Below are 72089 nucleotides of genomic sequence, written 5' to 3' on the forward strand. Positions count from 1 at the left end.
ACCTGCGACGAACCTTCTTAGCCCTGTGTCGATCCTCTTCGCCTCTCGGCCCTGTGACGAACCTCTTCGGCCCTGTGACGAACCTCTTCGGCCCTGTGACGAACCTCTTCGGCCCTGTGACGAACCTCTTCGGCCCTGTGACGAACCTCTTGGCCCTGTGACGAACCGCTTAGGACCTGTGACGAACCTCCTTAGACCTGTGACGAACCTTCTTAGCCCTGTGACGAACCTTCTTAGCCCTGTGATGATCCTCTTCAGCCCTGTGACGAACCTTCTTAGCCCTTGATGAACCTCTTCAGCCCTGTGTCGATCCTCTTCGGCCCTGTGTCGAACCTCTTCGGCCCTGTGTCGATCCTCTTCGGCCCTGTGATGAACCTCTTCAGGTCTGTGACGATCCTCTTCCGCCCTGTGTCGATCCTCTTCGGCCCTGTAACGAACCTTTTCGGTCCTGTGACGAACCTCTTCAGGTCTGTGTCGATCCTCTTCGGCCCTGTGTCGATCCTCTTCGGCCCTGTAATGAACCTTTTCAGGTCTGTGACGATCCTCTTCCGCCCTGTGTCGATCCTCTTCGGCCCTGTAACGAGCCTTTTTGGCCCTGTGTCGATCCTCTTTGGCCCTGTGTCGATCCTCTTTGGCCCTGTGTCGATCCTCTTTGGCCCTGTGTCGATCCTCTTTGGCCCTGTGTCGATCCTCTTTGGCCCTGTGTCGATCCTCTTCGGCCCTTTGTCGATCCTCTTCGGCCCTGTGTCGATCCTCTTCGGGCCTCTGATGAACCTCTTCGGCCCTGTGTCGATCCTCTTCGGCCCTGTGTCGATCCTCTTCGGCCCTGTGTCGATCCTCTTCGGCCCTGTGTCGATCCTCTTCGGCCCTGTGTCGATCCTCTTCGGCCCTGTGTCGATCCTCTTCGGCCCTGTTTCGATCCTCTTCGGCCCTGTGTCGATCCTCTTCGGCCCTGTGATGAACCTCTTCGGCCCTGTGATGAACCTCTTCGGCCCTGTGTCGATCCTCTTTGGCCCTGTTTCGATCCTCTTCGGCCCTGTGTCGATCCTCTTCGGCCCTGTGATGAACCTCTTCGGCCCTGTGTCGATCCTCTTCGGCCCTCTGATGAACCTCTTCGGCCCTGTGTCGATCCTCTTCGGCCCTGTGTCGATCCTCTTCGGCCCTGTGTCGATCCTCTTCGGCCCCTGTGTCGATCCTCTTCGGCCCTGTGTCGATCCTCTTCGGCCCTGTGTCGATCCTCTTCGGCCCGGTGTCGATCCTCTTCGGCCCGGTGTCGATCCTCTTCCGCCCTGTGACGAACCCGTTCAGCCCTGTTGATAGCTGAAGGTGACAAACTGAAAATCTATGGCTTTACTGAGATCCTGTAAAATATTTGATTAAATGACTCTCCCTCAAACATTTTCGTATTATTTTGCTTCTGCAAATAGTGTGTTGTATACCTTACACAAAGTTACCATGTTTTTATTTCAGTACAATGTAGTTTTGGGTTAACTATTTTAGTTTTATTTGTAGTAAAAACATGGTTATTTTTTGCGATGTTGCAAAGAAAAGCATAAATGAAATGACAGGATGCCAGAGGTGTTGATTTAAGCAAATATGGCGTTACAGTCTGCATAAGAATTGTCTGTGGTTCAGCTTCTTTGACACATGCATATTTTACATCTCAGTATTATTAAAAGATTATTATTAATATCAATTCTTAACGAAAATTAATTATGGATAGATTATACTAAACTTGAATCTTTTTAATTAATTGCCATTTGGAAGACACTTTCATGCTGAATAGTGATTAAAAAAGCATTTATTACTGGGACATTTTTACCCTTGAGCATCCAGGAGTTAAGTGTCTTTTTCAAGAGCCCAATAATGAGTCTTCTCCTCAATGTTCTTTACAACACACCATAGTGTCATGCATTACTGCTTGGCTGACAGTTGACAAACATTTACCTTCCCTGATCAATCTACAGACTTTGGGGTCAATAATCTTGCATCTGTATGTCAGTGGGATCAATATTACATGACTGGATGTCTTGACTTCATACTGGATGCTGTTTGTAATTCTGTGCTAACAGAAAAAGATGTGGAGCTCAGTGTTAGTTGAGTCTGAAGCCCTGAAACGTGTGACTTCATCTTCATTCTCTGGTGTGAGCGCTCACTGAACTGTCAGAGCCCACAGGAGTGACACCACGTGGCGGTGTCAGCGACAACAAATAGTAATAGGAACCAAGACTTCAGGAAGTCAGAGTCTCTCCAGGTGAAGGGATTCTTACTGTACCAGATGATTTTGTACCTGACATGATGTCTCACAAATAAGACAATTGTTAATATACATGAAGAGTATTGAGTTGTAAAACGAATGTAGATCATAGAGGTAAAATAATCAGTATTCGGATAAATGTGATGAGAAATGTTTGAGTTGATCTTGAGATCTTCAATAATGTTGAGTTTGGATTTCAGATGAGACAAATCTGAGCTCAGTTTAAACATTGTGGATATCTCTTCTCAAACTCTGACACACACATTTGTGACATTTGCCTTTTTATTAGGAAAAATATTAGATGCAGAAGAACACAATAAGGATAAAATCGAGATCTTTAAACTTTTCTGTCGTTTTTCTTTTAAAGGGGTTTGTATATGGCTAAAAACTACTTTATTTACATTTACATTTATGCATTTGGCAGACGCTTTTATCCAAAGCGACTTACATTGCATTGACCTATACATTTATACTTAGGTAAATTCAATCCCCTGGGATCAAGCCCACAAACTTGCGTTGTTAACATTGTCAAGCCATTAACATCCAGACAGAAAGATGCAGACGATGATGCGGAGGATTGTGGGTGGTGAACGCACAACTAACCCTATTCATGTGTATGATTTTTCGTAACTGTAAGTTTATTTACAGTCTGAAACAGTATGAGCTGTGAAGGTGTGTGTTTGGAGGAAGAATCCCTCAATTACATCCCTCACTGGAACGGTATTTCAGGATCGCTGTGGTTAATGGCCATCCCACAGCTGCAAACATCTGTCCTGTCAGTCAATGCTTCACACAGTCTGATTGGCTGTGATGTAGATCAGTACAACCGTCTCAGCCAATCAGAGGTGAAGGAACAGCGGGGAAAGATTTTTATAATGGCATTATTCTCGGTTATACACCAGTTCATGTCAACTTTAGGAAAACAAATATTGCTGTGAGTTTATATTTTCTCTTCTTATAGTATGTGATAAAACATAAGTCTGAGTTATTATAGTGTTCTAATTTAAATGATCTTTTGATATTTTTAGACGTTAATATTTGTTGAATTATTTGCTGTTTTGTGCTTTTGTCATTTTATTTTAATAATGCTGTGTAAATTCAATTATTGTAATATTTGTTATAGTTTTAGACTAGTTTTTGATCATTTTCAGTGAATCATTTTAGTGCCTCAGCTTAAATTTATTTCAGTTTATTGCTAAGGCAACATTTGTCATTTTTTGTCATCTTGTCAAGTTTTTTTTCAAATAATATTCAAGCTGGATTTGTATTTGATTGCAATTGACAGAACAGTTAACATTTTATTACAGTAGTTGTGAATTTTTTACAGTTTTTAAGTTTGCAGTTTTATAAGTTAATAGTTTTCAGTTGCTGGAGTTGCTAGTTTCAGTTTTAGAGTTTTGGTTATCAGTCTGTTAAACTGATTTTTAATTTTCATAAAATCTTTCCACAATTGATATTTTATACTAAAATGAAATAGTTTTCCACTTTTTCTGAAGACTTTAAATGGTCTTACTGACAATGCAGTGAAATGTTATTTTAATATTACATGTGTATATTGTGTAATATTGTGTTTTTCATGTAACTGTAAAGTCATGGAGTGTGTGTGTGTTGTGTTTAAAGTGGAACATATGTCTGAGACTACCAGTGAAAATGATTAATGTAATAATGTAATACAATGATCAAAATACGGGTTTAGTGCTACATTTGGTACAAAAAATGATGTAGTCTCAGATTTTGGACTCCTACTGTCTTATGTGCAACTCTATCTTGGGTTTCTTTAAACTTTAAAGTTTTCTTTAAAGTTACTTCTTTAAAAAACACACACACACACACACATACCCTAATAGTCCCTAGACCGCTTTTGCCTTCCCATCAAAGAGGTTTCATTACCCTTGCAATACTGCTCATTCTGCGATACGAGCTACTAAAGAGTGTTCCTGCCCTCCTGAAGTGCACTGATCTGTGTGTCTCCTCTCCAGGCGAGGACTCCACGCAACGCTGCCGGGCAGCAGCAGCAGCAGCAGCAGCAGCATTCGCTGGGCGAGCAGGAAGGAGGGCGTCTCTGCTATGCGTCTGCTGAGAGTCTGGAGAGCATGGCCGACGCTGAGCTCCCTCTGGGCTTCAGTCGCTCAAACATTCTCAGACAAAGCCTGCCGCTGGCCCGATCACCCAGCCAGGCCAAACTAAGAGCTCCAGGTACAACTTTTTTCAAGTCATTGTGTTTGTCAATGTTTCTCTCACCAAACAGATGTAGTGTGAGAACAGATTGTTAATGCTTCTGTTGAAGGGGCGTTAAGATGTTAATGACATCATGATGGTGCTTCAACATTTTTGCTTTACTGTCTTGAGGTCACGTGGTTGATGATTTACGTTTAATCATTTAGCAGACGCTTTTATCCAAAGAGTTCAGGGAGCAGTAAGCAATATATCATACAGGAGCAATAATACTAGTTTCAACAAAAGCTAGAGAAAGATTTTTATTTGTCTGTCAAGTATGATGTGATGTATTTCTGTGTAGTATATTAGAGTTCAGGGCAATTCCAGCGCTATGGACGTGACAGAGAATTAATTAGTTACTATTATATCAAACTATCTCTTTATATTTTACTGAACCCTTGTTGATAGAGTCTAAACATCAAAAAATGTCCGTCTATGAAAAAATCTATTTTTTAAAAAGAGAAATAAACATGCGTTATGGATGTGACAAAAATGGATGCACATTTGAAGAGAGATGTCACATGGGTATTTGAGCCAACAAATGTTCAAATCTGTGCTGTTACTATAGAAAAAAACTCTTTTTTTTTTTTTTAAATTTTTTTAGTGGTAACGTTGACATTTTCACGGAATTGCCCATCACTCAAAAATGAAACACAATAGAAGATATTTTGAGGATTTTTATTGCTTAACAATAAGTCCATTGGCTTCCCTTATATGGCCATTTCTCAAAATATCTTCTTTTGTGTTTCACAGAATAAAGAGTCGTTTGCAGATTGCGCCCTTGGGTGAATGAATGATGACAAATCTTAATAACTTTTTGGTGAACTGTCCCTATAAGATTGCATGAAGAGGCACCAATTTCCTACAAACATACAATAAAAATGGTTTAAAATGTGTGTGTATATACTTACTTATACTCATACTTACATTATTTCTGCCCCCCCCTCTCTCTCTTTCTCTCACTCTCTCTCTCTTTCTCTCTCTCTCTCTCTCTCTCTCTCTCTCTCTCTCTCTTTCTCTCTCTTTCTCTCACTCTCTCTCTCTCTCTCTCTCTCTCACACGCTCTCTCTCTCTCTCTCTCTCTCTCTCACTCTCTCTCTCTCTCTCTCTCTCTCTCTCTCTCTCTCAGCGGTGTTATTCCTTCAGTTTGGGGATGAAACGCGGCGCGTGCACATCACTCATGAGTTGACTAGTATGGAGACGCTGCACGCGCTCATCGTGCACATGTTCCCTCAGAAGCTGACGATGGGCGCGCTGCGCTCCCCCGCCACGGCTCTGCTCATGAAGGACGAGGCTCGCAACATCTTTTACGAACTGGAGGACCCTCGTGACATCCACGACCGATGCCTCATCAAGATTTACTACAGAGACGCGCATTATACCCCACAACACACGCAGCACCCCGTACACCACGGCCACATCGCCAACGGAGACCTGCGCGTGAGTAAATCCTGACAGAGATACGGTACAAATCTGACAGGTTCAGGATCCTCAGGTGCTATAAAAAAGAAAAAATATGATATCTTTCAGTTTATAACCTTATCCTTCCATACTTCCATACAAAATGTAAATATATTTGTCTATTTCTACAAACTTAGTTTTTTACATGAAAGCTTACTTTTAAAGGGACAGTATTGCTTAAAATATCTTCTTTTGTGTTCCACATAAGAAAGAATCATGTACAGGTTTTAAATGACATGAGAGTTATTTTGGGGTGAACTTTACGCATTGTTAAACTTCTTTTTACTGCACAAGGTAGGCTAAAGCGACCTTTTCACATTCTTAAAACATACATCTTGTCACATGTCACGTGCTCTTCACTAATCCCGTCTGTCTCTCTTTTCTTTCCTCCAGAGAGAGCTTGTGTACACCTCGAGGGAATCGTCTCCCACGCGCCGTTTAAACCCGATGCCGTCTTCCGCTTCACCCTCTGGCTCTCCTTCACGCTCGCAATCTCGTCTTTCTTACTCGGGCGGGCGTCCTTCCTCTTACGCGGGTCCCCATCCGTCACCCCAGATGCACCCTTATCAGCACCAACACCACGGCCACCCCCCTCAGCAGACTGGCCACCCCCACCCTGCATTTTGCCCCTCCCCCAGCGCTATCCTGGAGCGCCGTGACGTGAAACCGGATGAGGAAATCACGTCGTCGTCGAAGAGCATGGTGCTCCTTAAAAACGAAGCAATATATGCAGACCCGTACGCGCTCGTGCAGGACCCTCGGCTCAGTGTGGCCTCGTCGCAGGCCCTGGCATACCGCCGCGGCTCTGTCCGCTCCATCGCCGGCTACCCTGCTGCTGCGTTACAGTGTGAGCTTGAGGGCGCCCTCTACAGACCCGGAGGACACATATATGCAGATCCGTACGCCACTATGGGTTTCCGCACCCTGCCCCCAGCCTCACCACAAAAACTGTCTGATGGCAGGGATCCGTACGGAAGCCACCCGGGTCGAGCATCCCCTGGCAGACACGGGTTCCGTAAAGATGGAACTGTATACATAGAGAGCCCTAAAAATCGTCCGGGAGGGCCGCCTATGGATCAGATATGTATGATTGGGGGCCCTGGAACCGACGGAGGGCCAGTGCCAGTTTACAGCCCAGCATTACCTGGCAATGAAGAAACCAGGTGACAGGATTTTCACTGATAAACCTGTTTGCTTATATAGAAAAAATATAGTGCTTATCTAGTGTGTATGTGTGTGTAATGGTGGTTTCCTCCCCTAGAGAGCGTATGGAGGCCATGGAGAAGCAGATAGCCAGTCTGACTGGTCTGGTTCAGAGTGTTTTAACCCGTGGACCGGACAGCCCGTAAGAAATGTTGTTTTTATTTCAGTACCACAATCAGCAGTCTGACATTTAAATGTAAGGGTTTGACACAAATTAAAGTCCCCGTGAACCGGAAGTTGCGATCATTTTTTCTTCCATAATTTGACGTACTTCCAAGTGAAATGGAATTTCAAATGAGAAAATAGTGGGCGTGGCTTTCGTCTTTCTCTGCGATTGGATGCATAAAATGCATTTTAAATGAAACCGGCAGCAGACTAACAGTTGAAGGGGATGAGTTAACGGATGCTCCGCCCAAGCCGTCTAACAAAGGTCGTTTAAGATGGATAGTCATTACAGGACGGAAGTGCATTTTCAGATTTAAATGAAGATTGTGAGGGCACATGAATTCTAAAAAATATAATGACCCACATTGATAAGCGATTTACAATAAACGCTGCAATATTTCATGAAAAAAATGCATTGTCATTTTTAATTTCACTGGGACTTTAACACACACATGTTGAAATTTGGCCACCATTGAATCTCTTAAGATTGAATGTGTAATGCAGTTGTATCACACTTAACCTTAAATTCCAAAGTATAGTCTCATTAATCTAAAATACAGTATATAGTGAAGACATACAAGATCTAAGTTTTTCATAGAGACGTGTTTTTTGTTGGTCTTGCAGTGATAAGACAGAAACAGCGAGTGACTGCTCTGCTCCTGAAAGTGAGTATCACACCGTGTCTGTGTTCACACTTTCAAATTAATAACTTGAATTAGGCTACGTTTGATATTTTATGACTTGCTCTGCAAATTGTCACCTTGAAAACAGTCAACCGTCATATCTGTGGCTGCTGTACTTGATGTATTGTAGAAACCTGCTCACTAACAAACAGACTCAAGAAAAGTGTGAGCATTAAGTCATTTCAGTGAGTTAATAATTTCCTAAAGTCTTCCTAGAGCACAGGTGCGATATTTACTTGTTAAGTGTGTTGGTGAAAGCTATAATGATTTCAGGCTAGTATAAGAAAAAGAGAAGCGTATAATAAACACATATAATATAATAATAACACAATAAAAACACGATAAAATAATAAAAAACATGATTTTTGAAAAATATTGAAACATTGTTTACTCATTTTGGAAACAAACTCTTCAAATATCGCTGCTGTCCTGCTGAGACCTTGTATCTCCATATTTTGTGATATTTATGTTTGCCATGAATCATTATTATTAGCCATTCTCTGTCACTGGGTTTTTTTAAATATTTAACCAATATAATGTATTAAAAAGTGCTTGTCAACTTTGATAACATAGTATGTAATTATTAAAAAGTAGAGTTTTTTTCCTGAATAACATCGACTTTGGACATAAAAGCTTTCATAGTCGATATGTACATGGATCTGGAGTAAAACATGAAAAGAATGTATTTAAAACACATGTTATTTTTTACTAGTGTGGTGGCTAAATTGAGTTTTGCACAAAATGATGATAATCAGGGATCATAATATAAGAATGAGTGGATTTAGCTTCTTTTGCATTAGCCCGAGTTTTCCATGATTTGGTTGATCAGAAGTGTAAATAGTACACTGAGAGAAACCGTTATCACAATACATATGTTTTAAGATTTGGCATGAAACTTATCCTACACCGTTTGTGCAGACACCAATGACAGCAACCACAAAGCATCGTCCTTTCAACCTGATATACTGTTAGTAGATCCTAATAATACACTGCTAAGCAATCCACTCCAGCATCACGTTGGCGGGTTTTACTAAGATCTAGTTGTAAACTATGTGGTTTTTAATGAAAACAAAACAAAGAGTTACAATGTTGCAGTTCACGTTGATTCATGAAAGCAACGATCAGGTTCTTCAGACCTGATCGTTGTCTAATAATGACAGAATGAAAAGATTTGTGTATGTGTGTTTGTGCACTATAGTGTGTATTGTTTGGGACGGATAACTGGTGACCTTTATATTTCAGCTGGCAGGTTTAGAAAGAAAAAAGGTATATTACTGTATGTGTGGTTGTCTGTCACCCTCGGTTCTAATGTGTTGCACTGCGATTCTTTCTCAGGAGTGTATAAAACGTTTTCATGCTAATATTCAGGGATCTCAGATCCTGGAGTTGAAAACCCTCTGTTTATGTATATACAGTGTTTATAAAAAGTATTCCCCCCCTTGGACTTTTGTTGTTTATTTATTTAAAATTCAAAATTCTGTATTGACAAGTGGTCAAAATTTCCATTTCGATAGGAAACGGTTCAACTGTTGAAAAAGTCCAATGAGGTGAGATTATGCTTTATGGTCGCTGTATATATGTCTGTCCTATGGATTATCCCGGAATGTATTTGTTGTAGTCATGAAAATTCCCACTAACACTCTTAAATGTCTATTTACTGGAATGTCCTGTCTGCTATTTTTCAGTCTTTCAAAGGATCTTAACAGAGAGCAAGACGTTTGTGTTTCTTAATCTACTGTATATACGTTCTGAATGTCAATGCAAATGTAAAGGTCTGAATTTGAATGTTTGTTGCATGAATATACCACCGTGCAATACACGGACTGTCTACTCGGTTGTGTTGCAATTTGTCTTTTGATGTGCCTGTACTACCGATCAACTCAAAGGGAGTTGTTTTTGTTGGGTACAGACACATAAGCAGAATAAAATAGCTAATAGACTCATGGGTAATCGCACACTGTCAAAGGTCAACGTTTAAATAATGTTGCATGACACTAATATATGACTTTCACTCCCGGACTGGTAGTCTCGTCCCCGTCTGCGCCCCTGGCCCTGATGCCACCCCCGCCCACTGGAGAGTCTCTACCAATAGCGATGTCCCGTTCCCAAATGCAGCTGCATCTCAGCGACCTGCAGCAACACACCAGCTGAACTGCGCAAAAAACTGTCAGAACTGCGACAACTGCAGGCGAGTGTTTATTTGTGTGTGTCCGTGGCTCTAAATCTTTAGGGATGCTTAGTTCAATCATGCAAAAAATATATTTACATGATATATGTTTAATCATATAGCAGATGCTTTTATCTAAAGCGACTTACAAAACGGAGAAAGTCAATATTTACTGTTTCACAATATGAATAGGAGAAGTTGACATTATCACACTATTGTAAATATCTATAAAAATAAAATGTTTTAAAGGGGCAGTACCCCAAAAATATTTTTTTCTCATAAATTGTCATTCTTGTGATTTTCACATACTGTAAATGTATTATATGGTTTCAAAAGACTTGAAGTATAGTGTATGATTGACTCATTTCAGGGTACATTATGGGGCTTTACTTTTATTTTTGCAGCCTAATTGCCCCAGTCTCCATTCACTTTCATTGTATGGAAAAAGACGCAGCATAATAGCTCTTTTAATTGTTCCTTTAATGCTTGCAGTTTCAAACAACACCAACATTGTATTTTGAGGCTGGTCTATATATTTCTAATGAGTTTATATAACATTTTGAGTTTACCCTACAGATGCAGAATCAAGATTCTGTTCAGGCATTACTAAGACAGACAGAGTCTGATTTGGGAATGTGTCTGATCGAGGCGTCTCGGACGCAGGAAGATCCGTTACAGCGCCAGCGCCTTCTTGTGGAGGAGGAGAGGCTTCGCTATCTTAATGAAGAAGAACTTATTATACAACAACTACAGTGAGTCAAAACACAATCACAAAATACCACGTGATACAGTGTCCACCGATGTCTGCAGTTTGTGTTTTATGTTTTACAGCGATCTTGAGCGCTCTGTGGAAGAGATGAAGGCAGGGGCGGGGCTAAACCATCATCTGGTGACGGAACAGGAAATAGAACAGAAGAGTTTGGAACTCAGAAGACTCGGAGAGACGGTAGCTGAACTCAAGAGTGAGTGACCAGAAGATGGATTTGTACAGAAATGGCAACCCGACACATATGTAAACAGACTTTAAGTCAAAAACACACACACACGACTCACTATCTGTGTTGTGTGAATGTAGATCAGTTCCCCACTTTGCAAAGTAAGATGCGTGTGGTGTTGAGGGTGGAGGTGGAAGCTGTCAAGTTTCTTAAAGAGGAACCGCTCAGACTGGAGGCGTTGTTGAAACGTTGCAGAAGCATCACCAATACGCTTGCTCTGCTGCGCAGGTATAACAAACGCTCGTTCACTCTATCGCGCACACATGCTCCAGCACTACAGCTAAAGAAGTCTTCAGGGTCTTTGTTTGTACAGGCAGGTGTCTGAAGGTGTGTGGAGAACCCCGGATGACTTCAGTAGTTCGGTTTCAAGCATGAGGGAGGCGGATTTCAGCCGTTGCTCGGATCTGGATATTCTCACCAGCCCGTCTCTAAATCTGCCAGACCTGGCGGGCACCTTATCGGTCGCCACCACTCTCTCCGCATGCTTGGGTACTAATACCACCCTGGGGGCAAATCCCAGCCTGACTAGTGCTTCCATTATTGGTAATCCCCTGCTTTATATTCGTTTTGTCTTATTTTTTATATTCACAATTATTATAGGAAGGATGGGGTGGGTCATTTTTCTTCAAGAATTAGGGTTCGGAAAAGTGCAAAAAAATATATCCATATCATGAATTAGATTATTTGGGGAGTAAAGTGTGTCATCTTCAGGTTTTTTGTAGATATACAGTAGTTAGAAAAAGGAACAAGTCAATAGAAGCAAAGAACTTAAAAAGTGAAGTGTTTGATTCACAAGAAGCTGTTCTACGGTTATAATTTATTACAACAGCCATAATACACATTTATTTGATTTCATTTATTACTTTCTATTATTTATATAAATATTTGACATTCTCACTGACTTTAGCAATATTAATAAAAACCTATTTATTTTGTCAATTGTATTTTGTATTAAATAATACCACCATATATATTTTGAACATGTAAATAAATCAAATCACTCTATGGATGAACAGAATGATCACGAGAGATCTAACTAGATTTGTCGATCTAAACACTTGATTTATTTTTAGGGGGAACCACAAGTCTATCTAACATACTCAGCTCCACTGTTGGTCCCTGTATGAGCGGCAGTGGGATTTTGGGCAGTACCACACTGGGCAACTGGTTGGCCTCAGCCGGGGCAACAGATTCGATCATGCCTGAACTGGACGGGACCTCAACAATAAGGACGGGCGGGCTGGAAGATCTGCCCTCACGCAGAGAATCTGATAAAGGTGTTTCCGTGGAGGTCCGACTGGTAATGAACAAGTTTTTATATTTGAGATGTTTAATCTGGGTCTAATGTGAATAGAGTGATTCTATTCATTGTATTTTCAACATCAGACAGAAAAAATTATCCTTGTTTTTTCTGCCTGGGAATACGTCTTTAGGCCGCCGAGCGAGACTGGGAGGAAAAGAGAGCCAGTTTAACTCAGTTCAGCGCTCAGGACATCAACCGTCTGCTGGAGGAAACGCAAGCTGAATTAATGAAGGCCATTCCTGACCTGGACTTCGCCGCCAAGCAGATCACCAAACCGGCCGTTCCTCCGAAACCTCAGATGTCTTCTCTCCCGGCACCCGGTTCAGCGTCCTCAACCCCGACCTTAACACCTGAACACCAGCCCAAAACTCCACCCAAACCCCCCAGCAAAGACGGCATCCCGCGCAGGGGATCAGGTGAGATCGCTGCAGTACAATTAAAGTGATAGTTCAGCCAAAAAATATCCATTCTGTCAACCTTTACTCACCCTCTTGTCATTTCAAAACTGCTTGACTTTCTTTCTTACCCAAAACACAAAAGAAGATATTTTGAAAAATGTTATTAACCGGACCCCATTTACTTGCGTTGGTTTTGTGTCGGTACAATAGAAGTAAATGGGGTCCAGTGCTGTTCGGTTACTAGCTTTCTTGAAAATATCTTCTTTTGTGTCGTATGACTAACACTTCAAATGGTTTTTATTGTCTCCCCCAGTCTCTATTATCTCTTTACATGGAGCAGTCCGGTCCTCTGAGGCACAATATTACATTTTGTTCATCGCTTTCATACCATGTATTTACTGACACACATGGCACACATTAATATCTTCTCTGATTCATTGATGACTAATTGTGTATTTAGGAGAGTTGACCGTGCCACGGTATCGAACAGAAAAGCTGTCCAAGTCTCCGCCCCCTCCACCTCCCAGAAGAAGTTTCCCATCAGGCCTTGGGCTCACGACCAGCAGCAGCGGAGAAGTTATCACCATAAACAAGAGCGTTAAGGTGAATACCCAAATTGAGATTTTCTATTTACAAGATTTGTATTTCGGCTTTACCGACGAGGTGCTCATTAAGGTTTGAGCATCAAATACTGGGTTGTTGGGCAAGATATGGGCAAACCAAGGTTTATGTGAACCTGTCCATATTTGACCCAACTGTGAGTTGAAATAACCCAGTACTTTTAGGGTCTTTAAAATCGTTGTGTCTTGTTTGTGTAGAAGTTAGAGAAAAGTGAGAACAAAGAGGATTCCGATGTAGCGACTAACTCTCAGACGCCACCCGTCAAACTGAGACGGCCCTCGACCTCAGACGGACCCCGACCCTCCTCCACACCTCCGGTCATCGCCGCTTCCGGAATGAAAGAAGATGAAGACGAGGATGAGAGGATAATGGCCGAGCTGGAGGTAAACGAACATAGGAGGTCAGGGAGCCATTAAACTGACACTCAGCGGTCAGAATTCACACACAGGGCTGTTGTAGTTTTGAGTCTTTAGTTGTGATGTTTTTGCTAGTGTTATGAGTTTGTAAGTAATGATTTTTATTCCACACACAACACACACGTGTGCGACAGGCATTTCAGAGAACCCCAGTGAAAGAGCTCACGGCTCAGGTCTTCTCTGACAGGGTTGACAGGACAGGCCAGTGGATCAACAGCTCTCTGTGGAGAGAGGTACAGTAACAGAGCTTTCTAGAACGTCTGCCGTTGAGTGTTTCCCTCAAACCTACTCATGCACTTGTACACTAAACTATTGAACCTGTCCCCGTGTGTGCTAGTGCATTCTGACCTTAATATGAATCTGTTCTTTGAAAGCGTAACACTGTTCACTCTCTTTTACATCCTTTTAACTCTGAAGAACTCATGACCTCATATAAACTGGAGTTTCTTTATGAATGTTTGTAAATATGTTCCCTTTTCAGATTAATTCAAGAAGTGTTGCTTTCATTCAGAGTCTTGATCTAAAGGGACTTGAGATGTCTGCACAGCTGGTTTTAGCTTGCAAAGTGTTTTCTTAATCTCTCACAGTGTTAAAGTGAAATAGTGCTAATATACATTTTCTTTTGTCAGTCAACACTTCTGCTTTGTCTTATCTGGCTTCTCTTTCATGTATTAAAGGGATAGTTCATCTTTGATCCACCTTCATATCTTTCCAAATCTGTATGACTCTATTTCTTCTGCAGAAGATGAAAGAAGATATTTAGAAGAACGTTCAAAAGCAAACAATATTGACCCCCATTGACTTCCATAGTAGAGACACAAAACCAGTGAAACATTTTTCAAAATATCTTCTTTTGTGTTCCACGTAGGAAAGAATCATATACCCATTTTTATGACATGAAGGTGAACAGGCTTTTCTGTAGCTCAGTGGTAAGAGCGTGGCGCAAGCAACGCTAAGGTCATGGGGTTTGATCTCAGGATTGCACATAGTCAGAAACAAATGTATAGTATAATTCAATGTAAGTCGCTTTGTGTAAAAGCATCTGCCAAATGCATAAATGTAAATGTAATGAACAAGTAATGACAATGTTTATTTTTGGGTGAATGGTCCCTTTAACTAACTCAATTTTAATAGAACGTTTATTGATTCCACACTTCACATTACAAAGTACACACGCTGCCTTCAAATGAATCCACATCAAATTAAAGGCGGTCACTTTCCCGAGATTGAATCTGGTGTTATGTATTGATGTTGTTCTCTCGTTCCTCAGTCTGTAGGAACTCCTCCGGGCTCAGTTAAACTGGTTCAGCCGTCCTCCGTGGCCCGTCTGCGTCATCTCCAGCAGAGCAGCCTGGAGCGTCAGACCCGGAAACAACAGGAAGAGTTTCCTAAACTTCAGCAGGGTCAGCAGCAGGTATTTCACTTCTAACAGAAACCTCCCCTGCTCTCCTGACCGGTGTTCCCACGTCTGATCTACGCTGTGTTGACTTCAGAGACTTTCTGCACAGATTTCCTCTGTGCAGGCACAAGTCTTATTGGACTCGTACATTCACTCATTTCAATTACAGATGTAATATTTTCCTCTTTCGTTCAACACGAGATATTCTTCCAGGACTACAGCGCAATGTAGTTTATCGCAGTGCCAGGAAACCACTGGTTTAGCCAAATGACTTCAGTCAAATTTCTTTCATTGTTTGGCACATGATCTGACCGCAGGAGAAAGATCTCCCTAAACTGGGTGGACTTTTAATGTCCTTATATTTAATTTAAACAGGATATTCACTGAGAAATGTACGGCGTGACTTGATTTGATACATCTTGAAAAACACGTATGTTGTGACAAATGAGTGTTCACACCAGACTGGAGACAGACCCCAATGCAATCCTTGTTAATACACATCTAAAAACTATTCATTCAATTCATTCACATCATCAGAACCACACTCAGTCCAGATAACGTCAACAGAAAAGGAAAGTTATTTAAGAAGCAGAGCAAGTTGTTGAATTTTTGATAGAATATTATGAATAAGAACATCAATTTTTATTTGAAGTAATTTGTATTTAAGAAAGTAAATAGGGTTCCGTTTGACTTGTGTGCGTCTGGGATATGTGTGTGTCCCAGATGATGAGTTGGCATGTTGTTTATTATAGGTGATGTGAGGTCTTATACCACACTTGAACCATTCTGAATCAGATTTTGATGAGCAGTCAAAGACCGGGTAAGAAATCAGTAATACTTTACTTAAAGCCTTTATGTTTAACGCATTATAAAGGGTTATTAAAGGGTATGATGCATTATAATTGTTCATAATGTGTGTTGTAATGCATTAAATGTTGTTGTAAATAATTTTAACCAAATTAAAAGTGTAAGAAAGAATTGAAAAGTTTTGTTATGTATTAACTGTAGTTACAATTATTAATGAGACATTATAAAGCATTGTAAGGTGCATTGCAAGGCATAATTAATACATTAAAATGACTTTTATAAAGCATCACACATACAGTAAATGCTTTAAGTAAAGTGTTAGCAAGAAAACCTCTGCTATTCTCTGTGTGTATGACAGATCAGGTGCAGACGATGTGTCATATGTGATCTAGAAACTGACGTTGGCATTACTGTTTCAAGGCGTTGCAACATTCGGTCAGACACCAGAAGGAATTGGTTAGATATGAAGTTAGATATGAACGTTGAATCCTGCTCAGTGCTGCTAAACCTCAGGGACTGACCTGAGAAAAAAACATGGAGAAATAGATAGATACATACAGCCACAGAAACGATAAGAGATCACTTCAGTTATGCATTTCTGCATTCTACATATACTTCTATTGAATATATCTCTGCTGTCCTTCTGAAACCTTGTATCTCCATATCTCGTGATTTTTATTTCTTGCCATAAATCATTATTATTCGTCACCCTTTATATTTGTCACTGGGTTTTGCAAATATCTGACCAATAACAAGAATCAAAAAGTGCTTGTCAATGTTAACAACACAGTATACAAGCATAGAGAAGGTACAGTGTCCAGAAAAACTGTGAATTTGGACATCTGAGGTTTCGAAAGGACAGTGATGATATGTTCAACATATTTATTTCAACATAAACATTTCATATTTTTTAATTTTCTGTAAATAAATTCAAACAAAATAGAATATTTTCATTTGGATTTTGGGAAAAAAATATAATTTTAAACAGTAAATGCAGACAAAAGGATAATTTTGAATTAGTCTCTTCATTTTTTCTGCGGCTGTATATTAATGATATGAAATGGTTCAGGTTTGTAATTTCTTCACAGTGAGAAGAGTGGATCCTGTTTGCTTGACCAATGGCGTATACTTTTTAACTAACATGAAAATATTATTTTAGAAACTCATCTGGTGACACTGATGGCAGAGAAAGTAAAACCTTCAGCTGTGAGGAGGAAATTTCCACTGAATAATGCACACAAGCGACTGAACAAGAAGAGGAAACAATGTACAGTGTTGTACAGTCTCATCAGGCCAGACGGCTCGCAAAGTCAGCGTTCCCCTAATGTATCCCAAATGAAAGTGAAGAGAGAAGGAACATTTGGGTGGAAAGAAAGGTTGAAAGAGACAAGACAGAGAGTGGATTCATGCCTCGTCTACAGGTTGCTCTGATTCTCTCTCTCTCTTTCCTTCATCTGGTGTCTCTCTCCCTCCTGCAGGGTGAAGCTGTAGGCTATTAACTAGCCGTAAGCTTCTGAGTTAGCCGTCTTTCTGTTGTTTCACTGTGAAAATGAATAAGAAAAAAGCACATTGTGTGCAAGATACCAATTCAGATATATACTGAGCCTTACTGTGTGGCATTCACTTTGAACACAAAATGAGATTTATGAAAGGATTTTTGAGCTGTGGATGTTGACCACTTTCAGTTTGTTTCTCACACGGATTCAGGAATACCTATTACTGAAATGATGTGTGTTTGGGTTCGTTTTAAACAGAATGAGGTTTAGTAAATGAGGGTTTCGTTTTCGCCTTTTAGACATTTTTTTTTAAAACTGAAGGAACTAAACAGAACGAGAGATGTTGTAAGGAGTTTCATCCATCAATCAATCATCATGCGGTCTGGGTAGATTGCAGTCCGTGTATTGTTGTCAGAGTTACCCATCACACAGACTGAAAGAATTTAATGGACAATCACCGTGGCAACCACAAGAGGCGAGTATGTGAATCCTGAATCCTGACACAATTTTTAAGGTCCACATGAAGTCACGGCAATGTTTGACATTGAGAAGATATAAGAGTTCAAAACATACAGGTCCTCGCTTTTTCCAAAGTGGATAAAGGATTCTGTCGTCATTCTGCACTTTAGCGTCTCATCAGATTCCGGGCGGTGAGGGAAACTAAACCCACTGTAGGCTGTTGACGCCAACCATCCTTTTGCATTTTAATGCATTTCTGTAAAAAATATTCGAACATTCTTTAGTCTCACAAGCTTGTGATTTATTCACCACACGTTGTATCCGTTTATAGGATGTAATGTCAATGCGGTGTGCATAGTAATCCATGCATACAAATGATGTGTACAGTATCCTACTACAAAAATATTTCAAAGACTTTGAAATATATTCCTATAGATTGGAATATGACATATAATAGAAATTTAGGTATTTTTAGGAATAAAGAAATCTATAGATTCACTGAACACTTTAATACTAGTGTTAAAGGGGTCATATGGCGCGAATCCGTGTTTTTCTTTGTCTTTGGTGTGTTTCTGTATTAGACAAGTAAAATGGCAAAAAATGAAAGTGTGTGAACAAAAGATTCTATCTAAAAGCAAACGCTCACCCTGACCTGCCTGAAACCACTCCCACAAATCTACATCAGTTGGTGGTCTGATTTGACTAAGACCACCCAAATGTAAACGCAAGTAAGGTGGTGTACCTGTCAGTACAATTGAAGAGGAACCTGATGTTCCAAATATAGTCAGAGGCGTTATATGCCCGTCACACGCTTTCAGTATTCCACCAATCACAACGCACCGGATAACTGGCCAATCAGAGCACACCTCGCTTTTCAGAGAGGCGGAGCAAAGAGGAGATAAAAACATGCACGGTATGTGGAGTATACACGTTTTTAACAATAATACAACAATAATATTACTTTTAGCCGTGTCATGTGACCCCTTTAAACCAGAGAGCAATTTGTTGAGGCCACAGGAAACAGGGACTTTTATCTTTGTTTTTGTACTCCAACACATTGCATGTTTTACACTACAACCCTTTCTTTTTTCGTACATGGATTGCGCACCTCCAGACAGTTGTCTTGATCAGAGTCGACAGCGGATCAGTTTTGTTTTCTAGTGCAATGAGTCTACGGTCTGAACCACAACAGGAGACAACAGGTTTCCCCGTCATCAGTCCGTGTCGAACCACCCCGGCTTTGTTCCCAGGCAAAGATGTGGATAATTTGGCATGCCGTAGTGTCTGACGGACCAGTCTGCTCGGGCTTAATGGGAGGTCTGTGGCATGAATATGTCATCGGGACAGTTTGGCGCATCGAGCAGCGGCTCCGTAAAGATTCCGTTTGAAGGGATTATTTCTTCTTAAAAGGTCAAATTGTTTGTTGGCCCCCGAGTGCCAAGGAGCATGTGAATAGTGAGTGGATGTGTCATTTTGTTTGTATCTTGAGGGTTTCCCAGGACGTCGCTGTTGATGTTTAATAAGGTGAACTAAATCCCGCTTGTAGAGAAGCTCTCGGCCCTGAACACTGTAAGAAGCAGCCGGCTGGAAAAATGATTCAGCCTGTCGTTCTCATCGCTGTTCTTGACTTCTTGATTCAAAACTTCATCTGCAAATAATGACTTTATCAGGGAGAAACTAATCCTGACTGTCAAGAGAAGATAAACGATTCATAATGAGGTGAAAAACAGAAATGCTGCTAATAGAGCTGGTTAATGAAACGCTGTTACACAACAGATGCCACTTTGTGTCCTTATAATGCGATATGACAAGTTATTTGTTGAACGTGAAAATGCTGCAGTACAAAAACAGCCTATTCATATCCAATATACTGATTCAGTTCAGTCAGCGAGGTTTCACTGTGGGCGGGGCTACCGAGTGTGACGCGTGCTTTTATTGGCTCTTTAATGTCGTGCCCTTCACAGGTCAACTTTAGATCAAACTTGTCCACATCAACCTGTACTCAGTCACAGTGTTAATAGCAAGAAAAGGTCATCTCTATTCTACTTTGATGTTAAATGAATAATCTGGACATGCAGTATATGTCCCCTTTTTTGTCTCTAGGCCACGACCGCGTTTAAGTGTCACGAAGCTAATACATAAAAAAACATACTTTTACATACATAATGTTTATAATAAATGTACTTTGCAGAATTAAAGTTATATGTTTTGAGAAAAGTCAAAGTTACGAGAATGAAGTCGTGGCAATATGTCATATTTGGTTTCATTGTTGCAACATCTCGTATTTTTAATTAGAAAAAAATCCTGATTTATTCCCGTTATTTGACTTTATTTAAATCACACAACTTTTTGATCTTGATATCATTTTTGCGTGACACTAAACATCATACATGTAACTACTGTAAGTAAAATATTAAGAAACACTGCCTTCTTGTGACTATTACAGGTAAATCAAAACCACCAAAGTAAAAAAATACAGTTCCCTCTTAATCTATGCGTTGCTTAATGTATTCAGGAGCATTAGTTGAAACATTCAATCAGCTCAACAGAAAGATTTCATTGCAAGTATTGATTTTATCTTTGTTTTTCTCTCTTTTATCCACCGACCTGTCCTAACTTGCTTGTATCTGATCCTCAGTCGACCCTCTCCTGACCTCACGCTGAAGTTATCTACAGTACATACACTAGAGCACCATAAATATGGCCGACATCAGTCTCTCGTAAACTCTTACAGTAAGAGAGACGTAACACTCTTCCCTTCAAAATATTTTAATCTGGGTTGCATGAAATATCTGAAACAATGGGAATTTAAGGTTGTTTAGGATATAAGAATAAAAAACAGACATGGTGACCTCTTTATTCTAACACAAGAAGACGTTTGTTTATGTATAACCATCCACTTTACCTTTCTACCTCAAATTGTCCTGTAAATGTTGTTGGCATGTTGACCATCAGCCTTGAGTTCTGCCATCCTCAGTGTCCCTACATGCCCCTTTTAACCCGACATTTGACCCTGTTCAAGGTGCACGTACACTAATTGGCAACGATGACCCTGGGAATCAAGGAGAACCCCCAAATCCCACATGGATTGTCCACGACTAAAGCACAATGTATCTGACATTACAGAAGAGCTTTGACAAAGGTACGAATCTAAGGTTACGGTTCTGTTCTCTACACTAGGCAAGAAACGTCAAATGGTACAATAATGCTGAAATGAGTTTTAGACCCACGTTTGAATTGCTAATTGCGTAGAAATAATTGTCTAGATGTTCTGCAATTCTAGAGTCGTAGCACAACTAAAAACAGTAATCGTACTATACGTGACGAGTGAAACTCTCAATTGATAAGAAATTCAAAATCAAGTATAAACTAGATTTTTATTCAAGATTAGCTTTTGTATTTTTATAAGCAAAAGAAAGAGAATGTGTTAGAATAGTGTGACTAAATTCACGTGGGGTACATGCCTTATCCAAATTCATGTCCAAACGATGCTCGGGAATCTATATGCATCAAAAGATCCGTGTTTCCCCCAGTGCAATCAGAAGTGTGACTGTGAATTTACTCCATTTTACAGCGCATTTCATCATACATGCAAACATACGTGTGAAGCACTTTGTGTCACTGAACTGAACATGAAAAAGCAGATGATGCTGAACCAAACCTCTCATAATGAACGCAAAGGGTTTATATGGTATACAACGGCTCCACTGCCATCGTCCTTCCTCACTTTAAGCAAAAGATGTTGTATGTAAACCTGTATATTATTATGAAAAAAGAGGTTGATGCTTTAGTGATGGTGTCCATCAGAAGCCCGGTACATACCTCATTTTTTCTTTGTGACTTGATATGGAAAAGAAACCCAAACTCTCTGAGCACCATGAGCTGTGTTAACATACTGCTATATGTACAAAGCAACAGTGTATCTGTGTACCTGTATATAAACTGTATCATGGATATGTTCATTTAAGGTATTTTTTGTAATCTTTTTTATTTGAACTATGTCACGAGACTTCTGAACTGCATGCAGAGATCTTGAAGTGCGCATGCAGAATCTTCTCTCTGTACGTTTTGTTAAAGTGTGTAAGATAGGTGGCTTTCTGTATTTAAAAAGAGAAACTTTTTTTAAGAAATAGAGTTCTATGTAAGTAGATCAGATCCTTTTCACTGTTGTCTTTAATCTATAACAAACCATTCAACCATTCCAAACCTCTTTGGCGCCGGCCAGTAGATTCAACAAAAAAACACTTTTCATTAATGCAACAGATAAAATGTATATATCCATTTATCTGTTGACAAATTCTTGTGATCAAACCATAACGATACAAGTGTGAATGCAATGTCGACCAATAGAAATATATCTCTATGGAAATGTTATAATGCAGAAGTTGTAATCATGTTGATAAAACCTTGTCTGGTTCTGTATGTACAAGAGACTGTTGGTTTTGAATGTCCTTGTGGTGTTTTGTGACTATTAAAGTGAGTATCTTCTACATATGACTTCCACATTATTCCTCCAGTTATATTCATTTCAAGAGTTTTATTTGTGATTTGTGACCCTGGATCACAAAACCATTGTTAAGTAGCACGGGAACATTCTTAGTAAAAGACAAAAATACATTGTGTGGTTCAAAATTATCTATTTTGCTTTTATGCCAGAAATCATCAGGATATTAAGTAAAGATCATGTTCCATGAAGATATTTTGTAAATTTCCTACCTGAAATATATCAAAACTTTATTTCTGTGAGTGGATGTTCTGCCACAGTGCATCTGATTATCAACTTCAAAGGCAATTTTCTCAATATTTAGATTTTTTGCACTCTCAGATTCCAGAGTTGTTAACGCTTGTATCTCAGCCAGATATTGTCCTATTCTAACACCTCAGACATAATCAGAAATCTTATTTATTCATCTTTCAGGTTATGTAAAAATTGACCCATAAGACTGGTTTGTTGTCCAGCGTGACATTTTTTTGATATGTGCCAGTCATCCAGTATAAAATCTTTATTATGTCATATGTATGTAGAAAGATATAGTAATGGATTTGTATGAAAAATACAATATACACTGATAAGCCACTGCTATTTAAAGTAAGGAGCAAAGATGTGGTAGAAAATTATGAAGTTTATAAAACAATCTCGGGTCATGCTTCACCCCAAAATGAAAAGAAACACAAGACAGAAATTTTATCATTATTTGAACATGGTTGTATTTGCTTAATTGTGGTTTCGAAGTTCCATTTTAATTCATTCAAAATATGTTCTTTGTAATTTTGGGGTGAAATTTATATTCTTAATGGGATACATATAGAATGAATCTTGAATTGATTCTTTATACAACTTAATTTAAAGTTCATATTAAATATGGAAGTTTAAATATTTCTTGTAAACAGTTTTTTTTGGCTTCCCTGTTCATCATGGAGTTCTTTCAGACGTGTGTGTGTTACAGGGAGATATCTGAGGACACTTGAAGTTGCTGAGCTGCTTTCCATTTGGCGCTTCGTCTGCCTCCGTCCGCTCGGATATACGGCTGGTTCCTCAAATCTACACACACACAAAGTCAGCAACTCTCAAAGAAGGTTTACAATACTCAAGACATCATTAACAGGCCGCAAAGAACCTATTAAAAACTGGAAGGACCCCACTATCAGAGTTTAGGGGCCAAGACAAGTTGCAGCAAGTTTTAGAAGGTTAAACAGATAGCAGAGCAAACAGATAGAGATGCCTGGAGAGATGGAGAAGACAGAGGAAAGATACCTTCAGCCACAGAAAAACAGACAGTTATACAGAAGTGGCTTCGCTGAAAGCAGAATCACAGAGCAGACGAGAAGAACGTTTCCCTGAATGCGCCACAAACGGCACCGCATGCAGAGCTGAGAAGCACAAAAACACATCCAGTCTTTATAAGAGCATGTATGTATATATAAGCAAATCTGAATCCACACTTAAGCCCCCCAAATATCAAAAGATGTACCAACATTCAAGAAAGTGTGTAACAGGAAATGAGCGTTGAGAGGCAAGAAGGAAACACAATATTATTAATCATATATTTGATTGATAAATATGATGTCAAGTCTATTTAAAGTGTGGAATTAGCTGCATTCTACACTTAAACGACTTATTTTTTAAGTATGTAAGATAGTACGCCAGTCCTGAGATGCTCTAAAATTCCTTTGAGCACTAAGTCAGATGATGTTTGCTCTGACAGAACATGTCATCTTAAGCATCTATCTGAATTTGTCGATTTTTCATTATTTAAGTTCATGCTTTAAATATTTAATTTGTCTGTACACACATGTACGCTTTCACACTTTTGTATTTAATCTATTGTGATTTGGCACACGAATCCTCATCTCACGCTGTTTTGGGTGGGTAGCATGCAGAAGCAGCCATTTGACCTTTGACCCCAGACTAACCTGTGATGATGTCTTCGATTGCTCCATCTTTGCCCTCTCGAACGAGAGGCGACACCTGCCTGCGTTTCAGCTCCGCGATCAGATCCATCTGCGGTAACCGCGGCAACATGGGCACCTGCTCACACGAACAGACCGTTTCCATGAACTGTTGCCATTTGATCTCCCGTCTTTTCATGTTCTGGTTCTTTACCTTATGAGTCGCAGACATCATCATGGGAGGCTCAGAGTTGGCGAAGTCTGCGCTGTCCTCATTCTCAGAGAAATGCTTCCTCCGGTGCATGTTTTCTTGTTCGGCCAGCTACCGGAACACGGAGAGAGAGAGAGAAAAGGTGACAGTTATACACCGTTTATTATTTATTTAGTTTATTTGCAGGATTTGCACATTTGCTGCTAACAAGTGATTAAAGAATCTAGACATCAACACGTCACAATTTGCATGCTTGGATTACACTCATTTACAATCAGTTTACAAAAATATGTGTTTAATAGAAATTCCTGTTAAGTAAGTTATATAAATGTTCTTTCTAAATATTTATACACATTCACCAAATAATGAGAGAATAATGTTCTTATATAGTGATATAATTTTAGTTTTACTCTAGTCTTTGTGTCAAGCTGTCATTTTAGTGTTTTTTAGTTTTAGTTCATACTCTTTTTAGTCTAGTCAAGTTTCAGTCCACTAAAGTCTGAGCATTTTAGTCTTATTTTAGTCAGAATTATCTGTACTACTAAACTGTACTATATACTATTTTTTGTCTAGTTTTGGTCGACGAAAACTGATGACATTCACTCTAGTTTTATTCATTGGAAATTGTATTTTAGTCTCTTTTTAGTAATACAAAAGGTTCATGTATGCTGTTATGATATTACCTTATAGGCTTTGATGAACCTCACAAAAATAGGAAAGAACGCAGAAGGGGGCGTGGCTTTGGCATTCTCCCCAAAATACTCCACAGCTGAGTGATACACCTCCTGCACAGAGACGGACGGACATCAGTAATGCTGGTGAACCTGTGTTCACTAAAGCATGTGACATCTAATTCATTTTCATTTGAAATGCAGCGTGTTCAGAAAGAAGTGTTGCACCTGAGCTGTTTTGCTGTCTTTGAGCACGCTGTCCAGAAGACTTCCGTTTTTGGACAGAAAGTCTGTGAGAACAACGCTGTCTTTGTGTTGTTGGAACTCCTTATGTACCATCTCCATTCCCTTCTCAAGCAAGCGCACGTCTGCAATGATGCTGTCCAGGGACACTGAGAGAACCACTCGGGTTAGTCTACTTGAGTGTGCTTTATTCTTTTGTCAGCGGATCTAAAGCATATCCCAAATCTTGTTTAGGGAAGGACAGGTGAGGTTTACTCACCGAGTGCCGCTTTGTCCAGAAAGTGTATCTCAGTGTGAAAGTTCTGCAGCTGTGGATATTTCTCTTGTATGATGCTGACGATGAAGTGCAGAAGCGTCTGTTTTCGATCTGTGGATTTCATCTCCAAAAGCTGCAGAAATGTGAGACGGACATTTCTGTAAACATCATTTAATAATAGCACATGAGATCTGAAACTATATCACCAGCACTTATTTATTATTATTATTTATACTTCACTAAATAGCATTCGTCCGTGATCTAATGCATTATCAAAATCAAATACCAGGTCAAGACTTTGGAGTCGAAATCCATATGCTGAGCCTCTTTTCTCACTGTTCATGTAATTCCCAAACGCAAGAATGATCTAGAGAAAAGATGTTTTGTTTTTGTCAGTATTAACTGAAATGTAAGTCAAGTCACAGACTTCTGGAATATATGATTTCTTTACCTCTAGAATCTTCTTCAGTTTGCTGGAGGATTTGATGGACATGGATGCAGTGAGAATTGCGTTTAATTGCTGTGAAAAATGTGAAGAACAAAACAAAAGAGAAAAGTCTGAGTTTGATTTCCGAACGTTATTGTATCTGATGGGGATGTGTACTGCACATACTCACCGGCTGTAGAAGCTGGATGCTCTCGCTGAAACTGCCCATGAATGTCATTGTGCTGATTCTCTGCGAGAGACGTGGGATTTTACCGAATGCCACCATGAATCTGTCTTCCTCCGACAGCTCCGCCGGGGACCGTCCCTCGCGTTCAAAATTCTGAATCATCTTCAGCTCATAATCAGATGGGATGAAACGCTCCAACTGCTCCAGAAAATCTGAGTTTAGCAAATCAAGATTACACCTGCAGAGAGAGAGAGAGAGAGAGAGAGAGAGAGAGAGAGAGAGAGAGAGAGAGAGAGGATCAGGTTTATATAAGCATGTTTTGGAAGGAGAATCAGGTGATGGTAGATTTTTGACGCACGTTTCTATGGCATCACAGATCTGTGCTCCGCTCATGCCTCCTCTGCGCAGCGTGATGGCCAGATTTTTGGCCCTGTTGGGGTCCAGTAGGGAGATTTTACTTGATGCTTTGTGAGTCACTTTTATCTTCAGAGTTCCGACATCAACAGGAGCAGATTGAGCTTTGGTCTTAAACATCTCCTCAAAAACATCCATGTTAAGCTCCTGCACAGACAGCAGATGTCAAACACATGAATGGCAGTGACACAGCGAAAGACCTGCACACATTTTATAACCAAAGTATCACTGCAGTAGGGATGCAAACGTGTTGTCCACTAGAGGGCGCACTGAGACTCAGAAAGCCAAAACTATTTGAATCCCAGTAGATTTTTTGTTTTACCACATATTAAAAACTGTAATCATTTAAAACTAATAATTCATAGGACTGACACTATATATACAAATGGAAGTTCTCTCACCGCAAGAGTTTGACATCAAAAGTTTGGACACACAAATTGATTCACTATGCATTAATGTTTGTAACGAGTCAGGTTGTTTTTAGTTTTATTGTTGTTTTATTCATATTTTGAATTAGCTTTTTATTTATTTTCCTTTAGTTTTGTCTTTAGTTTAATATGTGGAACAATTTTGTGCGCTTGTTATTTTATTGTTTATTTTATGTATTGCTAGGCTAGATAGTTTCATGGGAAGCACTTCCGGTCTGTGTTATAATATAATTTATTTTATTTAATTAATTTATTTTATATTTCATTTATATTCGTTTAGCTTAATATTTAATATTATATTAATTGTATTAAATTAAGTGAAAACTACTTGACGGTTATTGATTCTATGAGGAGGTCAAACTGGAAGTTAAGTTTGGGCCACATAATGTTTGTTGTTTGCCGTCTTTATATATTTATTTTCATTTCTGTTTTTGCAGTTAATCGTTTTCATTTCTAATTATCCTTATATAATATGAGATTATATTCATATAAAATATGTAGGTTACTACTTTAGGTTGCTTCTACAGGTTATGCTAACTGACCAATAAAAAAGACAAGATCCAGGTGGCTATGCCCCGCCCACATTCAGGTACCCTAGTTACACACATACACACACACACAGATCTCACCCCAAGAACACTTTCATCATCCAGTTCTGTGAAGACGGTCCCAGCCACCTGTTCTGGCATTAAAGCCTGCCAGTTTAGCAGAGGCAAACGATACTTAGTGTGGATCGGCTTCTTGCCTTTAACACCTAAACACACACACACAGGAAAAACGTGCAGCAGATAAATGTACATCAATTAGTAGCCATTTATTAGAGCATAATTTACTGTACATAATTGCTCTCACCTGTCACTATTGTACCCGCCCTTACAGGTAAAGGTGACGGGGGCGGAGCTAAACTCATAGGGGGTGGAGGAGGAGGAGGCGGAGGAGGAGCATTGAAGACTGGAGGTGGAGGGGCTGGGGGCGGAGCTTGAACCTGAGGCTGTGATTCTTTCACAGGTGAGGTCTTTGAGTTTTCTGTAGAAGTCTTATCTACAAATGAAAAGAGAGCAGACTACTGTACTTCATATTGTTCAAGGAAGAAAAATTACCATTATTTACTTTTTCTAATGAGTCCATTTGACAATATATAAATATTTAGGGTCTTACCATCAGTGTTAGTGGCAGCTATGATTTGAACATCCAGAGAGCCGGAGTCTGATCTTTCCATGCAGATCAGACCTCTGTCCTCCAGAACCTGAGCTATCCTCTCCAGCTCCGTCAAAGCTTTGGCAGAGTTCTGTCTGTCTTTCTCAATGTCTCTCTCTCTTTCTTTCTCTCTCTGCTGCAGCTGGGAGACCTGAGCACACGCCTCCTTCAGACTTTCCTAAACGCACACACACACAGGTTAGGAAACGCACACACAGTATATAAGCAAGCATGCACTATATGTGAATTCAAAAGCAGCGTTACCTTCAGCAGTTCCACTTCTTTGGCGCTCTGTACGAGTTGTTTCTCAAGTTCAGACGTCTTCTTCTCGGCTTCATTCTCACACTGCTGAAGTCTGAAGATGAACTGTCATGAACACACACGTTCTGCTCGGTCAGTAGTATGCATTGACTCTTTCACTGTGTCCAAACCAGGTGCCAAGTTTTCAGTTCGGCCTATACTCTCGACTAGCAAAGCCTTCAGTCCCCCATTAATATTAGTTTCAAAATCTTCTGGTTTAGGAAGGTTTGATATATTGTAACATAATAGTGTTTGTGTATTTTGGATGTGTTTACTTGTGTGTTTTCTTCCTGTAGCTCTTCCAGATGTTCCATTATTGTGTTTTTGGCATCTGCGTCCTCTAACATTGCTCCAATATCAAACATGTTATCAAGATACGCCTGAATCTGTACCTGCAGTCTCTCGCTTTCAGTTGCGTTTAAGCTCTACAAGCACACACATAGATCAAAACAGAAATTTTAAGTATAAATGTGCATTCTTGTTATCCACCTGTTTTATCCCTCTGATTTAAGGGATCAATTATTGTGAGGGTTTGGAGTGGGGAGAGGTTTTCTACAGCAGTGGTTTCTCAAACCTTTTCGTGGTAAGGCCCTCTTTGTGTCGAGTACAGTGCTCAGCTCCCCATATAAAGATTCATAATCTTAATCTAAAACGTCAGTTACACAATGCTGGAACATCAATTCTTTGGGTCGGTGGTTTATTTTCTGAGGTTTGGTTGCATAAAATCTATTATAATTTGATATATTTCATAAAATGCCACAAAATCGGTGGCCCCCCTGGATCCATCTTAGGGCCTCCCAGGTTTGAGAACCACTGTTCATCAGAAATGTTTTTCCGGGGTTAACTATGTTCACTTCGTTCTTTACATTCATTTTTTGCTCACCTCCAGATAACCGTCGAGTCCCAGTTGTGTAAACTCATGCTGTAAATACACCCTAAAGTTCATGTTGTCTACAGAGTGCACTATAATGTTGATAAACTGCATGCACGCCACCTAGAAGAGAAATGGTGAAAACCGTATCATTGCTCACATAGTTCACAAATTATGTCATCATTTGCCCACCCTCTTGTCATTTGAAACCTTTATGACTTCCTTTCTTCCCCAGATCACAAACGAAGATATTTTGAAGAACGTTGGTAACCGAACATCACATGCACCCATGGGACAATGGGTGCCGGTTAACAAGGTCTTTCAAAATATCTTCTTTTGTTTTCTGGGGAGAAAAGAAAGTCATACAGGCTCAAAATGACAAGAGGACGAGTAAATGATTGTCAGAGTTTCAAATGATCCCTTTAATTCAATCACATTTTGCTTGATTTAAGATGAATAGATTTTAGGAAGTTTTTGGGCAGTTTGTGCAGGACAAACTTAACCTGAACGAATGTGCATCTTAATCCACAAGATAGTAAAATATGCGAGAGGTTTATATGTTCTCACCATGAAATCGATGTCGCTCTCTTCGTTTCTAAAATATTCCATTAGCTTTTCAAATCGGTTCTTCTCTCCACACACCTGCAGATATAGACAAATGTATACGCGCACGCAAACACACAAATGCCCAGACATTTTAAACCTGTTGTTTTTTGTCATTTTTATGGGGTAAGTCCATTAGTTTAATCAAAAGGAAATCATGTACTCCAGCTGGAGTAAAACAAAAATGTCTGGTGTACGAGATATCTATCTAAATCTGGACTCACGGAATGCCTTTTCATAGGAAAATGACGTGAAGAACCGTCACAGAGAGAGATTCAGACAGAGATAGTGAGAGAAGGTGACAGGTTGGACGGGAAGTTTGTTGATCTCTGATAGTGAATTTGCTCTTTCTTACAGTATTACAGGACATCACTTTACAGCCAGAAGGTGGGTCAGAAGAGTACGTGAGAGATATCAAGTGTTCTTACCACTTTGAAATGATTAAAGGCAGCAGTAATCATTTGGTGACCTCCTCTGACCAGACAAACCGCTGCCAGAAGCTCCAGAACCAAAGCCTTGGTCCTAACACACACAAACACACTCGTACAGTGTGTAAAAACAACAATGCAGTCGACTGGAAACACATGAAGACACCTGGCACACCTCTCACCTGACACTCTTGTTGTTGAGACTGAGGGTGAGTTCATTGACACAGCTGGCATGAGACATCACCTCATTAAACCCCAACTAACACAGAGACATGGAGAGGTTTATTAGACCTGAGACCAGACCAGATGAGACCAAACTAGTGTAGAGTACCTGGTAATTCATGATGGCACGCAGGCACATGATGCACAGGTGAAGGTGATTCTTCTGGCTGAGCAGTCGAGAGTAACGCAGAGCTTTTCTACAGAACACAGATCCACACAAATAAATCATTCATGTGGCAAACATCAGTAGCATTTGCATGTGGATTTAGTCTTTATTCAAGGAAACGTGTGTCTTCATCGTACCATTATAACACTAATGCACAAGTTCATATAAAATATGAATGTTGTTGTGTGCAGTAGCATGTGGCGTCTTTAGAACTTTACACACTTTCACTTTCTGTGTAACAGGAATGCAGTTGATCCTGATGAAAATGATTGCACGGGTGTGTTTGTTTTGCATTTGGCATGAGATGAATGACTGACCTTGTGGTGAAGGGCCGCCCTGAGCGCGGTGAATTGTGGGTAGGGGAGTTTGTTGCACTCACGGTCAGATCTTCCACAGATTTCTCATCGAAACTTCCGTTATCAGGGCCGTCCATGTCATATCTTTGGAAAAGCAGTTTGAGTTATTTGATGTGTATTGTTAAGAGTGCAGCCAAGTTAAAGTGTGAATTTATTCATATTAAAAGTTGACTCTATTTGAAGGATATTGGGTTCATTTGGCCTTGAAGAGATCGAATGGGAAATGTCTGAGGATCTCTGGCTTTTGATGCCTAATTTTGCATCCATGAGCATGTTTGAGTCATTGTTGAGAACTTTACATGTAGAAACACTTGAGACACTCGGGAAACATTATTTGCCATTCAATTCCATTGGATAATATAATACTTTAACATAGTTTAATATCTCAAAGAGATTTGAAATGTATTTTTTTGGTTAGGTTGACAAAAAAATTATTTTTTTGTATCCAAATTTATACTTGTTAGCAACTAGCTGCGTGATTTGAGTGTTATTGGATAGAGATAGCTGTTTCATGTCAGCTTTATAGACGCCTTTACTGTTAGTAAACAATGTAACACGTTTTTGTGGGCGGAGCTTGAGTGGAGACAGAAGGATCCCAGTGGCAAACGTGAGCAAATGCATTTACTTGAACACAAACCTGACACATAACATGAGTCTTCTCACTGGCCGCCCCCCTTATACCAATACACTTGTGACGACTAAAGAAGAAGAGATGACAAACACTTTCCTTTTTGTTTAGTTTCCGACCGATGGTTAACTGCTAGTTGTAAAACAAAGTGAGCTAGCATACCCTACATGTGTTCAGACGTTAATGCTATGTGAAAAATAACGTTGTTCCCCAGTTTCTGATTTGGCCATCCGTGAGATATATTTTAGACCCAAATCATAATCCACAACAACAAAAGACAGTAGTTTTATAATCTTAAAGCGGCCTTGCAACGGTGTTTCATGCATTCTGACTTCTTTACAATGTTAAACGTGCTGTCTTCTCATGCTTAACATGGTTAACTTGTCAAAAAACGAGTTGGGCGTATTATGAACTATTTCTGTGCTCGGACAATTCTCCCGGAAAAGCATGCGGCACGGCCACACGGCAGCACGGAGAGCAGGAGAAACATTGTTTGAAACTGATATATCGAGCCGTCCCAGCACTAAAAGATGCCGGACATGATGATTCTCATCAAACGCTTGGATGAACTGTACACTCAAAATCAGAAGGCATTGTGGGTAAAAGGTAGTGAACGAATGTAAGGAATGAGTTGTTCTCTCAGAATTCCTACAACACCACAAAATGGCGGACACTGATTTGTGCACTATAAAGGAGATAGGGAGCGATTTCAGACACAGCGTTTGATCAGTCATAGCACGTCCCTTTCCCAGAAGCCTTGTCATATTGAGAAGTCACGTTCCTCTTTTTTATCTGGGATGTACATACGTGACAGCACGTTGAGCAAAAGAGAGGTAATCGACAAGCACGTCCAAGCCCTTATTTTCTTCATTTAGAAACTCCTGAGCCCATCTAAAGAGAAAAGAGAATGACTCTAAAATACTGGAAAACAATTGAAAATCTCCACTTACATCTATCACAGGCAAGTGTTTTGTGGTCATGTGATTTTTCTTACCCGATCTGATTGGTGCGCAGCGAGATCTCTAACTCTCTCAGGACCTGCGTGGACTCCTGCACTCGCCTCTTAAACTGTTAATTCAAAGATTATCTTTTAACACACACGTCCTACACCAAAACAAACTCACAGACGTACAGATTCATACCTTTCTGCCTCCGCCCTGGTCTAATACGGCCTTGAGTTTCTGGATGTAAGCAGAAGGAGGATTCTTTACCTTGAAGCGTTCCTGAGGAGAGATCATGAATAAATGTATGTGTTCAAACAGACTTGATGTGCTTTCACCTTTACGACTGTTATGTGAACCTCTGATTGGCTGACATCTACTTAGTGACAAAGTTAATGTGTAGGTTACGAGGCCAGTCCAAGTTACTTAATGCTGAATAAATGTTTATATTAACATTTATGCATTTGGCAGACGCTTTTATCCAAAGCGACTAACATTGCATTGTATTATACATTTGTGTCATAACATCACAGTTTTTTTAATAAATTGGACTGAATGTGGCGAAGCTTCAAGTGAGAGCATGTTAACTTAATACAGTCCATCCACTGCGACACTTGTTTAAAAAGAGGAAGAAAATCTGTTTTTATGTGTTCTCTATATTTGAAAGCATATTCATTTGTGTTTGTGCGTGAGGTGTTTTGTTTTTGCTCATATCTTACCTGGTCACAAACTAACTCCCATTTTTTCTCATTATCATATTCACAGAGCAGTTTTACTTTATCAGGGGGAAGATTCATAGAATTCTGCAATAACAGAAAGAGATGGACATCATTCAATAACATTCATGTTTAAAAAAAGAAAAAAAGATTTTATTAGCCAATTTTTACGGAATGCAGACCTTCCACAAATAAAAGCCGTTTACTTTTTTTTTAATATAAGAAAGTTGTTCAAATTTCACAAACATTCAATTTGGTTGAATCATTTGTATTGATTGTATATGTTATATACAGATATTTATATAAAATTTGTCCAAACTTGTGATTTGCTGCATGCGATTTACCGTGTGTTATTAGTTTCAAGCGGTTGTTATCTGGGAATAACGAACCTGCGAATGTCACGACTGGCCAATCAGAATCAAGCATCATTGTAATAAGCAATGAAGAGCTCTTTTCCAAAACGCTTTAAATCCATTTTAATAGTTTTCATGAAAATGAAATTTTTAACCTAGACACATACATTTTGTTAATATTCAATTTATCCTGTTAAAATTGTCTGTTTGCTCAGTCTGAACATGTTAAACAATGATGGTTAAATGAAACAACAATGTTGTCGATTATAAATTCAAAGTTTATTTTTATTTTTTTTCAAAACACTACAAATCCATTCTTTTTTCAAAAAAATGTTGGTTTATTTCTTTTTAAAAACAAACAAACAACAGAACATGCAACATCTGACATCAGGGACTCTTACTATAAATTAATATAAATCAAATAAATGCAAATGCATGAAAAAAATAAGAACCAAATAAAATAAATAGTAACAAACTAAATAGTAAAATAAATATTTAAAATTTCATGTTTCAATATTTTCCACCACATACAACAAATAAAAAAAATAACACGCACACAAATACCACTAACCAGCGAATTCTGATTGGTCGAGAGGACATATTGCAATTAGGCTAAAAACAGGTTTGGCACTTAAAGCGTTTTGGAAAGAAACTGCATCTTGCAGAACATTTTAAACAAGGAAATACAGCGATTTGGCATGAAACATTGATGGAGCAGTGAATAGGTTTAATACACAGCAAAATGGCGTGACAAACCCATTTTTTTATTTATTTGCCGTTTAATGCATTTTGGAAAAGAGCTCTTCAAATGTTCTTTGATGATTCCTTGATTCCTTATTGGATCAAAAGAAACTCACTTTTTCATCACGATTTGGAAAGATATTGAGATATCAAAGTGACTTGGTTTAGCACTGACAAGTTACACGGTCAGCACACGGTCACAGATGATTCAGAGGTTACATCCCGTGAGCAGCTTTACGAGCACTGCACATATCACATGTGTAATAAGCTATGCTGACTCTATCAATGGCCTTTTTGAACCGGTGGATGAGTGCTGTGTGTCCTCATGTTGCTATGACAATCCTCTTAATAATGTATGAACAGCATGAGTGTTTGCTATTGTTCTGACATACACACACAGTTACGGCAATGACATAATGACATCATTACTGATTCAGTATAGCATGAGATGATCCTTAACACATACACACATTGTGCATGCATGCCATGGTAAATTAAGATATTGTGTCAATTGTTTATCAGGTTGCCAGTGAGCATGACTGGATCAATGCACACACACGCATACACGCGCACACACACACACACATACACACACTACCAAGTGAACTTGAAACTGAGAACACAGTTTCACGCATCTCTTCATTCTTCCTGCATTACGCAGGTGAGATGATTAAGCTTTCATTTCCCCGACTGTAAATTTAAAGGAGATTATTTTGCTTCAAAAGACGTTTGGAATGCTCAGTAGCATATTTGTTCTTCGTCTGTTTCGTTCAACCGATAACTCTGGAATGTTATCTTTTATTTTGAGAACATTGTAGAACAGGTCTTGCTGAACTTTTGACAACCGCGTGTCAAAAGTGTTTTGGTGACCGCGTATGAACCCAGCATTGGTAAAAACTCAAATAACAATAGAACAGATTAAAAGTTTTCAGTTGAAGTAAAAGTAAAAGTAAATAACATACCGTTCGTAATAAAACAAAACAGAAATGTTTGCTTAATGGGTTAGCAGGTGAAAAGAAGCTTCACAAACTATCCTTAAGAAAATTTACCATGGTTTTACTACAGTTTAAATGGAAAAAACATGGTTAAAATAAAGTTAAAAAACTGTAGTGAAACAACTGTATAATCATATCTTTGAAACATCATGATGAGTCTAGGGATGTGATATCTGAAAGTTCATTCCAGAACATCATGTGTCACTATTGCTGCATCATTCTATATTTGTGCATATTGAGTTAACGCAGTTATTCATTAACGTCAGCACTGTGTCCTAATTTGCAAAACAGGTCGAGAGAAGAAAAACCAGTAATGTGCAGAAATATCGCTCAAGGGCAAATACTCCCCCCCCACACACTTTATAGTCTCAGTCTCAAATATAATATTGCTGATGTTCTGCCCAAAACCCTCATACAGTATATTTGATGTCCTGACACGCCGTCAGTGGTGCGAGTATAAGCGACATTACAGACACAGTATTCTCTGCGTATTTTGATGTCTTGTAAAATGAGCACAGGAGGCCATAGACAGACACAGTCAAGGACAAAACACATCTATCTTAATATTTCAACTCATCTCATGGTATTTTTATGTCTTGTCATATGTTCTGTCCTTCCTTCCTACTTCGTTCCAAACAAACAGGCTAACACGTTCAAACTTGAGACATTGTCACAGCTTGTCGGAAAATAATAACTATTTTACTCAAACGTCCAAATGCAGCAATAAGTCAGATGGCAAAAACTTCTGTGTTTGTTCTGTGCGTTTATCATGGTCAAGACCTGCCTACAAAGACAGAAAGAGACAGTCCGGAGGTGACCGAGTTTGCTTTATTGGTAACACTTTACATTAAGGTTTCCTTTATAAAGCATGTGTAAATGTGTTCATTAATGATTAATAAGTCATTTACAAATCATAAAGCAGTTATAACAACATAAATAAAAAGGGATTTTAATAAAATACCTGCCAAATAGTGAGCCATTTTTAACTCGCATGTTATAAATGCTTAATAAATGTATTTATTCATTAATTATAAAAAAAGGCTATTAGACGATAGACAGTAGGGCGTTAGGTTGCTTTTCTTATTATGGTATATTTCATATCTTATGTCACTTTTCAAACCATGTTGCTCACTTGATCTGATTCAGAATGTCTTCCGGGGTCCTCCAGATTGCCATCAGATCATGATACTTATCCAAAGGTGATTTTCTGGCTTACTAAGATACATTCATCAAACTTTTGATCACTTTTTAACACTTAATGCACAAAGATAGTCGTAAAGGTAGTTGTTTGTCATGTTTTATTAATGATTCAATTACTTCCGACAGTTCATTAAAACCAGAAAACATTTATTTATTATTTATTGTAGAAAAGGAATGCTTGCTTGAGTTATAAATGGCTCACTATTTGGCAGGTATTTCATTAGAATGCCCCTTTTCTTTATGCAGTTATAACTGCTTCATAATGCATTTGTAAATGAAATAGTAATCATTAAAGCTTTCCTGTAGCTCAGTGGTAATCGCGCAAGGTTATGGGTTCGATCCCAGGGGATTGCAAATACCTATGTAAAATGTATAGGATAAAGCAATGTAAGTCGCTTTGGATAAAAGCATCTGCCAAATGCATAAATGTAAATGTAATGTAAATTAATGAACACATTTATAAATGCACTATGAAGGGAACCTTAATGTAAAGTGTTACCGCTTTATTTTATGTGCCGTTTCAGTGGGTTCATTTGGAAAATAAATATACCAAAGTATCGGAATTAACATAATAATATGAATGCGGGTGCAGCTGTCTCTGTCACAGATAACACATCAAAAATCAGGTTCAAGCTCACACTGAATTGAATCCATATATCTACACCCTATCTTTTGATTCTGAATGGCACAAATATTCATGAATCTGTACACGCACACAAACTGTGTATATTTACAGTTCACAGTGTTCGTTCATCCGTCTGCAACTCAAGAGAAATTTTGGCTGATCGATGCAGCAATGCAGCACAAAACTGCAGGCCAAATCAGTTTACTGCAGTACACACACACACAGCAATGTGTGTGCGCAAAATATTATTCATTTCTAGTCCTTCCACCAAGAACAATTGTTTCTTATCTAAGTTACTTTGAAAATCATGTTTTAAAACTCTACCTCTGTTTTTAAGACTAGTCTCTACTGTGATATCATTATTAATACAGTCACCACTCACTTTGATTCATATCTGAATGATTTAAATCCAGACTGTTTCTGGATCAGCTATACGGTGGTTTACTGATGAAGATGGATGTCGCAGCTTTCGGGCGGCCGCGTGCAAACTATCAATAACTGACCGAGCCATTTGTATAATGAGAGACCTGTAGGCTTACAATTCTCCATTCCACCAGATGGCTGCTATCACCACCAATAAGCCACAATAGTTTTCATGTAGAAAAGTTGCACACTTGGGCCAAAAGCATGTATTTACACAGATAGAAAGCATTATAACAGAAGCAGAATGCAGAGGAAACGGCAGGTGTGTGTATATTTGGATGAGTTTAGTCTCTAAACCCATCGTTAATGACTAAATTCAATGACTTTGAGTATTTATTGGTTTCACTAATGAGAACTCATCCTCTGGTGCCGTAACATTTACACTCGGTCTCTTGGGTTAATTGCTCCAAATACACGTCAATGCTTCTTGCATTATTTGTATTCGATTTACGTAACACAAACACTTACAAACTGTTGTAGGTACAGTAGACCTTGTGCAATGTTCTGACAATCAGATCAATTCTTAGTCATATGTATATGTATTTTAATACTTGTGAGCGGCTCACGTGGCCTTTGGCTCCTGTGTGATTGAAGTGTGTGGAGTGCTCATCTGGTTTATAAACATGTCGACTGAATGAATGAACACAGACTCTAATACAGTCGTCAATACTGAGCCAGACCTGTTCACCTACATGTTAGCATATTTAGTGAAAAGTGGCTGTGCGTCCCTTTTAAGGGGCCAGTGTGTCATTTTCAGGGGGATCTTTTGATAGAAATGCAATATAATATATAAATAACTACGTGTTCAGAGGTGTATAAAGACCTCACAGAATGAAGCCTTATGTTTTTATTATCTTAAAATTAGCTTTTTCTATCTACGTACACGGCGGGTCCCCTTACATGGAAGTCGCCATTTTGTTTCTACTTTAGCCTTAAACAGACAAGCTGCTCTACAGAATGCATTTCATAAATACGTGATCTCCTTCAGCAAAAATGTGAAAACGTGACAACATCTTAGTTCTGTGTCAGCCACCGTCTAGTGCTTTGAAAGAGAGGTGTGGAGTGAGACGTTGGTCGCAATCCGCAACCTCAACGCTAGATGCCACTAAATATCATTCACTGGACCTTTAAATAAAGTTATTTACATGTTGGCTGAAGGCTTTGTTCTGTTAAAATAGAAAGCATCCATGTCATAAAGATACTATTGTGAATATACTTCATGGCCCAGTTTTACAGATTCGTCTGTCTCTGGACATTTGACTAAGATGTTATTGTGGAATCAGTTTGTTGCGCAATGCCGCCTATGTATAATAAATAAATAAATCTATATTTAAAGTGTTTTTAGGTTATATAAAGATTCCTCACACTATATACTGTGTGTTCTGCAGTGTGCATGAAGTGTTATGTACTGTAAGAATGCCAGACTCCAAACTTTGATGTTCAGTAATCCTGATTTCATCACTAGCCACATTCACAAGACACATTCATTAGATGAAGACAGTAGATAAAGCACATACACATGCACCTGATGACGTGTTCAAAACTAAGCCAGACAGTGACATAACAATCATACTGGAGGAGATTTGACAGATGTCAGAACACACACACACCCTTCAATACGAGTGCACAACATCACATTAAGTTTCATTTCCATTGGACGTTTAGGATGGATTGAGGGTTTCCATTTGTATTCATCTGATAAAGTTGAAATGATTATGATTTTTGGTCATTTTGCAGATGCTTTAATCCAAAGCGACTTACATTGCATTATATTATACATTTGTTTCTGAGTATGTGCAATCCCCTGGGAACGATCCCATGACCTTGCCGTTGCTAGCACCACGCTCTTAACGCTGAGCTATAGGAAAGCACACACGTGTCATGGTGTCAGGAGGTCAAATGTGTGGTTGTGTTACTGCAGTGTCACACATTTCAGCCAGCATCCATTAAGGGGCATACACAGACTCATTAAATGCTTCAAGGGATAGTTCAGCCGAAAATGAAACAACGTCATTATTTAAAAACCTGTATCTGAGATGGGTTGAACACCAAAGAAGAAATTTGGAGAAATGTTTTGGTGGTTTTGTGTTCATGGAATGGAAGTCGATAAACGCTGGCGTTGTTTGGTTATCAACGTTCTTCAAAATATCTTCTTTTTGGGTGAACTGTCCAAAGTGTGAAGTGTGTGCATGAGAATATTTCATCATTCACTTACCAGCACGATGTTGAATCTCTCCTCTAATTCCTCCTCGGGTGGGATGGGGAGTTTAGGGGCCTGTGCCTGTTTTGTCCCATACGCGCTGAATGGCCGTTTGACATCCCGTGCCGGGGACATCTCCAGACTCCCCGCTGCGTTCCCCATGGCCGTATTCCAGAGTCACTCACACAGGTAAACAAACACAGTCCAGATCATCTAAATCTTGTTCAATTAACCTCTACGACTAGACCTGACACATCCTGACCGATTCTGAAAACATCAATGTGAGGTTTGGTGTCATGTAACAGTCTAGAGGTTCAACGGTGGGTCGGTGTGGGCACACAGTGAGATAGAATCCTACTCGAATCATTGAGAAATCTGCTTGGGTGGAGGTGTTCGTGAAGATATCCAATGTGCCGAGTGACCATGTAGAACATCATGAGCACATACAGTAGTTATGAAGTTTCTGAGATCAAGCCACAAATCCCTAAAGAGTCGTGTGATCCTGTCCAGTCTGACAAAATGAATAACAAACAGGTCTTTTATAACTGAATGAAAAAGTTACAGATAATGCAAGTCAATTTGAGATTAGCTAAGTAAAAGAATGAAATGAGTCTGATGCATACAGATGTTTCAGTTCCTGAAGAGCAGAAAAGAGCGAAAGAGAAATTGACTTTAAAAGCAGCACACTAGATGTTAGACACACATAAACTTCTTACTCTCATAAGTCTGGTTTTATCCGTGTGGTCCAGCACCTGGCCTTCTCAGACTGGTCTCCTTCCGCTATTCAGGACTCTGCGACATCTCTGTGCTACATCATGAGTGATTCAGGTTAAGTGAGTGATCTAGACTGGAGAGGAAAGACAGGAGGAGGGAGACCTCTGGGTCCTAGTGCTTTATCTGTATTCTTTCATTTATCTCTCTCTCTCTCTCTCTCTCTCTCTCTGTGTTATATGAACACTTGTTCCTTACTCAAATATCCACCTACAACCGGAGTCTCATGTTACCTGTTGGTTGCTATGAAGACATTGCATTATACTTCATTTCAGCTTGGCCACAGAAAAAAACTTTTTGAACTTTGTGTGCATTGTGAATTTAGTCAAAGGAGCGATGCAAATTGTGGGCAAAAAAGATGATGCTTGATAAATGTCAGACTGGATCATCAGGCTCATTCGGTGATGCCAATAGTCATACTGGACAGCCCAATATTTTTGGCCTAAATGTTCCGTAGCTCATTTGCAAGACAAATGGTAACCCATAGTAACCAGAATAAATGTGACTGAATCGACTGAATGAAGTTAGTTTACTCTGCATCTGAGGATTATTTGCATACACCGCTGTTCTAAAGTTTGGAGTTACAAAGATTTTTTAAATTATTTAAACAAGGTGGCATGCAATAAATAAAAAGTAAATTTTATCTTTTTATTTTATTGTTCTTTAAAAAAGTTTTTTTAGTTGATTTTACAATCATATTTTATATATACTGACATGCCCATTTTCAGTATCACTTTATTGTATTGTTCACTTCATTTTTTACAAGTTAAAAATGATAAAAGCAGGTATTTTATGACCTTTTAAAATTCACGGAGTCATATTTTTTTCCTTATTAAAACAAGCATAAAAACATCTTATGCAGTCACTGCAGTTTATTTATCAAGGACGTAAATTCAGAACTGAGCAATGACGCCATCTAGTGATTCTCCTGCAGATTTGCACCATCCTTTGACACGCGATGGCTTCGGACACGATGCAGAATGGATGTTGCTGGCCTTAAATTCTGAAATATCAAGGATAGTGAAATGATGTGATCAGTGGGGAATAATGAGACTATGAAAAGAAAAACCCGCCCATGAACGTTGACATCATAAAGTTTCTGGAAAATTACTGTAATGGGGAGCAGGGGAATCAGGGCTCTGTATCTGTTTTATCTTTAGTTTACTTGTTTGTATTAAAGTGGGTTAAAGATTAATATTTTAATCATTTTAAAACAATTTTAAAGATTGAAAGAGAATAGAGACTGAGACAGAAGTTTTGGAAGAACATGAAATGAACTCAGATGACCAGGGGTGCCGCAAGGAATTTTGGGCCCCATGACAAAAATCAAATTGGGCCCCTTCTTTACATAAGCTTAACATAACTCTTATTAAAGGCTTGCAACTGTCTTGCTTCTTGTAGTTCAATACTAGTACTAACACAATATTGACTGCTGATGATTTGTACATGCATGCAAGTCTAATATGCAGTTCACTATTTGATGCAAGATTAAAAGCAACCATAAAAAATTTGCAGTTTGCAGTCTCAATGTCTTTTTATTGTAAAATTTGACAAAATGTAAAATTATCTTGACAAAATTACTATTATTTATTATAACTATCTTTTGGTGAAAGATTTAAAAGAAGAAAATTTAAAATTAACATCATCCTCTCAAAACAATCAAAACGGCAGATTTTTATACTTAGCTGCACATATATGCCAACAAGAAAATAAAGTGGACATGTAAAATGGAATTTTCACACCAGGGTTATTCGTGCTAAACGTTTCCCTGCACTGATTAAATGGTGATTAAATGTAGGCTAACACTAGACTTTTGCTTTCCTGTAGCCTAGTGGTAAGAGCATTAACGCAAGGTTGTGGGTTCGATCCCAGGGGATTGCACATACCGAAGTATAAATGTACCTATAGGTTAATGCAATGTAAGTCGCTTTGGATAAAAGCGTCTGCCAAATGCCTAAATGTAAATGTTTTGCTAGCTAGCTTATTTCACTATTGACATTAGGCCAACGGGTTAATACCACTAACAGACTATAGGCCAGCAGTATTTTAATGCGATATGCCAAACAATCTCCGCAGCCGAAAATTAAGTTGAACGAGTCTGTTCCTGAGGTCACTGATGCCTCATTTTATCAGACTTGGTGCTAAACTCGGCAGGAAAGTGGATCTTGCGGGCCAGAGTTGAGAACCAGATTTTGATTTGGCAACATTGTCGACACTGTAGTTCTGGTGCATCTACTGACTGCAACTAAACAACATGAAACAACCATTTCATTCAGATATAGTGGGGTGATCGGTCAATATGGATGTTTACTTTTTGGTCTATGGGAATTTTCAACTTCTACTGCCAAAAACAAAGATATTTTTAATTGTATTATTATATAAATAATGAATGATGACGGTTTGATCATTTTATATTAGTTTTTACTGATCAGTCGGATATCCCCTCCAGCTTTTGGAGGGCGGCGGTGACACTGACCACCGGTGGGTTATGGAGACATGTTACCCAGGACTGTTCAAGGTCAGTTTGTTGGGGCTCTGTGTGCAGCGGTCGGGGTTCTTCTCATCATCCTACCCGTTCCCATAATTGTCAACAACTTCGTCATCTTCTACTCCCTGCTTAAGGCTGAGATTCAATGCCCAGAAAACTCTTTTCTATTACTTCAATATGAATCACTATCACTTTAATCATAACTTTATTCGTGTGATTATCACTTTACTGATTAGCAGACATTGGTAAGAAAGGGTTTCCACATCAACTTGCTTGTTTGTACAAAATTCATCAAATCTGAGACCTCAATGTACCGTAAGACATTTAAAAGTGGTCACTGTTATTTTTAGGCCCATTCCCAGTGTTATTGTTACAGTGTCAAGCTCTATTTTGATCAAAAACATGCAGCTCAACAACAGATTTTTTGATAACATAAAATCAAAGCCAAACCAGAAACTTTTGTTGAATGATTTATTTAAACGATCATGTGTGTTATGCTTCAATCAGTTTAATTCTAATCATAAATCTAGAGAAACAAACACAAGAGCTCTTCAGATTACATTTTCTTCCGTTGTTTTCTTCAAAAACAGTTCGAGCAGCTTCGCTGTTTACTTCTGCAGAAACTCATTAAGGAAATGCTTCGTCGCGTCCTAAAGGCAAAAAATAAACATTAATGTGACTGTGTGCTTCAATCGTGTTTTGTTAAAATAATAACAATGAGTTATGAGTTAAACTTTTGAAAGTTTATTACCAGTTTCCCAAAAAAGCAGGGACAGGCATTAGGATTCTCCTCTATGTGTTTAGATTGTTTGTCCTTCGACAGATCATCGAATGTTTGTGTTTCATAGTCAGCCTGTGAACATAGAGCCAAAAAACACATATTTGTCACGTCTGCTTTGTGAATGTCATTAGATCAGAAGAATTTTATCCTATAAATGCATCAGCAAGAAGCACAAACCTGATCAAGGAAGTGCAACCAAGTAGATGAGAATTTATCAGAGAGGAAGACGTCTCTCTTCTTGTTATAATCAGTGGGAGTGATCTCAGTACCTCGAGAACATGAAGTCAACACAAAGACTGCATGGATGACAGATTCAGAACAGATGAAACAAATGGATTATAGACACAGAACTCTCAAATAAAACCAGCGTGAGCCTAAACCCTTATAAGGGAGCTTAACTTGCCTTTCTCATTGTCAGTCAATTGGTTTTTGAACAAGTTTGCAGAATAACTGCTGTCCACGAATATGATCATCTGCAGAACATAAACATAATGAAGATATTTAAAATGACCAACATCTAGTTCTCATTAAATTATCTTTTAAATGATTAGAGATCTTTGCTCTCATTTAGGTTCAATATGTTATTAAACAGAAGGGGTGCTTCATCTTTACTGTCTATCATTGCTCGTGTGGTGTTGCTTGATGATTGTTCTGTATGTTTCAATGGCTGAATCTTTTAAGATTATATACAGATCATCATCATCATTTGAATAGTGCTTTATTGTGTATTGCTGTAGCCAAAGCGCTTTACAATCATATGAGGGGAAGGAGTTCTTAATATTGAAGTGATAATTCATTAGATTATTTGCCCATTTACACAAGTTGTGTAGAATCTCTTTATTAAACATATGTAAATATGAATTGATGTACCTTGGAGAATTTATTCTTGTCAGTCATGTTCTGAATTGCTGCAATGAAATCACTGGCATGAAGCTGTCATAGAAATACAGAATTAATGGTGTAGAAGTCAACAGGTTGTCATATTTAAACACAACAGGTCTATGTCTTAATCCATGTGTTCACATATAACATGTTGAACCCTGAAATAACATCTTAACTCATAATTAATCTTTGCTTTTTCACTATATTATATATACAATATATACAATTTTGAATCAGTTTGGTCATTAGAATGCTGCTTTGTTTTAAAAGTGAATCACTAAATGACTAAACTATTGACAATAAATGATGGCTATTTTATATCATAACATTATGGCTCATCATTACACATTTAGTCATTTAGCTTTTATCCAAAGTGACTCAGAAAAACTATTATTATTATTATTATTATTACAAATATAATGTTTATCGTGTCCCTCCTAAAAGTCTCTCGAGTCTTTGCTTTTTATACTTACAGACTCCTCAGGAAATTCAAACGTGTTTTCTGTCCCTAGACCGGTCATGTAGATGTAGATGTTGTCATCTTTACAACTGCATTAAATAAAAATTTAAAGATGATTATTTATTTTAGCACTTTATTTCACAGTCCTGTTATCCATGTACACTAGTGTGTAACTGTAATAACTATCCCTAAACCCACCTCTGAACTTATACCTGACCCATATTAAGTACTTGTGGTTATCATTATTTTGTTGGGTATAAGAACTATAAGTACACTGCAAAAGTTCATGTACTGTAAGACGTGCAACCATGAGAACAGTTTCCAAAATCTAACTTGATCAAATAGCTTTTTGACCTGAAAGTGGTGCTGTCACTTAACATATAAAACCTATATATGTAGATACACACACACATACACACACACACACACACACACACGCACACACATTCTGTATAGCATAGAAAGATTTCTTCTGAATAGACAAACAGACCTGTTTATGACTTTCTTATCAGTGCACTCATTCCCTTGAAGAACATTCAGGAAGTTCTGTGGGGTCACATCCTGTAAAATCAATTTTTTCATAAGTCAAAATAGTTTTCAGATATTGAATATAAACATCAACATAATATTTGACATTACAAACGTTACCTTTCCAGTGTAATCCTTCAGAACTCCTTTATACACGTTTTCATTACCTAGTACACTGAGAATCTGTTGCTTGTGGTGGTTACTGCAGGTAGAGAAAGAGAAGAAAAGTGTGAAATACAATTTCCAACAATCTGTTTTCTATATTCTATGATCACTTGTTTGCAGAACTGATAAAACTATTTATTTCATTTCTAAAACTTTTTTTAAACAGACTTCTGTACTTTACACTTACACTGCACTACACTTGATGTGTAATATGACAATAAATAAAAAGGAAAAAGTCTAACACACTTATAAGTGTTTTTCTAATACATGACTGGAGCAGTGATGGTGAATTTGTGATATAGTCAGTGATATACCTCTATTTCTCTCTGAGAAGCTAATGTGTCAGGGCTCCATTACACTGTTGTTTCATAAACAGGTTAATGTTTAGCAGTGACTATTACATTCAACCACCATACAAAACTGAAAATATTACTCACTTGTGATTATCAGCGATGTCATCATACATCATCGTCACAATCTGCTCATCAGGAATTTCTTGTCTCTTAATCAACTGATAGTGACAGCACACATTGGCCTGAAACACAAATGAAACAAATGATTTCCATGTGTATTTACAGTCATCACATACAAGCTGAAGAACAGCACATCTAGAGGATTCATGAGTGATATATAAATCATGAAAATGACAAAACAAGCACGGACCTGATGTTTGTAATTTTTCCAGCCCTTTGAGCCGGCGACAAGGAGAACCCATTTTTTTCCAGACATTTCTTGATTTTTTCAAATAATTTTGCTTTCTGAAAACCAAAGAAAAGATCACAATATGTAGACTTTGTGTTATAAAGTTAAGAACAAAATTCAGTTTTATACTTTGCAGCACTTAAGAGTTGCTTTTGTTAAAAAAGTCCTGAAATATCAATCACTCATCATAATATGACATTAATTGGTTAATAAATGTATAAGTTTCTAACTGTCCTGATACAATCTGAATGCTACAAGTGTTATTCGAGATTGAAATAATAAAGTTGAGTAGATCGTTGTCCATCATACCTGCGTTGAGTATCAGGTGTGAGTCTGTCCAGTGGTTTTCAGGTGTTTTAGTCTGATAATCTCTGTCTTTATATAGGCAGTAAACTGCGCTCATGTGAGACGGTGGGTGGAGATTTAAACGGGTCGGAGCGGCTCTTCACATTTGCAATACTTTGATTGGCAGACACTCCCTTTTACTTCAGCTATTATCAACAAAAAGACTTAAATGTTGAATTTTTCAGTTCATGTTCACGCATGTGTGTTTCTGAATTTGTTACATTTTTGTCTGACAAGATGTATTGTAGTTATTGTGTAATGTTGAGCATGCCCTACAGCAATCTGTTCACTTAAAACTATGAACAGATGGGAACTCCTTCAATGTTCTTAAAGAAATCTTTGGTTAGAGCACAGAAGCTGACTTTTAAAATAAAAGAGATCAGTTTGACAGATTCTAGTCTTCTTAAGGCATTGGAAGATGCTAAAACATAACATGGTATTGATTTATTTCAGATTATTTAGATCACAAGATGATTTCCACAAGTTTCCATTTCAGCAGAAAAAAATCCTTTCTCTTTTGTGACATTTACAATCTAGTAGGAAATACTAGTCAGAGTCATCAAGCTTCAATTAAACTTCAACAGAAACTAGTAGAAAAACTGGGGGTATCCCACAAAGGCAAATATAACTGACATTGTCTTCATTCTCTGCATATTTTTCTGTAACAGACATAGATCGTTACTCATTGAGACATTTTCAAAATCAGTTATAAACTTTAATAGCATACAGTATGGCATTTTAATGATCTCTTCACACTGAATGAAACTGCATCATCATCTCATGTCAGATCTTTAAAATGTTTGTCTAACATGGACAAACACACTGCTGGGTTAAATTTACACAAAGATTGATCATATTTGATCCAACTGTATGTTAAAAACACCCCAGCAGAGGTTAATTCATGCCCAATGGTTGGGTTTATCCATTTTATACCCAAGGCTGCATGGATTGAAATAAATGAACATTTTTTTTACAGTGATGAAATCAGATCCTCGCACACATGATGAATGAATTCCTCCACATCTTTCAGAAACAACTTCATTTACGGAGCAGTTTTAATCTCACTCTAAAACTTAATCTATTCAATTGCGTCTGTTTAGTAAAGTCAAATAAAATACTGGCCTAAACTGGTTTTAATCAAACTAAATGATAATGCTTGAGAAAAATGCACATAACAAAATTGCTATAAAAAATAAAAAATGAATACAACAACAAAAGATATTAATAAAACTACAAGAATAGTAAAGATAAAACTAAAAAAATGTAGGTGATATCCTGCAATAAATCCAATAATTTTTCAATGTCTATAATGTTTAGGAATAAATCTCATATTTTGTAAACTATAGATTGTGTTTAAGTCATTGTAATTTGGTGAAGAAGAATGAAATAAAATGTGTCTATCCCATAAATTTTATATTAATGAAATTTAATTAATTAATTAGATAAAATTTAATCTAATTTCATTTTCCACATCATGCACGGATTAGTTCTATAAATGTATCAAGTATAAATAATACTTTATTATAATACAGCATCTCCTTCTTGGGTTTCAAGTGTTCTTGATGTTTATTGACCTGCAATGAAGTTATCAATGAAAAGAGGTTTGTGGATGTTAGAACAATGTTCTAAAAAAACTATTTATAAGACTTATTTAATTTAAATATATTTCTGTCCGGAATGTGTGCATGGTATAGGAAGAATGAATGAATGGATGAAGTTTCAAAGTAATATAATTTTTTTGTGATGTACGTTATCAAAAATCTGCTAGAACGTCAGTAAACTGTGTAGTTGTCTGATTTTCCTGTTGTGTAGAGGTTCTTAAGAAACAATAAATATACGCACATATTCATATGAAGAGTTTGTTTTTTATAATAATTCGGTCAAAAAACATGTCTTTATTATGTTATCATGTTTTAATATATAAATACTGTTTGTTGGTATACATATATGGACATGCACATACTATACTGTGAGCGTGACATATCCGATGGATTTGAAACGAAATTTTGAAAATCTGGAACACCTAGAGAAAGAAAACCAGTTGTTTAGTGAAATCAAAACGGATGTTTTCAGCATCTCATTATATGATCGGTTCTTGAGAGTTGCATGTTGTGACACTGGAGTGAGACACAACCGGTGAAACTTCATTGAAACAGCCCACATAAATGACTGATTGTGAAATGAGAACATGTGAAAACATGGACTAAAGGACTAAAGCAGGGCGTTGCAACACATCTTATGTTTGTGTATTTACATGTTATATATAATATTTTGTGATAAGTGGTCTACATAAGATAAAACCAGAGACAAATTCAATGAACCAACGAAGCATTTGAAATTTTGGTAGTAATTGGTGTTGGGAATTTATCGTGTTGATTACGATTAATTAATTACGGAAAAAATAACGAGACAAAAAATATAAAGCATTTAATCGCAATTAATGTTTGCTATCCAAACAGCGCGGAATGTTGCTGGGTTCGGTGGTCGAAAATTTTAGTTTAAAAAAAAGTACCAGGTGGAAACGTGGATAAAAGCCCAGTTTTGTGCAAATTGTACAAATCAGAATTTGACTATAACCGGAGCACTTCCAGCCTCCGCTACAACCTCAAAGCCCAACATGTTGCAGTTAGACAACCAGGGGCCCGTTCTTCGTACGTCTCTAACTAATTTAGCTGGATTTGATTGTTGACGATTTGGCATGATCTTGGATTGTTCGGTTCTTCGAAGCTCAGACTTGCTGTCATAACAACAGGTGCGCAATCTTAAACCTGCTCGCGTTAAATGTTCGACTCGGAGTCGGGCTTTAACCACTGCACAAACAGTTTGTAAAAACAGTTTCCTTTACACTATTGGAGACGCAGAAAACTTGGGTAAAAGTGCTGCATGTGGTGCCAAAGTTTATCTGTCACTCAAACAGTTTTTAGGGGGCTTTGTGGTATTTCCAAGCCACTTAAGACCACAGGCTGTGAAGCAGATTTTTTTTGCCATTGCAGGTACATTATAATTGTTAATGAAGATCATGCAATCATGATCATGCCAAAAAGCAGCCTAGGAATTACAGTATTTGTTCCTCAGGCTTCCCTAACCTTATTGGTGCCATCAACTGCACACACGTCCCCATCAAGGCCCCAATGAAGGGGATTTTGTGAACCGAGAGGGATTTCAGTGTAAATGTGCAAGTAATTACTATTATGATTATTAATATTCCAGATTAGCAATAAATAAATAAATAAAATAAAAGTAATGTAATCAAAAAGTATGCTGTTGACTGATTACAAATATTTTAGATGGTGTGTGACTCCATGTTCCACAACACAAATGTGAAGCCACATGGCCTAACTCTATGCATAACTCCAAGATTTTCAGAAAGTCACATTTATGCACATTATTTGAACGTGGTAAGGAAAAAAATATTTAAAACTCACTGTATTACATAATTTTATTCTGAACCTAACAAAACTGCATTTTTCCGGGTGCTTACGATTGGATCCTGCTTGGTGACAGGGGCTATGCCTGCAGGCAGCACTTCATGACACCATTCCCTGAGCCAAACCCGTTACAATGCAGCTCAAGCCAGGACAAGGGCACGCATTGAAATGACCTTTGGCCAACTAAAGGGAAGATCTCAGTGTCTTAAGGGTCTGAGTGTTGCACCTGACAGGGACTGTGACATTATTGTTGCATGTGCCATCCTCCACAATATTGCCACCATCAGAAAGGAGAGGATCCCTGTGGTGGAGGTGCAGCCTGATGATGACCTCCAGACAGTGCAGTTGGACCAACCTAGTGGCAGAACTGCAAGGGACAGAATTGTTGAACACCATTTTTTTATTCTTTTTTTTAAACATAAACCTTCATTAAATTAATAATAGAAGACAAGACAACATGCTTAGTTCATGGGCAGCCCAAGGGCAGCTCTTCTGCCGGGGTATAATGTGGGGGTGCAGGACCACCACCTGTTTTTTTCCGTCCGCCTTTTTCTTGTTTGCTGATTATAAACAGACAAACACATTTAAAATGTTTTTGGTAACAGATACTAAACAGTAGAAGTAAAGGATTACCAGTTTGAAGAATATTCTTGTTCTTCACTTTTACTTGTTCCCATGTTCTAGTGGGTCCTGAGCTGGCTCTTTTATTCATATTATAGTTAATGCCTGTCATCTTTGATAGTCTATAGGACTATGTGTCCTGTCTCATGACTACAGAATTGTTTGAGAGCTTTCCTGTAGCTCATTGGTAAGAGCATTGCGTTAACAATGCAAGTTTGTGGGTTCGATCCAAGGGGATTGCAAATACCTAAAATGTATAGGGTAGAAGCAATGTAAGTCGCTTTGGATAAAAGCGTCTGCCAAATGCATAAATGTAAATGTAATGTAATGTGTTCTTGTTTATCTATTGATAACCAATCACGTGAGCTTGATTTACACACAATGACGTATAGTTAGTTGACTCTGTTATCTTAAATTCTTCTGCAATTTTGATGTAAGGCAGATCGGCCTCTGGAACTCCTTATGAGTGCTGAAGCAGACTTCAGCTGGCAAAACTACAAACTATTTTTCTTCACTAAATTTGATTCTATGAATTATATTCCTGATACTGATTCTTCTTTCATCATAACTGGTCTACAGGTCTTTTACTGTAAATCCCCTACAACGTATTTTGTTTAGGCTAATGAATTTACAGTGTATGATACTCCAGAAATAAAACTCAAAGATATGATGTTTACATTTCAAAAACAGTCTGATTCAACTTTTCCTGTGGTGTAGAGGTAAAAACTTAAATACAATAAGCTACAATATCAAAATAATTGCAATAGTTGAAGAAGCGCAGTTCTTAAGAAGTGCAATATACATAATCAATAATTACGTTTGGACACGCACGTGTTCTTATTTCACAATCAGAAAAATGCATGTGGAGTGATTCAATGTAGTTTAGCTGGAAATGATTGAACAGGATGTGTCATGGTTAATGTGTGTGTGTGTGTGTCTTTGTTCTTTGTGCAGATTATAAGTGTATGTACACACGAACCAGGATGTCTTCAGACACTTTCAAGATTTCTCACGTTATCACAGTACGTATAGACCTAACCAATCACCATCTAACACTGGAATATATAAGATCGCCACTTACCCTCTGTTTGAGTTTGAAGTTGAAGTAGCAGACATTCAATATAACAAATAATTGCAATAGTTGTAAAGTGCAGTTCTTCATAAGCGTAATATACATATTGAATAATTACACATCCATACGTTTGGACACACACGTGTTCTCATTTCACAATCAGAGGAATGTGTTTGGGCTGTTTCACTGAAATTTAGCTGGAAATGATTCAAATGGATGTGTCATGGTTAATGTGTGTGTGATTCTTTGTTCTTTGTGCAGATTACATGTGTATGTACACACATACCAAGATGTATTCAGAAACTTTCAAGATTTCTCATGTTATCACAGTTCACTCGCTTTAGTTTAGAAAATGGAAATAAAATAGTTAAAGTTTGTCAGAACAAATGTATCTTGACAATGTCCATCCTTCTGTTAGACTGTCTCACACATGATTGAGGTTGAATAGCTGTCAGCACGATAAGTACGATTTTGGGGAAGCAAAATAAAACTCAAAAATTTAATGGTAACAGATGAATGAAGCGTCACAAATTATTCCGCACTCAGCTCCTGCAGCTTCGCAAAGGCGATAAGGCTGCTACAATGCTCCTGAAATAAAACTCAAAGGTTGTGTAGAGGTAAAATATACAATAAGTTGCAATATCAAAATAATTGCCATGGTTGCAGAATCGCAGTTCTTAAAAACAATATAAATATTGAATAAATACATGCAGTATACACACACAAACCGCATGCTTGTAAACACATATGGAGCATATAGAACAAACTGTCTTGTGATTGTGACACATCTGATGGATTTCTCACCGTTTCCAGTGAAATCTCGCTGAAGCAAAAGGTCCAGTTCTATTCATTTAGAGGCCCGAGGCAAAGTTGATTCTAGAGGCCAACCACACGACTCACATACCCTCCACTTCTCAGGAAAAATAAAGATATATAACACTGTAAAAATCAACAAGTATGATCTTATTTAAAGTCTGTTTCAATTTGAAATTGCTCTGAACACATTTTTTTATTTTAATTGAATGTAATTATTTTACAGTCACACAGCCACTGTGCCTTTGGATGAGTTTAGCCAACTGGATATAAGCAAAATGAAAAAAGCACCATCATGAAAAATGTACTTAAAATCACTGCAGCAAAGTTGCTTTTGGGGTTTTGTTCTTATTGTGTACTCTTCCACATCACATTTGGCGTCCCTGGGTGGGCAGGTAAGAGGCTGAGGACATCAGACGGCCTGTGACGGGCCATCCGGCAGGTTGCACAGGTCGAAAAAAGGTGCGATTATAGGTAAGCAGTTTTGGCCTGAGATGAAGAGGCTCATCCCAAGAGGGGACATTATTGATTACACAGAAATGAATTGAGTTGAGATGTAGAATTACAATTTTTTCTTGTCTTTGTCCGTATGAGTGTTTTGTGTATCAACCTAGCTGAGAGTGTAGAGGAGGGGCTGTTGGTCCCAGAAAAGTTGTGTGTGTGAGTGTGGACAAGGAACAGGAGAGAAAATGTTACAAAGAATAGAGAACTATTATAAATAAGGAATATATAGAAATATATAAATCCTGTATCCTCTAAAATTGCTTTTTGTTTATAAAGAATGAGTACAAGAATTTTAAACGTTTTCCGAAATATTTTGCTTTTTATAAAAATGGTATTTTGGAAAAATATTCAAGAGACTGTTATTGGATGTTGAAATCTTGTGACTATAATAAAAAAGATATGAGGTGTATTTATGGGACGACCAACACTTAGAAAAGAGAAGGTGATACATTGAGACGATCACGGCTGAAAGGCTGTGTGAGAGCCAACAAAGGAAAAATCACCCATGTTCACAATACGATGCATAAGGTAAAGAATACTAAAACATTTTCCTCTAAAGCATATTGACTAATAAAGGATACGATAGCTGATTTTTTTGTTTGAGTTCATATTTTGAAGACTTTCCCTTCTTAGTATGGCTTTTTACAGATTAATTATTCATAATTGATGATTGAAGGATTAAGACCCATGATTTTGAATCTTCTGTCCCAGTATTGATTTATATGATCAAAAATACATTTTTAAGTTCTATGATTGAGACTTTTTTCCCCATTAGTGACTTTCTGCTTTAATATATTTATTTATGTTACAGATCACAGAAGCATTTGCATGGCTGAGGAGGGGCCAGGTCTCGATATGAGAGAAGCACAGCCGTTCAGTCTAATATACAGATCATATAACAAGTGTGGTGTCTGAAACTAAGAGAATTAATATTCACTTTTGGGAGGAGGAGACATACTTTGATACAGAAGGGATAGAACAAATTCTAACAGAAGAAAGAAAACACTGTACCGGAGTCAACTGACAGAAATTCAAAATTTAGACTCTGATGAACAAAATCAAGGCACTAAAAATAAGTTGAGCGTTTTGTTTATATAGTAGTGTTTTGTGAGGTAAACCCTGAATGCTGTTGGTCCTCATAGAAAGGTGTGTGTGTGTGTGAGAGAGTGTAATAGTGCATGACAAGTTTAGGTAAACAGGACCTCCTTGTATAAAAAAAGAAATGAATTTAGATAATAATAATAATTTAGTTCAAAATAATTATCATGATTATTCGTATACACATAAGACATATCAATATAAAATGATTAGCAATGATTTATGCACAATATTTCAATATTAAGCCTAATGCCAAATGCCTAAATGTAAATGTAATTAATGAATTATGGGCTTCATTAGTGATAAGGATTGTATGATCTTTGAATTTTAACAGCCTTTAAATATGAGATATTTAAAGAGTACTTGAAATATGAAATGGGTGGATTTGAACCTTGGTAATGCCTCACTAATGGGATCAAGCGACGAATCGGATATCTAACAAAGCAAAAGAAACAAAATTGTTCATAGATGACACCCTGTAAATGGGCCGGTGGCTATAGTCACTGCCCAGCTACCTTCATCGTCCGAGGTGCCCCTCTCAACCCCCCCGGACAAGCATTCGTTCAAGATCTCTGTTAAAAGACGTGAACACTCCGCTGAAGAGCTCAAGAGCCACTGAGTCCGCTCGCTCCCCCTGTGTCACTCACAGTGTCTCTGTGTGAGAGAACACAACAGTTTCAGAAGATCATCCCGTTATTCCACATTACATACATGTGCTTGATCTGCAGAATTAATTATTTGATTTTTTTTGCTTCTGGTCTTTTATTCGTGACAACTGCTACGTGTACAAAATATATACGTTCTCAAAGAGAATTAGAGTTCTTGTCGAATCAAAATGGTTTTCCCCGATCTGATATAATATCAAATTTTCTGTTATTGGCACACGTTGTGTTGAATGCCTACAGAACTGACCGTTTTTATCACTTTAAAAACTAGTAATCTATAACATAGCCCAAAATAAAATAAAATAAAATAAAATAAAATAAAATAAAATAAAATAAAATAAAATAAAATAAAATAAAATAAAATAAAATAAAATAAAATAAAATAAAATAAAATAAAATAAAATAAAATAAAATAATAAAATAAAATAAAATAAAATAAAATAAAATAAAATAAAATAAAATAAAATATAATATAATATAATATAATATAATATAATATTAATAGTAGCCCAGATAGCAAAGCGATGTGTGAAATCTATTAAATCAATGTTAATACTGTTTATTTGTCAATTTTAACGCATCACTATCTCTTTTGGCCGAAAATAATGTGGAAAAATGTGGAAATTTCAACAAATCACCATTATTGTGAAAATGTAATAATGGCTTTGGCTACTATAAATGTTTTCAAAGAGTTTTACTCTCGCATAGTACAACACAAAACATATATGAACATATTTACTGAGTGCTACAGTGTGATAATAAGAAAGACATTTCTAAGAGCGAGTGCTGTCTTCTCCTGCACCAAATCTTACTGTCCTTTTGTTTGTTTCGGCCACTGTCCCTTTAACTGTGTGTAGATGTGTACATACAGTTTTTGATAGATGATCTTTTTTAAATGCATCTGTTGAGGATATTTAACACTTGTTTTATTTTTGCTCTTATTCCCTTTCATTCAAGATTGATTTTAATACGGATATGACCAAATAATTCCACCTAAACACCTTAAATTTGTTTGAAGAACAAAATTATATTCTTATCCTTTTATTACATTAGCCAAGTTTTACATTCATAAAACCAAAATAACATATTTTCAAAACCATTTATTTTTAAACCATTATAAATGTAAAACACAAAATAAAGATGTAATTTAATGCCCATTCTTTATTTTCCGATATTTTATTTATATGTATTTAGTTATGTTATATTGTATTTCTTTTTAACTTTTATTTGTATATATCTGTAATTCAGTTCATGAGTATTGTGTCTTTGTTATTTTATTAATCTTTGATGAAAGAAGATTGTTTTTGTTTATTTCTTTGTATATATTTCTGTATATTTAATATTACAGTGTTTAGTAACATTTAGTTACATTAAATTATTATAAGTGTAGTAACCATGTTTTTTTGGTGGACTGATTATTTAGGGCCAGCCCCCCTAAAAATTATTAGATTAATTAATTTGTGATCGCTTCAGTCCCCTTTAAAAACTAATTTGAAACGGGGGCGCGATGCGTCAAGTTTCGGCTCCTCCCCTGATCTAAATCTGCATGGATTCAGCGCGTTATTCAATCCGCAGGGGCGCCGAGCGGAGCGAACATCAGAGAGTACAAGGTGTGTGTGTGCATTCACTGATAGATTGCTATGATATGACACCTGCATCGGTGCAGTTCTTGTAATTTCAGTTTACATAATGTTACTGGATCAATACACGGTTAGGTTTCTCATCCTACACCTGTACGTCTTCACTGCGTTTAGACCTTATCACAGTGTGATAGTTGTTTTTTTCTTCCAACAAAAATGAAGCGATTAACACTCATGCCAATATACTTTAGAAAACGATGAGGATTTATTTGAATTTACTTTTTAACATTTAAAACTTATTAAGGTGTATCTCGGCATTAGATGATGTTGCCATCATGCACAGAAATGGTTAAATACACACATCATTGTCTGAAAGCAACAAATGGCAGAGAGAGAGAAACATCATGTGAAGTTATTTTGTTTTAATTAATAGAATTTTTTGTAAGAAATAATGAGTTAATCATGTTACATTAGAGTAAGAGTAGAGTAAAGGGATTTGTGTTTTATTTAAGTTAATTGATTTATAGCAGTGGCAAATTGATAATTCATGTCAATCCAAAATTCTTCTAGAAAAGGTTAGACATGTTTAAAAACATTATACCTAAGCCATGACAAATAAATGAATAATACATTTATATATATATATATATATATATATATATATATATATTATTGAGTTTTAAAAAAATCTTTTTAAAATTATTTGTGGTAATTATTGACTACATGAATAAACCAATGACTGATATAAAGTCACATTTACATTTAGTAATTTAGAAGACGCTTTATCCAAAGCGACTTCATGAGGGTTCAATGTGCAATATTGAGAGGTGAGGTGTCTGAGTGCCATCATCTTGACACAGGTGTACCTCAGGGCTCAGTGCTTGGTCCGTTGCTATTCTCTGTATACATGACATCCTTAGGCTCTGTCATTCAGAAAAATGGCTTTTCCTATCACTGCTATACTGATGATACACAACTCTACTTGTCCTTTCGGCCTGATGATCTGACTGTTTCTGCACGCATCTCAGCTTGCCTAGCTGACATCTCGCTCTGGATGAATGGCCATCACCTGCAGCTGAACCTTACAAAAACAGAACTGCTTGTAATCCCGGCCGACATAAAGATTCATCACTACCTCTCATTTCAACTGGGCTCATCAACCATCACATCTTCCAGAAAGGCAAGAAACCTGGGAGTGGTGATCGATGATCAGCTTAACTTCACAGATCAAGTTTCCAGCCCCGGCTGGTCCTGTAGATTCATGCTCTACAATATTAGGAAAATTAAACCCTTCCTATCAGAGCATGCTACGCAAGTCCTAGTACAGGCTCTGGTCCTGTCCAGACTGGACAACTGCAATGCGCTACTGGGTGGACTTCCAGCTTGCACAACCAAACCTCTACAGATGATCCAGAATGATGTGGCAATAGTTATCTTTAATGAACCGAAGAGAGCACACGTCACTCCTCTAGTCATTAAGCTACATTGGCTCCCCATAGTCGCTCGCATCAAAATAAAGAGTCTGCTCCTGGCCTACAAGACCACCAGTGGTTCGACACCACCTTATCTTCACTCGCTAATGCAGATATATGTACCCGCCAGATCCCTACGCTCTGCAGACGAACAACGGCTTGTGGTGCCATCCCAAATGGTAAAAAATCGTACCTTTTCCGGATCGGTTCGACCAGATCTGCAGATTCTTTAGCCATCTTCAAGAATCGTCTGAAAACACATCTCTTCCGTCAACATCTGGCTGATCAGTTCTGACTTCTATTTCTTCTCTACTCTTTATAAAAAAATAAAAAAATCTAATTTATCTCTGTATACTGTATTAGTTTATATGAGACCAATCTTCTTTTTCTGATTGCACTTATGCTTTTTGTTGTCCTTATGCTTCCATTGCTTACCCCACCTGTAAGTCGCTTTATAAAAGCGTCTGCTAAATGACTGAATGTAAATATATAATAAAAGGCCCATTTTCAGTATCACTACATTATATTGTAGACTTTATTTGATTATTTTTCACAAGTTAAAAAAAGCAGGTATTTTATTAACTTTTAAAATGCACTGATCCATAATTTATTCTTTATTAAAACTGAATATCAATGAGGTTTCAAGCATAAAAACATCTTATGCAGTCACTGCAGTCTATTCATCAAGGACGTGAATTCAGAACTGAGCAATGACGCCATCTAGTGATTCTTCTGCAGATTTGCACCATCCTTTGACACTCGATGACTTTGGTCACAATGCAGAATGGATGTTGCTGGCCTTAAATTCTGAAATATCAAGGATAGTGAAATGATGTGATCAGTGGGGAATCAATTAGACTATGAAAAGAAAAACCCGCCCGCCAACTTTACAGTTGTTGTTTTTCAAGAGTTTAACTCTGTGACAGAAATCAAAAACTCTCAAGAAAAAGGCGACATCGAATTATTTTTCATTTAATCCTGACGAAACATTTCCTTGATAAGCTTCACTAAAAGAGCACTCTGTGGTCACAAACTTTAGTCAAGCATTGCGCGTGCACATTTGCAGCGAAGTTATAATTTTAAGCCGATCGAGCGGTGTCCTTGTCATCTGTGTCTGCTCGCCCGCGCGATCACAGTGAACATGTTCATTTAAAATAAAATAAATTTAAAGGATTTATGTATTCAGAACCGATGATTGTATCAATTTTTTCAATTGTTTTCAAGCATACCAACTAAGAGTATTCAAACTAAAGCAAAATAACTTTAATATGTGATTAACTGTCCGTTGTTAAGAAACAAACCCAATCTGTTGTCCAATATGCAAATGAAATATTTATGGAGTTGTTTAATAAAAGACCACATTCTTTATGTTGCTGAAAGTCTTTTTTATGATTGACATTGCAATGAAAGCGCAGCAATATTTAGCTGTACCTGCTGCTGACTCTTTTCTATTACTTCAATATGAACCACTATCACTTTAATCATAACTTTATTTGTGTGATTATTACTTTACAGGTTAGCAGACATCGGTTTTGCTGCAATATATTTACATTAGGGAAGATTATTGGTTTCCACATCAACTTGCTTGTTTATCCTAATTCTAAATTGATCAAACTGAGATCTTAATGTACCGTAAGACATTAAAGAAGCTGACAATGTGATTTTTAGGATTTTTTTTCCCGAGTTTTATTGTTACAGTTTCAAGCTCTATTTGATCAAAAACATGCAGCCTTAGTCAACAACAGAATGTTTTTTTTAAAACATAAAATCAACAACAAACCAGAAACTTTTGTTGAATGATTTATTTAAATGATCATGTGTTTTATGCTTCAATCAGTTTAATTCTAATCATAAATCTAGAGAAACTAACACAGAGCTCTTCAGATTATACTCTCTTGCGTTGTTTTCTTCAACAAGTTCGAGCAGCTTGTGTGTTTACTTCTATAGAAACTCACTGAGGTAATGCTTCTTCACGTCCTAAAGGCAAAAAATAAACACATTTATGAATCAAAGTACAACATTTGTACAACAAGTTAAACTTTTGAAAGTTTAGTACCAGTTTCCCAAAAAAGCAGGGACAGGCATCAGGATGGTCCACGATGTATTTAGATTGTTTGTCATCCGACAGATCATGGAATGTTTTTTCAGTATAGTCAGCCTGTGATCATAAACCAAAAAACACATATTTGTCACGTCTGTTTTGTGAATGTCATTAGATCAGAAGAATTTTAAGCTATAAATGCATCTCCAGGAAGCACAAACCTGATCAAGGAAGTGGAACCAAGTAGATGAGAATTTATCAGAGAGGAAGACGTCTATCTTTTGGTTATAATCAGTGGGAGTGATCTCAGTACCTCGAGAACATGAAGTCAACACAAAGACTGCATGGATGACAGATTCAGAAAAGATGAAACAAATGGATTATAGACACAGAACTTTCAAATATAAACCAGCGTGATCCCAAACCCTTATAAGAGAGTTTAACCTACCTTTCTCATTGTCAGTCAATTGGTTTTTGAACAAGTTTGCAGAATAACTGCTGTCCACGAATATGATCATCTGCAGAACATAAACATAATGAAGATATTTAAAATGACCAACATCTAGTTCTCATTAAATTATCTTTTAAATGATCAGAGATCTTTGCTCTCATTTAGGTTTAATATGTTATTAAACAGAAGGGGTGCTTCATCTTTACTGTCTGTCATTACTCGTGTGGTGTTGCTTGATGATTGTTCTGTATGTTTCAATGGCTGAATCTTTTAAGATTATATACAGATCATCATCATCATTTGAATAGTGCTTTATTGTGTATTGCTGTACACCCAAAATAATGAATTGATGTACCTTGGAGAATTTATTCTTGTCAGTCATGTTCTGAATTGCTGCAATGAAATCACTGGCATGAAGCTGTCATAGAAATACAGAATTAATGTTATAGAAGTCAACAGGTTGTCATATTTAAACACAACAGGTCTATGTCTTAATCCATGTATCCACATATCACATCTTGAACCTTGAAATAACATCTTAACTTTAATAACAAGTCTTTGCTTTTCACTATATTATACATACAAAATATACAATTTTGAATCAGTTTGGTCATTAGAATGCTGCTTTGTTTTAAAAGTGAATCACTAAATGACTAAACTATTGACAATAAATGATGGCCATTTTTTAAATCATACCATTATGGCTCATCATTACACATTTAGTCATTTAGCTTTTATCCAAAGTGATTCAGAAAAACTATTATTATTATTATTATTATTACAAATATAATGTTTATCATGTCCCTCCTAAAAGTATCTCGCGTCTTTGCTTTTTATACTTACAGAATGATCAGGAAATTCAAACGTGCTTTCAGTCCCTAGACCGGTCATGTAGATGTAGATGTTGTCATCTCTATCACTGCATTAAATAAAAATTTAAAGATGATTATTTATTTTAGCACTTTATTTCACAGTCCTGTTATCCATGTACACTAGTGTGTAACTGTAATTACTATCCCTGAACCCAACTCTAAACTTATACCTGACCCATATTAAGTACTTGTAGTTATTATTTGGGTATAAGAACTATAAGTACACTGCAAAAGTTCATGTACTGTAAAACGTGCAACCATGAGAACAGTTTCCAAAATCTAACTTGATCAAATAGCTTTTTGACCTGCAAGTGGTGCTGTCACTTAACATATAAAACCTATATATGTAGATACACACACACATACACACACACACGCGCACGTACACACACACACACACACACACACATGCACACACACAGCCACACACACTTGCACACACACATGCACACGCGCACGTACACACACACACACACACACACACACACACACACACACACACACACACACACGCACACACATTCTGTATAGCATAGAAAGATTTCTTCTGAATAGACAAACAGACCTGTCTATGACTTTCTTATCAGTGCACTCATTCGCTTGAAGAGCATTCAGGAAGTTCTGTGGGGTCACATCCTGTAAAATAAATTGATCATTATTGTCACAAGTCATAATAGTTTTCAGATATTGAATATAAACATCAACATAATATTTGACATTACAAACGTTACCGTTCCAGTGTAATCCTTCAGAACTCCTTTATACACGTTTTCATTATCCAGTACACTGAGAATGGTTCCCTTCTGGGGGTTTCTGCAGGTAGACAATGAGAAGAAAAGTGTGAAGTACAATCATCTCCAACAATCTGTTTTCTATATTCTGTGATCACATGTTTGCAGACCTGATAAAACTATTTATTTCATTTATAAACTTTTTTTAAACAGACTTCTGTACTTTACACTTACACTGCACTACACTTGATGTGTAATATGACAATAAATAAAAAGGAAAAAGTCTAACACACTTATAAGTGTTTTTCTAATGACTGGAGCAGTGATGGTGAATTTGACTGAATTTACTGTATAGTATCTATTTCTCTCTGAGAAGCTAATGTGTCAGGGCTCCATTACACTGTTGTTTCATGAACAGTTTAATGTTTAGCAGTGACTATTACATTCAACCACGATACAAAACTGAAAATATTACTCACTTGTGATTATCAGCGATGTCATCATACATCATCGTCACAATCTGCTCATCAGGAATGTCTTGTCTCTTAATCAACTGATAGTGACAGCACACATTGGCCTGAAACACAAATGAAACAAATGATTTTTATATGTATTTACAGTCATCACATACAAGCTGAAGAACAGCACACATAGAGGATTCATTATCATGAAAATGACAAAACAAGCACAGACCTGATGTTTGTAATTTTTCCAGCCCTTTGAGCCGGCGACAAGGAGAACCCATTTTTTTCCAGACATTTCTTGATTTTTTCAAATAATGTTGCTTTCTGAAAACCAAAGAAAAGATCACAATATGTAGACTTTGTGTTATAAAGTTTAGCACAAAATTCGGTTTTATACTTTGCAGCACTTAAAGAGTTGCTTTTGCTAACAAAGTCCTGAAAAGTATCATAATGAGAAAACTAATTAACATTAATTGGTTAATGAATGTATAAGTTTCTAACTGTCCTGATACAATCTGAATGCTACAAGTGTTATTCGAGATTGAAATAATAAAGTTGAGTAGATCGTTGTCCATCATACCTGCGTTGAGTAACAGGTGTGTGTCTGTCCAGTGGTTTTCAGGTGTTTTAGTCTGATAATCTCTGTCTTTATATAGGCAGTAAACTGCGCTCATTTGAGACGGTGGGTGGAGAATACAACGGGTCGGAGCGGCTCTTCATATTATACAATACTTTGATTGGCAGTTACTTCCTTTTATCTTATCTATTATCATCAAAAAACGTTAAATGTTGAATTTTTCAGTTAATGTTCACGCACGTGTGTTTCTGAATTTGTTACATTTTTTTAACATACGATGGATGTATAGTTATTGTGTAATGGTGAGCGTGTATTACAGCAATGTGTTCACTTAAAACGTATTGACATATATATTTCCATATTTTAGTGTGAGTATAATGTTAAAACTGCATTTGTACACTTGTATTATACCAAGTAAAAAGGTAAGAATTTACTTCACTGAAATTTTTCTTATGAAGCTAAAATATCTTTTAATCTGAAGGTGAATGCATGAATGTTGGGAAATTACTTTTTTAGACATAAACATAAATGTGCACTTCACAATTATTACAAAAACTACAATTTTACTAATAAAATATTTTTGAAATGCATTACCGAACAACGAAGAAAAGCAGCCAATAAAAGCTCAGACTGGATGTGAACTTCTTCAATATTCTTAAAGAAATCTTCGGTTAGAGAACAGAAGCTAATTTATAAAATAAAAGAGAGTTTTTACAGATTCTAGTCTTCTTAAGGCAGTTGAAGATGCTAAAACATAGCATGGTATTGATTTACTTCAGATTATTTAATATTACATAATAAATTCAGCAAACATACTTTTTCATTTATCTATTAACTATTAAAATCCCAGAAATACGAGTCTGATTCATCAAGCTGCGGTTAAATTTCAACAGAAATTAGTAGAAAGCATTTGAGTATCCCACGAAGGCAAATATAACTGACGTAGGAAAATATGCAGAGAAGGAAATATCGCACAGACATAGATCATAACTCATTGAGACATTTTCAAAACTCAGTTATACAGTATGACATTTTAATGATCTCTTCTTTCCTGTAGCTAGTGGTAAGAGCATTGTGTTAACAACCCAAGGTTGTGGGTATAAATGTACCTATAGGTTAATGCAATGTAAGTCGCTTTGGATAAAAGCGTCTGCCATACGTAAATGTAACTGCATCATTATCTCTTGTCAAATCTTAAAAATGTGGGTCAAAAATGGACAAACCCATGTGCTAAAAATCCCATCATAGGTTAATTTCTGCCCAATGGTTGGGTTGATCCATTTTATACCAAACGCTGCATAGATTGAAATAAATTAACTTTTTTTAGAGAGATTAGATCAGATCCTCACAAACACATGATGAATGAATTCCCAGACATCCTTCAGAAACATCTTCCATTTACTGAGCAATTTCATCCCACTCTGAAACTTGTTCTACACTGTTAGACCTTTCCAGGCATTTCTACAGTCAAATACTGGCAACACTGTTGCCAGCTACTTACTGTAATGTATATTCCACAGTAAGTAGCTGGCAACAGTGTTGCCAGCATTTTACTGTAACTGAGACTTTACGGTGACTAACTGGCAACAGTGTTGCCAGCATTTTACTGTAACTGAGACTTTACGGTGACTAACTGGCAACAGTGTTGCCAGCATTTTACTGTAAATCAAGATTAACAGCAAATAACTGGCAAGAGTAGTGATAGTTATTTACTGTAATGCATCACAATCACAGTGGAATACTACATATGCATTCTGTGTATTTAATATTGTAGTCATTCTGCTCCATCAAAAATGCTGCAATTTTATTTCATGGTATTATCTTCTAAAAAGACAAAGAAATTCAAGAGGTTTCAACAAACGTAATTTATTACTTAAGCAAAACATGCATACAAAACACAAGAAAATCCATAATTACATACGACAATTAAACAAATCACATAATTCAAAAAAACTGAATATTTTTCTGAAATAAAAAAATCCACTGCTAGTGTATAGCTAAGTATAAATAAGTATAAATAAAATAAATGGAAAATATAGAAAATAATAACACTGTATTGTAGATATGGGTGTGTATATAGAAATGTATGGCAAAGATCAGTCAAAATGTTAACTAAATACATTCTATTTTCTTTAACAAAAAACAAATATATAAATAAACAGCAGAAATTTTGTCACGTATCAATTCATTAAACATTTTTTCAACACAACTTTGAAAATTAATTAGTAGTCACAACAATACATGTAACCAAAAACCTAAAATATTCACTTACAATTTTTCACAAACACACACAAATACATAGAAAATAGGCAAATCTTTAAATGAAATAAAAACTATTAAAAAAAACATATATAATCAAAACAAAAACAATACAATGATTTGTAGATTTGGTTTATCATGTTGTTCCAAACTATTAGTAACTCAGCACAAATTGAATTACCTCATTTTGCGCTACAATAATTGTATTAATAAATATTGCTTGCACTTACTTAAATACATGTTTTCCACTCAAATTCGGTGAGCCGCTGCAAAAATGTATGAACATGTGGATTCCTGATTTGAACCTTTCTTGTAACAGATGAGCCAGTTTTGCGGCTAGTTCCAGCTTTTGCAGCACATTTTGTCCCCTCAGGATTAATCCTCACAAAGAATCTGAAAATCATATGATTTTTATCAGTTAGTAACAAATCAAACACAGAATCATGAGAAACACTAACAACAACAAATTCAGACATGATAGAATATAATTAAAATCATTACTGTGCATATAATATCTCATTTATCACTTACCTTTGAATGAGCTCTAGTGTGGCACTGGCTGACTCTTGGTGCTCAACATTAAGCGACTGATCTGAAGTTTTAACTTGTCTGTCTGTTGCTACTGTATCACACTGTTTGAGGAGATAAAACTGCTGCTTTGGACATGACTGCTTATGCTTTTGGGATAAATGAGTGATGAAAGATGTTCTCACTCTGAAATATTTCAAGCAATCTTCAACGGGGCAACCAACTTTTCTACCATCTGTAATATGAATCCGCAGGTGTATGCACAGCTCTGAAAAATGACTAGCCACAAATTCACACACTGGAAGCTGACAGTGGAAACAGCCTGTGAATGCCTACGTGTGTCCTGTGTTTGTGACTGCCTGTGGTTTCTGTGAATGTGACCTTAATGAGGAGAATTTCTTAAACATACAAGGGCACTGCTGCCTGCCACAGGCAAAATTCGCTCTGTGTTGGTGTTTTTCAACATGTGTATAAACAAGGCCTAGTTGGCGGAAAGGCAAATCGCACAGTTTGCACCTTACATTGTGGGTAATGTGACTACACGATAAAAAAGAAACAGGTAAAATAAAGAAACAAGCAGTGGGGTCAGCTGCTAATAACAAAAAAGTTCAACACTATGGGATACTGAAAGTTGTGAGATGCTAAAAGCTAGCTAACAGGTAGCTTTTTGGAACCAAAAGATACGGAGCACATAATAAGAAATTATTAACTTTACCTACGTTTGCAGTATATTTAAAAAAAACTTCTAAATATTTGAAATGTTTACATCATTGTTGGGGATTCCATTTTAAGTTTTAAACCATGAAAATCCAGTCAGTAAGATAATTAACACAGCACAAGCAAAAGAACAAAAACTCAGAGATCACACACACCTGGTTGCCCTTAAAGCGGCAACACCTTTGAGTTAAGAATTAAGTAGTCAGTGCAGTATAGTAAAAAAGGCTGTATTTTACAGCTGAATTTTACAGCTGTTATCTGTAATGTGTTTATATAGTAATTAACTGTAATATATTATTTTCGCTACAGAAATGAATCTTATGTTTCAGTAAAACACTGTTTCCCAATGTTACTGCTAAACACTGCCTATTTTAAAGTTATTTACCCTGTAATTTACGGCAAGGTTTAACAGTGTATTATAATGCTTCTGTTTATTGAAGTCAAATAAAATAATGGCCTAAAATGATTTTTATCAGACTAAATGATAATGATAATGCCTGAGTAAAATGCACATAACAAAATTGCTTATTTTTTTATCTAAAATTGATACAAAAACAAAAGATATTAATAAAACTACAAGAACACTACAAATAAAAGGAATATAACTGTACTGATATCCTTCAATAAATCCGATAATTGTCCAATGTCTATAATGTTTAGGAATAAATCTTATTTTGAAACTATAGATTGTGTTGATGTCATTGTAATTTGGTGCTGAAGACTGAAATAAAATTTGTCTATCCCATACATTTTATATCAATGGAAATGAATTATTTAATTTTATAAAATATAATCTCATTTCATTTTCCAAATGATGCACAGATTTGTTCTATAAATATAACAAGTATATAATAAATGAACAAAGACTTTCTTTATTATAATACAGCATCTCCTTCTTAATGGGTTCAAGTGTTCTTGATGTATATTGACCTGCAATAAAGATATCAATGAAAAGAGGTTTGTGGATGCTAAAACAATGTTCGTTTTCGAATTTCGAACATCTTAAATTAAAGAATATATTAATACAACTTTCGTTTAAAAAACTTTCATTTAAATATCTCCCTGTCCAACTGTGCAGAATATCTGCATGATATTGAAAGAATGAATGAATGGAGGAAGTTTTAAAGTTGTCACGATTGAGAGACCAAAGAATCCAGTTGCAAGTGTAAACAGATTTAATATAATAAGGAGAGCGGAAACAGGAATAGTGGGAGGAAGACAAAGTGAGTAGGTTGTAGAAGCTGATCTTAGATCGTTATAGATTGAGTCCAACCATCCCGAAGATCCAAACACTACTGGTAGTCCTCAGCAATATGATTATCCCCGCTACTCCTGGACAGACCTGACAAGAGACTAGGTGAACAATGAGCAAGAGTCACAACGATCTGACAATGAGCTTAGGGATAGCAGGGCAGATATAGGCAGCCGGCAATGCACTACAGGTGCCGCCAAGCTGATTGCTAATCAACGCCCTGGTGCTAAGGGAACGGTAATCAGCAAACAGACATGAGACAAACAAGCAGGAATGAACACACGGATCCATGAACCGTGACAAAAGTAATATACATTTTAACTAAAGTTAAAAATCTTTAATATCGTTTTAATATAGATTAAAAACTTATTTTGTTTTGCGAAAAATATACTTTGTTTTGTGTGATGTACGTAAACAAAAATATGCTAGAATGTATGTAAACTGATTTGTCTGTGGGATAGAGGTTCATAAGAAATAATACATATTGAATAAATATATACGTACAGAACATATGAAGAGATTCCAAAATGAGATAAATACGGTTTAATATATTTTTACAAAATGATGTTTTAAGTATTTTATCATGTTTTATTGTGTTAGTTTGCTGTATTTTTCTGGTTATTATGGCTGAAATTAAAACAAACCGACAACAGTTTCAATGATATTGATTGGAAAGCACAATGAGAAAGCATGATTTTTTTTAAAAATTGTAAAACTTTCTCTTGAAAATAAACTCCTCATATATAATTATATATATATATATATATATATATATGTGCATAAATACTGTAGACAAATACAGTATGTTGGTAAACATATATGGGCATGCACATAATATACTGTGAGCGGGACAAATATCTGGAACAGGTTTTCAGAATCTCATTGTCTGATCAGTTCCTGAGAGTTACATGTTGTGACATATGGAACATAGCTGTAGTGTACTGGAGTGAGACACAACCGATGAAACTTCACAGATACAGCCCACATAAATCACTGATTGTGAAATGAGAACATAGACATGTGAAAACATGGACTAAAGGACTAAAGCAGTATTTACATGTTATTATTTTGTGATAAGTGGTCTACATAAGATAAAACCAGAGAAATTGAATGAACAAACAAAGCATTTGAAATGAAGTTTGATAATAATATGCATTACGAAAGGCAGTTAAATGAAACTTCTTTAGATAAAACCTGTATTTTGTGTAGTGGGAAATATATTTGTATTTACTGTACTGACATTATAGAAAAAATATATAATGTCTGTAAACTGTGCAGTTTTAATGACCTGCAATTATTTAAAGTTTAGAAATGTTCCCCCAGTTTAGATGTGAATAGCAATGACTGTAAAGGTAAATGTTTTCATGATTTTTTATTTTCTGTTATGAGTTAGAAATTTGACTATTTAAGAGTTGTGCTGAAATAGTGGGATTATAACTCCTTGTCCTGTTACTGTAATTTAATCCATCAAAATGTTAAAGAGACCGGTGGCGTGGCTTCACCTCACTTCAAATATAAATACTTTTATGTGGTTTTGACAAATATTAATCAATAATTGTTCAACATTATCTTATTTTAAATTGATGATTAACACCAACCTTTTCTAATACAGAAAGTAGAGAATAATTCATGGTTTAAGTCTTAATGAATGCTTAGGCTCTTTTTTCTTACATTATAAAAATTTCAACTTTTTCTATGATGTAGAGGTAAAAACAAAATAATTGCAATAGTTGTAAAGTGCAGTTCTTCAGAAGCTCAATATTCATATTGAATAATTACACATCCATACGTTTGGACACACACGTGTTCTCATTTCACAATCAGAGGAATGTGTGTGGGCTGTTTCACAGAAATTTAGCTGGAAATGATTCAAATGGATGTGTCATGGTTAATGTGTTTCTTTGTTCTTTGTGATCATTACATGTGTATGTACACACGAACCAAGATGTATTCAGAAACTTTCAAGATTTCTCACGTTTTCACAGTTCACTCGCTTTAGTTTAGAAAATAGTAATAAAATTGGACAAGAAAGAGTTTAAGTGCGTAAGAACAAATGTATCTTGACAATGTCCATCCTTCTGTTAGACTGTCTCACACATGATTGAGGTTGAATAGCTGTTAGCTGTTACATTTACGTTCACAATTAGATAAAACCAACTGAAGGCAACCAATGACCAATCCATCAATATTTTATCTGTGGTGTAAAAGGTCATATTAGCAATAAAACCACATCAAACTTGAGTTTCTTATTGATTAAGGCAAATCGCATGTGTTTTGATACAGGTGTGCAAAAGTATATGTACAATAAACACAATAACTGAACGCATAAAGCTTTCTAATCAGTGAAACTGTCAATCTCTTCAAAACCTCTGAACATTCTTTCATCGTGTGAACCATCACGTGCTAAATTATCCATTTAGATTTCAGTTCATGGGGGAAAAGATTTCTTGTGTTGAAAGATTTCTTCATTGAATACATTTTGTGCCAAAGCACAACAGCATTGGCATATTGTTCACATAATAAGAAATTATTAACTTTACCTACGTTTGCAGTATATTTAAAAAAAACTTCTAAATATTTGAAATGTTTACATCATTGTTGGGGATTCCATTTTAAGTTTTAAACCATGAAAATCCAGTCAGTAAGATAATTAACACAGCACAAGCAAAAGAACAAAAACTCAGAGATCACACACACCTGGTTGCCCTTAAAGCGGCAACACCTTTGAGTTAAGAATTAAGTAGTCAGTGCAGTATAGTAAAAAAGGCTGTATTTTACAGCTGAATTTTACAGCTGTTATCTGTAATGTGTTTATATAGTAATTAACTGTAATATATTATTTTCGCTACAGAAATGAATCTTATGTTTCAGTAAAACACTGTTTCCCAATGTTACTGCTAAACACTGCCTATTTTAAAGTTATTTACCCTGTAATTTACGGCAAGGTTTAACAGTGTATTATAATGCTTCTGTTTATTGAAGTCAAATAAAATAATGGCCTAAAATGATTTTCATCAGACTAAATGATAATGATAATGCCTGAGTAAAATGCACATAACAAAATTGCTTATTTTTTTATCTAAAATTGATACAAAAACAAAATATATTAATACAACTACAAGAACACTACAAATAAAAGGAATATAACTGTACTGATATCCTTCAATAAATCCGATAATTGTCCAATGTCTATAATGTTTAGGAATAAATCTTATTTTGAAACTATAGATTGTGTTGATGTCATTGTAATTTGGTGCTGAAGACTGAAATAAAATTTGTCTATCCCATACATTTTATATCAATGGAAATGAATTATTTAATTTTATAAAATATAATCTCATTTCATTTTCCAAATGATGCACAGATTTGTTCTATAAATATAACAAGTATATAATAAATGAACAAAGACTTTCTTTATTATAATACAGCATCTCCTTCTTAATGGGTTCAAGTGTTCTTGATGTATATTGACCTGCAATAAAGATATCAATGAAAAGAGGTTTGTGGATGCTAAAACAATGTTCGTTTTCGAATTTCGAACATCTTAAATTAAAAAATCTATTAATACAACTTTCGTTTAAAA

General features: G+C 36.9%; 4 protein-coding genes across 4 annotated transcripts; 1 reads left to right on the plus strand and 3 right to left on the minus strand.

Moving 5' to 3' along the window:
- The first annotated feature begins 2916 nt into the window (after positions 1-2916).
- On the plus strand, positions 2917-22537 carry LOC130417109 (SRC kinase signaling inhibitor 1-like). Its single transcript, XM_056742413.1, is given in 20 exon segments — positions 2917-3102; positions 4237-4453; positions 5604-5914; positions 6329-7098; positions 7197-7280; positions 7928-7968; positions 9229-9252; positions 10013-10134; positions 10136-10174; positions 10730-10905; positions 10985-11115; positions 11229-11376; positions 11462-11691; positions 12222-12448; positions 12582-12867; positions 13310-13452; positions 13668-13853; positions 14021-14119; positions 15157-15300; positions 17252-22537. Coding segments are annotated over 20 exon segments (3579 nt in total). The 3' UTR covers positions 17267-22537.
- Positions 22538-23035: 498 nt separating this feature from the next.
- On the minus strand, positions 23036-41092 carry LOC130417111 (formin-like protein 1). The gene is made up of 27 exons (XM_056742414.1): positions 40956-41092; positions 40255-40750; positions 33706-33789; positions 33188-33268; positions 33040-33113; positions 32853-32936; positions 31379-31501; positions 31005-31092; positions 30856-30932; positions 30674-30767; positions 30210-30284; positions 29655-29765; positions 29047-29196; positions 28736-28837; positions 28433-28649; positions 28127-28315; positions 27904-28028; positions 26791-26993; positions 26436-26670; positions 26270-26338; positions 26105-26185; positions 25822-25951; positions 25548-25711; positions 25332-25433; positions 24652-24759; positions 24462-24576; positions 23036-23589 (listed from the first exon to the last, which is right to left on the minus strand). Exons 2-27 carry the CDS (start codon positions 40399-40401, stop codon positions 23489-23491), a joined length of 3129 nt encoding a protein of 1042 aa, XP_056598392.1. The 5' UTR covers positions 40402-40750; positions 40956-41092; the 3' UTR covers positions 23036-23488.
- A 2866-nt stretch (positions 41093-43958) lies between these two features.
- LOC130417119 (legumain-like) lies at positions 43959-47387 on the minus strand. The gene is made up of 11 exons (XM_056742422.1): positions 47326-47387; positions 46978-47072; positions 46752-46849; positions 46270-46351; positions 46112-46182; positions 45635-45710; positions 45150-45212; positions 44683-44752; positions 44457-44575; positions 44250-44351; positions 43959-44148 (listed from the first exon to the last, which is right to left on the minus strand). Exons 2-11 carry the CDS (start codon positions 47041-47043, stop codon positions 44107-44109), a joined length of 789 nt encoding a protein of 262 aa, XP_056598400.1. The 5' UTR covers positions 47044-47072; positions 47326-47387; the 3' UTR covers positions 43959-44106.
- Positions 47388-60398: 13011 nt separating this feature from the next.
- LOC130417118 (legumain-like) lies at positions 60399-63803 on the minus strand. The gene is made up of 11 exons (XM_056742421.1): positions 63754-63803; positions 63403-63497; positions 63189-63286; positions 62710-62791; positions 62544-62614; positions 61950-62025; positions 61462-61524; positions 61104-61173; positions 60877-60995; positions 60671-60772; positions 60399-60591 (listed from the first exon to the last, which is right to left on the minus strand). The coding sequence occupies exons 2-11, from the start codon at positions 63466-63468 to the stop codon at positions 60556-60558; spliced, it is 783 nt and encodes a 260-aa protein (XP_056598399.1). The 5' UTR covers positions 63469-63497; positions 63754-63803; the 3' UTR covers positions 60399-60555.
- Positions 63804-72089: the final 8286 nt, after the last annotated feature.

The sequence above is a fragment of the Triplophysa dalaica genome, unplaced genomic scaffold (genome assembly GCF_015846415.1).
Source record: "Triplophysa dalaica isolate WHDGS20190420 unplaced genomic scaffold, ASM1584641v1 Contig16, whole genome shotgun sequence".
NCBI classification, from domain to species: Eukaryota; Metazoa; Chordata; class Actinopteri; order Cypriniformes; family Nemacheilidae; genus Triplophysa; species Triplophysa dalaica.

Coding starts and splice junctions, on each gene's coding strand:
- LOC130417111 (XM_056742414.1), bottom strand. CDS start 40,401: ATGGGGAACGCAGCGGGGAGTCTGGAGATGTCCCCGGCACGGGATGTC. Junction 33,269..33,705: donor GGGAGTTAGTTTGTGACCAG/GTAAGATATGAG, acceptor ATCTCTCCTCAG/GAACGCTTCAAGGTAAAGAA. Junction 25,952..26,104: donor GACTCCAAAGTCTTGACCTG/GTATTTGATTTT, acceptor ACATTTCTGCAG/CTTTTGGAGATGAAATCCAC.
- LOC130417118 (XM_056742421.1), bottom strand. CDS start 63,468: ATGTCTGGAAAAAAATGGGTTCTCCTTGTCGCCGGCTCAAAGGGCTGG. Junction 62,792..63,188: donor GACATCGCTGATAATCACAA/GTGAGTAATATT, acceptor GTCTACCTGCAG/AAACCCCCAGAAGGGAACCA. Junction 60,773..60,876: donor GGTTCCACTTCCTTGATCAG/GTTTGTGCTTCC, acceptor TTATGATCACAG/GCTGACTATACTGAAAAAAC.
- LOC130417119 (XM_056742422.1), bottom strand. CDS start 47,043: ATGTCTGGAAAAAAATGGGTTCTCCTTGTCGCCGGCTCAAAGGGCTGG. Junction 46,850..46,977: donor GGAAAAATTACAAACATCAG/GTCCGTGCTTGT, acceptor TTTGTGTTTCAG/GCCAATGTGTGCTGTCACTA. Junction 45,711..46,111: donor GATAAGAAAGTCATAAACAG/GTCTGTTTGTCT, acceptor TATTTAATGCAG/TTGTAAAGATGACAACATCT.